Source organism: Erinaceus europaeus, chromosome 17 (genome assembly GCF_950295315.1).
Source record: "Erinaceus europaeus chromosome 17, mEriEur2.1, whole genome shotgun sequence".
Classification (NCBI taxonomy): Eukaryota; Metazoa; Chordata; class Mammalia; order Eulipotyphla; family Erinaceidae; genus Erinaceus; species Erinaceus europaeus.
The window spans coordinates 42528565-42600653 of record NC_080178.1 but is presented as its reverse complement, the minus strand read 5'-3'; the positions used below and the strand labels follow the sequence as shown (position 1 = coordinate 42600653).

The 72089-nt window shown below is 41.7% G+C and overlaps 1 pseudogene; it reads left to right on the top strand.

The window, feature by feature from the left end:
• The first annotated feature begins 16080 nt into the window (after positions 1–16080).
• LOC132533706 (protein SET-like) lies at positions 16081–44413 on the top strand (annotated as a pseudogene).
• The last annotated feature ends 27676 nt before the right edge of the window (positions 44414–72089 follow it).

Here is a 72089-nt window from a genome sequence, read left to right as displayed (position 1 = left end):
GTCACACAGGATCCTAATTCAAATATAGGCCCCATATCAGATCAAAACGATGGGGTTTACAGTCAACAATATTTATTCAGTTTCCCATATTTGGGAGTACTTTACTCCCACATCCAGCTTTCTGCTCCTTTTTATAAACATGACAACATCTCCCCAGACAATATCTTGGGCCCACCTGCATGTCACATGTCAGGCTCAGAAAAACAATAAATAAATAAATAAATAAATAAAAATTGAAAAAACAGGAGTATAGTCATAGACCCTTTGGAATATAACTAAAATAGGGCTACTATCTACAAAACTAAGACCCTCGAATCTTCATCTGCACTATTCCAGCCATTAGGTTCATGATTAGTCAACAATTTATTTGGCTTTATATGTTAGCTCTTCTTTCAGTCACCAGGTTCCAAATGCCACCACGATGCCAACCTAACTTCCCTGGACTGATGACTCACCAATACACACTGGAGCCCTGATTCCCCAGAACCCCATCCCACTAGGGAAAGAGAAAGACGGGCTAAGAGTATGGACTGATCTGTCATTTCCCATGTTTGGGGGAAAGCAATTACAGAAGCCAGACCTTCAACCTTTTGCACCACATAATGATGCAGGGTCCAGATTCCCAGAGTGATAAATAATAGGGGAGCAGCAGCAGATCTATTTCTCTCCTCTCCTCTCCCAGATCAACTAGGAATATCAAAGGGGACCACATGGGACAGAAACCAGACAGGACAAGAATGACTATAGGAACCCACAAAATGACTGGGGAGTACAAACACGTGTGGATGGTGGCAGAGAGGTGCCTAGGGAAAGACTACCACCTCCAGTCTTTTCCACCAACAAAGGGAGAGCTGAAGGTAGGAGAGGACTTCCCGGAGACTCACCAAGTGCATCTCTGAGTCTTCATTGCTACTGCACTCAGAATCTGGAGCAGGGGCAGGGAGGGACACCAGGAAACAGATATCTAACCAGGAAACCTATACCTCCATGGCAAAGCTGTAGGGCTGTGAAAGTCTCTTTGCATAATCACTGGAGTATCTATGCCACACCGTGCTTTATCTCTTGGTCAGGAGTCAGTGAATAAGCTAAGAAGCCTATTTGTAGTTTTAAAGCCCTCAGGCTCCCATAGGCAACAGGGAAGAAAAATAAATAGTCTTTTAAACCACTGAGCTCCAACTCAGGGAGTAAAAACTATTGAAACAACAGTTAACTTTCACCACTGTGAATCCTTTAATTACCTTATGTAGACACAAGTCAATCCAGGAAATAGTGATCAGTAATTTGAAAAGTATTGAGAGAGGGAACTCATAACATAATATATAAAATGGTTAAACCAGCAAGAAGAAATAATGGAGAAACAAACCAGGACAAGAGTCCAGTTAAAAGCTCCCCAAAGTGTGAAGTACAAAATAATAAGTTCAACATCCAAACATTAGCCAAGGAAATAATCACAGCAGTGAATAAAGAGTTTGAAACAATTGTAATCTGAAATACAGGAACAACAAATGAGACTCTGGAAGAAAACACTAACTATCTCAAGGTTATCAGAGAGCCAAAAGCTGAAGTAGCTGAGCTAAGAACACAACTAGCTGAACAAGCTAAAACAGTATCAGAAAAGGGTAACAAAATAGATGAACTCCAGAAAAAAGTAGAGGGCAGAGTGAATAGAACAAATGTGGCTGAAGACAGAATTAACAAGATCGAGGATGAATTAGAGACAACTCCAAAAAAAAAATAAGAGCTCTCAAAAAGAGATTAAGAGATGCTGAAAACAACAACAGAGTCCTATGGGATGACTTCAAAAGAAACAAAGTACACATTATTGGCTAACCAGAAGAAGAAAGAGAGGGAGAGGAAGAAAGCATTTCTCAGGCCATAATAGCAGAAAACTTCTCTAGTCTAGACAACATCAAAGACATAAAGATTCAAGAAGCCCAGAGGATCCCAAACAGAATTAACCCAGACTTAAAGACACCAAGATACATCTTATTTAGAATGGAAAGGAAGAAGGATAAAGAAAGGATCCTGAAGGCTGCAAGAGAAAAACAAAGAATCACCTACAGAGGAAAACCCATAAGATTAGCAGCAGACTTCTCCACAGAAACACTACAAGCCACAAGAGAATGGCAAGATATCTATTGAGTGCTCAATGAGAAAGGCTTTCAACCAAGAATACTATATCCTGCTAGACTGTCATTCAGACTAGATGGAGGCATCAAAACCTTCTCAGACAAGCAACAGTTGAAGGAATCAACTATCAACAAGCCTGCCCTGAGAGAAGTTCTAGAAACATTCAGACCACCATAAATAGGTCATTTATCAGAACACTCTAAAACTACAAGAATGGCATTAAAATATCATCAATCTTTGAGAAATGCCAATAAACTTCAATGGACTGAATTCAGCTATTAAAGGACACAGGGTATGAAGATGGATCAGAAAACACAACCCAACAATATGCTGTCGACAGGAAACCCTCCTAACTCAACAAGACACAGACTCAACATGAAATGATGGAAAACTAACATACAAGCCATTGACCCACAAGAAAAGGGCAGGAACAGCTATTCTCATATCTGACATGATATACTTCAAAATAGATATGATTAAAAAACATAGGAATGGACACTACTTAATGCTCAGAGGATCAGTCAATCAGTCAATCAAGAGGACTAAACAATTATTAACATCTATGCACCCAATGAGAAGCCATATAAATACATCAAACATCTACTGAAAGAGCTATAGCAATATATGAACAGCAACACAGTCATAGTAGGTGACTTCAATACCACACTGTCTCAACTACAGATTATCCAGGTATAAAATCAATAAAGACATAAGGAAGCTAAATGAAGAGATAGATAAACTAGAACTATTGGACATTTTTAGAGTCATTGATCCCAAGAAACTGGAATACACATTTTACTCAAATCCACATGGGTCATTCTCAAGGATAGACCATATGTTATGCCACAAAGAATGAATCAGCCAATTCAAAAGCATTGAAGTCATCCCCAGAATCTTCTCAGACCCCAGTGGAATTAAATTAACACTTAACAATCAACAAAAGATTAGTAACAGTCCCAAAATTTGGAAGGTCAAAAGTACACTTCTTAACAACTTCTGTGTCAAAGAGGAAATAAAGGAAGAAATCAAACTGCTTCGAGATTTCAATGAAAATGAAGACAAAAGCTATCCAAATATTTGGGACACAGCTAAGGCAGTACTTAAAGGGAAGTTCATAGCTATACAAGCACACATTAGGAAACAAGAAAAAGCACAAATAAACAGCCTGACTGAACATCTTAAAGACCTAGAAGAAGAAGAACAAAGGAACCCTAAAGCAACCAGAAGGACAGAAGTCACTAAAGTTAGGCAGAAATAAATAACACTGATAATAAGAAAAACATACAAAAGATCAATGAAAATCAATGAAAGTAAATGTCGGTTCTTTGAAAGAGTGAACAAAATTGACAGTCCTTTAGCCAGACTTACAGAACAAAAAAAGGAGAAGACAAAATAAATTGGACACTAAAAAAGAGACACAATAGAAATTCAACATATCAGGAAAGGCTTCTATGAACAACTATATGCTACCAAGCTAGAGAACCTAGAAGAAATGGATGATTTCCTAGATACCTACCAACTTCCAAAACTAAGTGAAAAGGAAGTGGATAACATGAACAGGTCTATCACAGCTAATGAAATTGAAACAGTTATCAAAAGTATTCCCAAAAATCAAAGTCCTGGGCCAGATGGTTTTGCAAATGAATTCTACGAAACCTTCAAAGAAGAACTAATACATCTACTTTTAAACATCTTCCAGAAGATTAAAGACACTAGAATACTCCCTGCCAGCTTCTATGAAGGCAACATAACTCTGATACGAAAAGCAGACAGGGACACATCCAAAAAAGTCACCACAGACCAATAACTCTTATGAACATAGATGCTAAAATATTGAACAAAATTCTAGCCAACCTGATACAGCAGTATATTGAAAAGATTGTTCATCATGACCAAGTGGGGTTTATCCCAGGCATGCAAGGTTGGTTTAATATACATAAGTCAATCAATGTGAGCCAACACATCAACTAAAGCAATATCAAAAACCACATGGTCCTATCAATAGATGCAGAGCAAGCCTTTGACAAAATACAACATCCCTTTATGATCAAAACAGTACAAAAGTGGGAATAGATGGGAAATTCCTCAAGATACTATAGTCTATATATAGCAAACCTACAGCCAACATAATACTCAATGGTGAAAAACTGGAAGCATTTCCCCTCAGATCAGGTACTAGACAGGGCTGCCCACTATCACCATTATTATTCAACATAGGGTTGGAAGTTCTTGACATAGCAATCAGGCAGGATCAAGGAATTCAAGGGAGACAGGTTGGAAGAGAAGAAGTCTAAGTCTCCCTATTTGCAGATGGCATGACAATATAAACAAAAAAACCTAAGGAATCTAGCAATAAGCTTTAGGAAATAATCAGGCAATGCACTAAGGCTTCAGGGTACAACATTAACATACAAAAGTCAGTGGCATTCCTCTATGCAAACGCTAAATTAGAAGAAGAGGAAATCCAGAAATCAATTCATTTTATTATAGCAACAACAACAACAAAAAAGAACAAGAAAACATCTAGGAAAAAACCAAACCAAAGAAGTAAAAGACTTGTATAATGGAAATTATGGGTCATTACTCAAGGAAATAGAAAAAACACAAAGAAGTGTAAAGACATTCCATGTTCATTGGTTGGAAGAATTAGCATCATCAAAATGAATATACTACCCCCAGAGCCATAGAAAAAATAATTCTATCCCCATCAAGATCTCAACCACATTTTTTAAGAGAATAGAACAAATGCTACAAATGCTTATTTGGAAGCAGGAAATACCTAGAATTGTCAAAACAGTCGTGAGAATACAAGTCCATGAAGGATGATAGAGGGCCTAGTGGGGATTGTATTGTTATATGGGATACTGGCGAATGTTATGCACGTGCAAACTATTGTATTTACTGTTGAATGTAAAACATTAATTCCCCAATAAAGAAATAGAAACAAAAAAGAAAGAACAGAACTGGAGGCATCACACTCCTAGATCTAAATTGTATTATAGAGCCATTGTCATAAAAACTGCTTGGTAATGGAACATGAATAGACACACAGACCAGTGGAATAGTATACTGAGAGCCCAGAAGTAAGGCCCCACATCATGGACATCTAACCTTTAACAAAGGTGCCCAGACTACTAAGTGGGGAAATAATGAGTCTTTTCAATAAATGGAGTTGGAAAAAGTGGGTTGAAACATGCAGAAGAATGAAACTGAAATGCTATATTTCACCAAATACAAAAGTAAATTCCATGTGGACCAAGGACTTGGACTTGGATGTTAGACAAGTAACTAGCACAACTTAGAAGAAACTATTGGCAGAACTCTTTTCTGCATAAATTTTAAAGACATCTTCAATGAAACTAATCCAATTAAAAAGAAGACTAAGGCAAGTAAAAACCTATCAGACTTCATCAGATTTAAAAGCTTCTGCACAGCAAAAGGAACCAATGGGGTGCATTGGATCGACCTTCCCGTGGTGCACCCCGTGAGTACCCATTCATTGGGGAAACTGACGATCCTTCCTAGCCGACTGAATCCACATGGATCCCAGTCACTTTCAAAGCCATTTAACTGGCTACGGAAGAAGGGCAAACGCTAGAAGAAGAAGGAACCAATATCCAAAGAAAGACAGCCCTCTTTACATGACAAACATCAGAGAAGAGTTTAATAACCAAAATATGTAAAGAGCTTGCCAAACTCAATCACAAGAAAACATATAACCCCATTCAAAAATGGGGAGTGAACAGGGACAGAATATTCACCACAGAAGAGGTCCGAAAGGCCAATAAACACATTAAAAAGTGCTCCAAGTCTTTGATTGTCAGAGAAATGCAAATGAATACAACAAAGAGATACCACTTCTCTCCTATAAGAATGTCATACATCAGAAAAGGTAGCAGCAACAAATGCTACAGAGGTTGTGGGGTCAAAGGAACCCTCCTGCACTTCTGGTGGGAATGTGAATGATCCAACCTCTGTGGAGAACAGTATGCAGAACTCTCAGAAGGCTAGAAATGAACCTATCCTATGATCCTGAAATTCCTCTCCTGGGGATGTATCCTAAGGAACCCAACACACCCACCCAAAAAGATCTGTGTACACATATGTTATTGGCAGCACAATTTTTAATAGCCAAAACATGGAAGGAACCCAGTTGTCCAAGAACAGATGAGTGAATGAGCAAGTTGTAGTCTGGAGTTGGTGTATTGCACCAAAGTAAAAGACTCGGGGGGGTAGGGTGGGCGGTTGTAGAGTACAGGCTCAAAAAGTATGACAGAGGACCTCGTGGGGTTCTACTGTTATATGGAAAACTGGGAAATTTTATGCATGTACAAACTGTCAAATGTAAAACATTAATTCCCCAGTAAAGAAATTTTAAAAAATTTAGAACAGAAAGACTACATGCTTGAAGATTGGGGTTCAAGCCGTTAGCCCCCAACTGTAGGGGGGGGATTCACAAGTGGTGGATTAGTGTTGCAGGTGTCTCTCCTCCTTCTCTATTTGTCTCATCTTTTATCAAAAAAGGAAAATATGGTGGGTAGGAGTGATAGATTTTCTGTGGAGGCAGCAAGCACCAGCAATAAGCTTAATGGGAAGAAGGAAAGAAGAAGAGAAGAAGGAAGAGGAGGAGGAGGAGGAGGAGGAGGAGGAGGAGGAGGAGAAGTAAAAGAAAAGAAAAAGAAAAAAAAGGTGTTTTAGGTTTCATAAACACGATTACAAATGGGAGTGAATCATTTTAAGGCCTTCCATTGTAATGCTCCATGACTTACTCCATTACTCTACTTGGTGAGCATATGCTCGGTTTGTGTTTTGTGTAGTGTCAAGCACACTGTACCATCTTTACAAATCACTAAACACTGCATGAAAAGAATGATCAATTATGCACAGTCAGTAAGTAACTTTTCTTTATTTTTTTTTGCCTTCATGGTTATTTACTTTTTAAAAAATTTCTTTATTGGGGATATACATTCATTTATGCTGATTGTATGTCCCCAATAAAGAAAATTTTCAGTATCCACACTTGAGGATAAGTAGTCTGATTAGCAACAGAATTTGATAACACAAAAGCATTACATTGTATGGGGTATTTATTTTGGAAATCACAATTTTGCCTCTGTCAGACAAAATCACCTTCAGTTCTAGGCCTCTTGGTGTCCAAAGACTTCAAGTGGTTTATAGGAGAAAGAAAATTACAAATTGTGTCTGAGAATGCATGGTTCTTCAATATGCGCCCTGCTACTTCACTATTTCATCTTTCCCCACCCAAAAGCTCATTGCATTTGTAACTCCAGGAAATTCACTTCACTGGGCAACTGTTTAGTCATCTTAAGATTATTATGAATACTTACAACTTTATTTAAAGTCTCAGCAAAGAAAAAATATGAAGAGACTTGTAGTCATCTCTGAAAGTAGTGGCTGTTTCACTGCCATAATCAGTAAGGATGTAGGCAGAGAGTGAGTTAACTGCCAGTACCATGCACAAGAATAAAAGCAAAGAGGCAAAGAAGTAAGAGTGAGAACTGATGTTTGCAGAGGACAGTCAGCAGTGTGCATAGGAAATGTATGATTAGAAGCAATGCGTTTTGATGGTGTAAAGAAATGTCACATCAGAGGATCTGGAGAAACACCTCACATGTCACACTGGCTGGTGTTTGAGACCACTGGGGTAACAAAGCTGATGTCATGTGCATAGTGGAGATGAGGCGCAAGCCTAAGAGTATATGGTGAACTTCCAGAACAGGCTAAAGGCAGTGAAAGCTCCATGGTCGTGGAAATGATGATGATGAAGACAACGTGGTAGCTAAACTGAACTCAAGAGTTTGTGAAGACAGCTCTACTATTTGTATTCTGACCTTAATCAGTGCTGAGACACTGAAATGTCACTCAGAAACAATAGGATGCTCTGGATTTCTCCACCCCACCACTACCTTGTATTAAGAAATCAATTAAATAATTTTATAAATCTTTTTCAACCTTATATTTATTTATTATTGAATGCAGAGAAATTGAAAGGGGAGGTGGGGCTAAAAAGGGAAAGAGGGGGTCGTGCAGTAGTGCAGTGGGTTAAGTGCACATGGTGCAAAGCACATAAAGATGATGGTACACAGCCCCCAACCACCACCTGCTTCATCAGTGGTGAAGCAGGTATGCAGGTGTATATCTTTCTCTCCACTTTTCTGCCTTCCCCTCCTTGCTGGGCTAGCTTCACCAAAGAAAGAGACGAGGAACTCGTGGCAGTGTGGTCATACAATTCCTTATTGATGTGGTTATACCAGAATCAGGAGCGAGCACAGTGAGTTTAGGCCACATGGAGCTAGCAAAATAGCCACCTCCCGCTATGCACTCCAGCTCATCTCCTGGTCAGAACTTGGAAGAGAAAGAGAGTGAAACCAGAAGAGCAGCAATCTTTATAGGGTAAAAAACAGAAGTAGCAAGCCTGAAATGGAAATTGGTTACATGAAGAGACTCTCATGCCTGAGGCTCCGAAGTCCCAGGTTCAAGCCCTCAAACTACCATAACACAGAGCTGAGCAGTGCTCTGGTGTAAAAATAAAAAAAATAAATAAATAAATAAAAGAAAGAAATTGGGAAAATAGTTTCACTTTGAACAATACTTCTTAGTCTTGATTATGACTTGAAGTTACCCCTATTCTTAGATGGAAAAAAACTCACAAGACTCACCTATAGCCACTCCAGTTCGGGTTAGATTAGCCAAGGCACAAACAAAGATTGAAAAGAGACTCCAATGTGCCCCAGGATGAAACCTTTGGATTGGCAAAAGTTCTTAGCAAGTCCCAAAACCTAGATAGACACCAGTATCTGTGAGAGAGAACATATGTTCAAATGTATCCATAAACTAGTGTAAAATATATACCTGAAAGCAGAAGTACACTGGAGTTTACAGTGAGTACCCCCCTAACACTTCCTCTCCACTATTCCAACCTTTGTGTCCATGATAGCTCAACAATTTGTTTGGCTTTGTACGTTAACACTCTTTTCAGACACCAAGTTCCAGATCCCAACAAGATGCCGGCCAGGCTTCCCTGGATTGAAGACCCCACCAATGTGTGCTGGTGCTCCCGTCCCCAGAAACCCACCCTAATAGGGAAATAGAGAGGCAGACTGGGAGTATGGACCAACCAGTCAACGCCCATGTTCAGCTGGGAAGCAATTACAGAAGCCAGACCTTCCACCTTCTACAACCCACAATGACCCTGGGTCCATGCTCCCACAGGAATAGAGAATGGAAAAGCTATCAGGGGAAGGGGTGGGATATGGATATTGGGTGGTGGGAATTGTGTGGAGTTGTACCCCTCCTACCCTATGGCTTTGTTAATTTATCCTTTCTTAAAAAAATAAAAACTAAAAAAATTTAAAAAAATTCTTAGCAAAACTTCAAGGCAGTGTAGTTCATGTGAGTATCTTGAAATATGGAATCACTCTTCTGTTACTAGTGATTTACGCTTTCAGAATAAGGCAAGAGTGGTCCAGGAGGTGGCACAGTGGCTAAGGCACTTGACTCTCAAGCATGAGGTCCTGATTTCAATCCCTGGCAGCACATGTACCAGAGTGACGTCTGGTTATTTCTCTCTCTCGTATCTTTCTCATAAATAAATAAATAAAATCTTTAAAAAAATAAGGCAAGATAGGAGGGAAAGTGCTTCACAAATAAAAATCTTTGCATTTCCAATTTAATTTTTATTACTCAAAAGTGAAAATTTTTACTAAGGACCTTTCTGAAGGTAGAAATAAGCTGTTTAAACAAAGTCAAATGAGAAATTTTACAGACATTATTCCACTAGCTTTAAATTCAGCACAAGAAGTTTTCTTTCACAGAGATGCATTACAGGGGTGAGGGGGAGGAAGGGGGAGAGAAGAGAGGGAGGGAATGAAAGTGCACTACAACAGAACCAGAAACCTACTTTATGCACTGCATTGTTATGGTGTAGGGAAATTGTGAGATTGTGGTTGAGCTTGGTGTGGGACCTCCCATTGAAAGATGGGTGCCTGGATGGCACGACCATCCTGTTTGCCTCTCTCTCTCCACTAGAGACCAAGCAAGGAGGGAAACAACCAACAGGATCTGCCCCCCCCATCAGTATCCCTGCTTCACAAAGACCCTGTAGCCCCTTAAGTCTTTTGAATTAAATATTTTTAAAGCAGCCAGTTGTCAGGCATTAAGCCAGCCCTCCTGCTCCATCCTGCATTGCTGACAGTATGGCCTATTTACATAATGATTGTTTTGCCTAAAATATCCCCACCCATCCCATTGATGTATCTTCTTTTACCTCCAGACCTGCCCTGAAATGCAGGGTAACATCAATCCCAAAAGTGTGGTTGAGATCTTGATGGGGAGAGCATTAAATTTATGTATGGCTCTGGGTAGTATATTCATTTTGATGATGCTAATTCTTCCAACCCATGAACATGAGATATCTTTCCACATCTTTGTGTGTCTTTTTCATTATCCTTGAGTAGTGACTCCTAATTTTCAGTATACAAGTCTTTTACTTCTTTGGTTAAGTGTATTCCTAGATATTTTTTGTTTTTATTGCTATAGTAAAAGGAGTTGACTTCTGGATTTCAACTTCTTCTAACTTAGTGTTTGCGAAGAGGAATGCCACTGACATTTGAATATTAATTTGGTAGCCTGACACCTTACTGTATTGCCTGATGACTTCTGAAAGCTTCTTTTTGGATTCCCTAGGTTTTACTTTTTTTTTTTAGTATTTTTGTTAATATTTATTTATTCCCCTTTGTAGCCCTTGTTGTTTTATTGTTGTAGTTATTATTGTTGTTGTTACTGATGACATTGTTGTTGGATAAGACAGAGAGAAATGGAGAGAGGAGAGGAAGACAAAGGGGGGGGAGAAAGATAGACACCTTCAGACCTGCTTCACCACCTGTGAAGAGTCTCCCCTGCAGGTGTGGAGCCACAGGCTTGAATCAGGATCTGTATGCCAGTCCTTGTGCTTTGCGCCATGTGAGCTTAACCCGCTTCACTAGTGCCCATCTCCCTGGTTAGATTTTTCTATGTAGACTCTCATGTCCTATGCAAATAGGGAGAGTTTGACTGCTTCTCTTCCAATATGTGTTGTTTTAACCGGGCTAGCTTCACAGGTGGGTAACAGAGACGACCAGAGACACACGGCTGAGCTGAGAACGCAGTTTAATCTTTTTTCACGAGCGGGCAAACATGTGCTCCCTTGTCTTTCTCCTCCAGTGGCAGAGAGAGACTCTTAAACTGATCACCACACAGATCTGTCCTGCATCGTTCTCCTCTGGAGACTGAGGCAGGAACTCAGGAAATATGTAGGGTTGGGGGCAGGGAGAAGGGGAGGCGAGAAACTAGTAGGGGCTAAACCACAATCTTCCAGAGGCAGGGTAGGGGCGACCAAAACCAATGTGAAGCACACAACAAATATGTATGCCTTTAATTCCTTGTTCCTGCCTGATTGCCATGACAAGAACTTCCAACACTATGTTGAATAGCACTGGTGATAGTGGGCAGCTTCCATTGCACTTGATGATGACAGGACTTGGGACCTGGTGGTGTCTCATCTAGAAGAGTACACATTCTGCCATTTGCAAAGACCTGCGTTCAAGGTCCTCACGCACAATGGAGATGTTTGACAAGTAGTAGAACAGTTTTGCAGGTGCCTCTCCTGCTCTCTGTTTCCCTCTAGTTCATACATTCTATAAAAGAAAGGACTGCCCGAAATAGTGGAGCATCAGGACACCAAGCCCCACATAATATAGTAGTAAATATGGAAGGAATGAAGGGAGGGAAGGAAAGAGGGAGCAAGGGAGGAAGACAGAGAGAGAGAGACTAGCTTTATGGAGGAAGGAACTACCTCCATTTGGGGGAGTCTTCCCCACAGCAGTTTCTTTCACTGTTCTCCTAACCTGCTCCCTGACCCAAATGCTCAGCCTCAGGCCAAGAGCAACTAAATACTCTCTTTCCTCAGGAAATGAAAATGAGAGATATGTTCATCCCAGGGTGAGCTGCAGGAGAATGGCAGGTGTGAGTACAGGGAAGGCTTTCCGTGATGGCCTGGCCCCTGCTTCCAGTTTGGGACCCCACACTCCTGACCCTGGGTCCTGGGCCCCCAACAGACTGTTGATAAAACTACACTGGGAGGGGTTCCTGCTTCAGAGTGGCCCCTTCTTCCTCTACTAACACCACTGATCACAAAGCCAAAGGACATGGTGCTGATTGACAACTGTTCCTGGCCACCAAGGCTGTCCTGACGCTAAGCATGGTGGTGGTGAAGGGCTGCGTGGAGACCCCAGTTGGCTGGCTGAGATGTGCTGAAGCACTAGCTGTGCTGCCTGAACCTTCCCCACTGGAGTCTCCCTGCAAATCCACCAAAACTCACTCTTGTTTGAGTTGCAGCAGTTCTAGTTGCTCCAAGACTTCCTGGTTTTGTTGCTTTTTCTTGGCCAGTTCACAATTGGCATCTCTTTGTTTTAGCAAACTCAGAATAGTCCTCTTGTTTTTGCAGAGATGACAGCAGCATTGGTGATTGGTCTTCAAAGATGTATGAATTCCGAGATGAAAGAGGGGCAGTTCATTTCTTTGTGTTGAGCAAGAAAACAACTGATGGGCTAGTAAAATAGCTGGCTTATACAGTGGCTGCTTTGTCATTGGAGAATTGGGTTTCAGGACCAGCCCCTCCACACTGAAGGAAGCCTCAGTGCTCTGGTTGCATTTTCTATCTATCTAAAAGAAAAAATAATAATGTTTAAATGTGCGAACGAAGCAGCCACATGTTGAACTCACCTGCTCAAATGAGACTCTGAGCAAAACTTACCAGAAACAACAGTTCTTTTTTTTTTCTTCCCTATGGTGTGTGTGTGTGGTGTGTGTAATCAAACCCCAGGGTCACAGGCATGCAACCACAGAGTCTTCCACTAAGCTCTACCCCGGGCCCAAAGTCCTGCATGTTGAACAAAGGCAATACTCTGGACTATCTTTTATGTCCAGAATTGTCAGTTTAACTAGATAATGGTTTGAAAATAGGATGATTTAGGCAAATAAAAAAAGAAGCCATAGTGATGAAAAACATGAAAATGATGGTCAGACATGTTCACTACCATCTGAAAAGAGGTTTCTTGAACCTTCTGCACCTATAGTTCACCTGAGGGTCTTAGTCAGGTGGAGACCTCAGTTCTGGGGGTGTGGGAAGGGGCCCAAGATTCTATGGAATGAGCTCCCGACCAGAGAGGAAGTGTCACCTCTTGTAAAGCCCACTGACATCCCTTCAATCTGCCCTCCAATGGGTGGGTTCAAACATTCCCAGACAGGGTTATATGCAAGAGAGAGGCAGAAACAACTCTTACAGAAAAAGTGGCATTTCTGGTTCCTGTGTGCCTTCATAGCATCTGTGACTCCAAGGTTATTAGCTGCATTCTTCATGAACTGTTTTTTTTTTTTTTTCTGATTGTAGGCCAACATTACAGGGAAAAATAAAATAAATAAAAAATTAATAAGTAAATAAAACACATGCTGGAAATGTAGTTCTTTTTGTGGACTACTAATATTTCTCTCTACAAAGGCTATGTTTCATAGGAGTCCAAATTATGGGCTTTTCTGTTGTTGTTTTTTTCCTAGCTGAGAAGAGTTTTTTCAGTCAAGGCCTTTCTTTTTCAAACCTAAGGTCTGGCTCAAGCAAGCCAAGCAGAACGGCACCTGAAAATGTGTAACTGTCTATGTTCTTCCCTGCACTCGTGCAACAGAGTAGAGTAAACCCTCCTTCATGCTCCAAACCCCTCCCCAGTTCATTTATATAAGCTGTGAGGAGATCAGAAAGTAGCATCAGCTCCAAAATGTAGTGCACCAAACATGCCTTTAGTATGTTCCTGGAAACCAGGTCATGACGCAAACTTCATTCTTACATGAAATGCATGATTTGGCACATTGCCAGGCAGACATGCGCAGGATATCTGCAGTGACCTTGTCTTGTCTGCTGCCCCCACTGCACCACCTCTCAATCAAAGCATAACACTACCTGGTTCTTGAACACAGCGTCCTTGTCTTCATTATCTGGTATTTCCATAGAATCTCTTGGTCTCTGGATCCTTTTTTTTTTTTTGTTTCCTCTCAGCAGTACAGCAGGCTGTTGGCCTTGGCACGATGCATGCACCCATAGCACAGCTCCTACAATGACACCAAGGGTCTGCTCTTACCTTTTTCTTTCTTACCTTCAGAATTCTTCCTGTGCTTTCCCAAGACTGGATTACTCCAGGACTGTGTTTGATAAAAAGATGTATGAACAACGATCAGCACAGTGTGTTTGATAGGCTGAGACTTCCGGTTGCAGGAGTGGTCACAATTCTGATTGAAGTGCAGGGTCTACATCAACTCAGAACCCTTGTTCTCCCAGCCCTATTTGTGTTCAGTGGCAGACACCCCATCATTTGCTTGTCTGGGGAGACCAGTACCTGTCCTGCTTTCTCATGATCCCTACAAGTTGTAGTCTCAGAGGTCTGAAGTTCTGTTTTGGTGTTCTTTGATGAACTATGTGGATGTAGTATGCTATAAGAAAATAACAACTACACAATTACACATCTAGAGTAATGATCATCTTAGAGGAAAATACAGCCAATGGAAGTTGTCTCAGTGGTTCTTTTCTGGGATCTGCATTGCAGAAGTTAGGGATCTATGTGTCTGATAAGGCTGGACTTCAATCCCAGCAGGCTTGCTTACAACTTGACTTTTGAGCATTACGGACAGCACTGTCTCAGGCATAGAAAATGCAGTCAGTACACACACACACACACACACACACACACACACACACACACACACACTGCCTGTGTAATTAACATTTAAAGCAAAGTTACTAAACAATGTAAGTGAAATTTCTAGTGTATTTGGAACTGCTGATGACCATGCAGCCCTAGCTTCCTGCTGAGAGACTGTGAGCCCTGGATATCTCTGCTGTCCTCACTACGGAGCACAAACGCTGGGACACTATGTGAAGGCATGAATGGAAATATCTAATATTCCTGAATCAAGATACAACTCAAAGTACATTTAGTAAAGTGTGTGCCGCCCCCAAAGACCAGCATGTTACCTTTTGGTTCTTGTTTTTGTAAAGACAGACTTATTAAGCTCCAATGTGATAAGTAATGCTACGGGTGCAATATTTCCAGAGGCTGGGATGGGTTTTTAACCTGGAGGTCGAGGTAGAAAGTTGACTGCAGAATTAAGAGAGAGAGTTGGTTTACTTTCAATCGTTTCCTTTGAGGCTTTAGAGGTCATATAGATATACTGAAGAGAGAAAAATAAGATAGGAACGTATAACACATTCTTACTCTACACCAACAGTGCTAAGTGCTTAATATAATGCAAAATGGACCGGAGAAATAGCATAAGTGGTTAGGCAAAATTCTTTTTTGTGTCTGATGCTTTGAGGTGTCAGGTTTAGTCTTTGGCATAGAGGGGGAGAGATAGCGAGAGAGGGAGAGAGAGAGAGAAATAGGGGGGATAGGAGAGAATGAAAGAAGATTGCATAAATAGCAACTTAAGATAACAAAGAAAATCTCTAAATCGAAGGACCAGTCCTCAAAAGGTTGTCTGACAACTTCTAGGTATCTCTAGCACTTAAAAAAAAAAAATTGGATTTCTCCATATACTTTAAACAAAGTCACATGAGCCACAGACATGAGGACCCTACTATTTTCTATTAAGCCGCATAGCTCAGTTTAAAACTACAACTCAGGATATATATGAACATGGTACATTCAGCTCACTTGATGCATTACTTTTACCTACCTAGGCCATCCTCCTTACCCAGCAGACACCTGAACTTTGACTCTTTTAAGTAGTAGAGAGTCAGCAAAGAGTCTTAGTTGAGAATCTCAGGGATTAGAGTTAAGGTGAGATAGAAAATTCTAGAAACCTCCTAGCTGGCTTGTTCATTAAGTCTATTTCATTCTGTACTTCATGGATATATTCCATTGCTTCCTGTTGCTTTTTTATCAAGCTGCTTTCTGGGGAGTGACGATTTTGAAGTTAGAACAGAAATATAACAAACTCTGCCAGCCATTTTTTCAGAAGAGATCGTAATTAATGGTCAATATCCCAAATTTAGGATTAACATTTGTCAACCACCCACAAGTGTCTACACTGCTTGGAGAAGAGGATGAAGAGGCACTGCATTACTTGACAAGAGTTGAAGTGACAGAATTTGAAGATAGTAAATCAGGTAACAGAATAGACTTTTATTTTATTGAAAACCCTTACTTTGAAAATAAAGTTCTCTCCAAAGAATTTTATCTGAATGAGAGTGGTGATCCTTCTTTTTGAAGGATCCACTGAAATCAAATGGAAATCTGGAAAGGATTTGATCAAATGTTCAAGTCAAACACAAAATCAAACCAACAGAAAGAGACAGCATGAGGAACCAGAGAGCTTCTTCACCTGGTTTACTGACCATTTTGGTGCAGTCACAGGTGAGTTAGGAGAGGTCATTAAAGATGGTATCTGGCCAAATACACTACAGTACTACTTGGTTCCTGATATGGATGATGAATAAGGTGAGGGTGAAGATGATGATGATGAAGAGGAAGAAGGATTAGAAGATATGAAGAAGTGGGGGCCTGGTGGTGATGCACATGGTTGAGCTCACATGTTACAATGTGCAAGGACATGGGTTCAAGCCCCCAGTCCCCACCTGCAGGGGGGAAAGCTTCTCAAGTGGTGAAGTAGTACTGCAGCTGTCTCTTTGTCTCTCACCCTCTCTATCCCTCCCTTCCCTCTTGATTTCTGTCTCTATCCAATCAATAAATAGGTAATATTTTTTTTAAAAAAAGAAGATGAAGAAGGAGACGAGGATGAAGGAGAAGATGATAATGAGGGGGAGGAAAGAGAGGAAGATGAAGGATATGACTAATGAAACACTGATGAATTCCAGCCTTTTTTAATTTTCTCCTGTCCCTAGGAGCAAGTTGCAGTCTTTTTCCCCCATTTTCCCTCCCTCTGTGTGCAGTCACCCTGTCTTTGAGGTCTCTTCTCTCCTTTGTACAATGGTTATCAACTTATTTGGGGGGGGTACCTTGAGAAGAATAAGTTGAATAGATTATCCTTTTCTCTTCCAAACTAATATTTTTTCCATGTAAAATATTTTTAAGAAAACCCGTATCTTTCTGCAGTTAGCAGAAAGACAGACAGCTTTGTGGTTTTTTTTTTTTTTGAATTTTTTTTTTTTTTATAAAAGCAAACACTGATAAAACCATAGGACAACAGTGGTACTACTCCCCTATCCTCTTTCAACAAAAACTTTTGGAATCAATACCACCATGCTCTGTGGGAACAAAGACCAACTTTCTGCTCCCTCAGCTCTGCTAGAGTCTGGGGGCTGTTAGGCCCCTGTGTAGTAGTGCATAGAATTCTAGCTGTTTTCTTCCTTTCTCTCAGATCTTGAATCTGAGAGAATCATATAGCAAAGCAGACACCTTCCCAGTTTTTGTTTGCTTGTTTTTATTTTTGCCTCCAGGGTTATAGCTGGGGCTCAGTGCTGACACTACAAATTGACTGCTCCTGCTGGCCATCTTTTGTCCATTGTTGCTGCTGTTATTCTTTTTTTTTTTTTTAAATTTTTTATTTAAGAAAGGATTAGTGAACAAAGGCATAAGGTAGGAGGGGTACAACTCCACACAATTCCCACCACCCAATCCCCATAACCCACCCTCTCCCATGATAGCCTTCCCATTCTCTAGCCCTCTGGGAGCATGGACCCAGGGTCGTTGAGGGTTGCAGAAGGTAGAGGGTCTGGCTTCTGTAATTGCTTCCCCGCTGAACATGGGCGTTGACTGGTCGGTCCATACTCCCAGTCTGCCTCTCTCTTTCCCTAGTAAGGTGTGTCTCTGGGGAATCTGAGCTCCAGGACACATTGGTGGGGTCTTCAATCCAGGGAAGCCTAGTCAGCATCCTGGTGGCATCTGGAACCTGGTGATTGAAAAGAGAGTTAACATACAAAGCCAAACAATTTGTTGAGCAATCATGGATCCCAAGTTTGGAATAGTGGAGAGGAAGTGTTAGGGAGGTACTCACTGCAAACTCTAGTGTAATCCTGCTTTCAGGTATATATTTTGCAGTAGTTTATGGATATGTGTGCACATAAGCTCTCTCTCACAGAAACTGTTGTATGTCTAGGTTATGGGACTTTGTTAGAAAGTGAACTACCTGAGATGAAATTAGAGTGTACTATTAAAGGAAAGGTCTCACCCGAGTAATGAAGCTGGAGGGTTGTCATTCCACACGTGAAGTCTCTGGATACAGTCTGAGGTGAAGCATGTTGAGATGGCATCTCAACATGCTGCTGTTATTCTTGTTATGACTGCTGTTAGACAGGACAGAGAAAGATTGAGAGGAGGGGAAGTTAGAGAGGAGGAGAGAAAAACAGACATCTGCAGACCTGGTTCATGGCTTGCAAAATGACCCCCCCCCCTTGCAGGGAACTGAACTGGGATCATTGTGCAGGTCCTTGTGCTTCACACTATGTGCGCTTAACCCGGTGTCTAGCGCCTGGCCCTCATCTTAGTTTTGAATCATCATTCCCAGACTATTCCAGTCTATTTTCAGTCTGAAAATGTAATTCAGGAACTAGGTGGTGACACACCAGTCAAGTGCATATGACAGTGCAGAAGGACCTGGGTTCAAGCCTCTGATCCCTAGCTGCTGCAGGGAGGGAAGCATCATGAGTGATGAAGCAGTGCTGCTGATGCTACTGCTGCAGATGTTAGTGCTGAAGATGTTCCTTTCCTCTCTTCTCTAACTCCCCCTTCCCTCTCAATTTCTGTCTCTATCCAACAAATAAAGATATGAAATAGTAAAGAAGCGAGTGCAGATGTAAAAATAAAAATGCAATTTCATCAAACTTTGAGCTGTGGGAGTATCATAGACAATGAGCTTTACCAGAGTTTAACTACTGTTAACTGGAAAAGAAAATCATCATAAAATTCCTTTTCAGAATCCAAGTGTTACAAATAATCTTCTCAGTCAAACTGAAAGTCACAATAGATTCAGAACCTGCTACCAACTGCATATCTATCAACAGAGCTTCTTGGCCCATGACAACTAACACTTTCAGTGCAGGTTAAGAAATGTACACATTGGGAGTCAGGGGTAGTGCAGCGGGTTAAGTGTACATGGCGCACAGCACAAGGACTGGTATAAGGATCAGGTTCAAGCCCCCGGCTCTCCACCTGCAGGAGAGTCGCTTCACAAACGGTGAAGTAGGTGTCTAACTTCTCTCCCTCTCTCTGTCTCCCACTCCTCTCTCTATTTCTCTCTGTTCTATCCAAACGATGACACCAATAACAACAACAATAATAACTACAACAATAAAAACAACAAGGGCAACAAAAAGGGAAAATGAATAAATGTTTTTAAAAATCTTTAAAAAAATGTACACATCAAGAGCAGGGTGGTGGCACACTTGGATAACACATGACCATGCACAAGGACCCAGGATCAAGATCTCAGCCCCCAACTGCAGGGGGTGGAGGAGGGGAGAAGCTTCAGGAGTAGTAAGGCAGTAATATTAGCAGGTGTCTTTCTTCCCCCTACAGAATTTCTCTCTGTCCTATAAAATATAAGAAAACTAAAATAAAGCAAAAGAAAGAAAAAAAAGCAGACACTGTATTACTGAGTCTCCTTGCATAAAAGTTCCTAAAATACTGGTATCTTCCCTTAAAAAATAAAGGAAAGAAAATGTATAAATTGTTCAACAGATCCTGACAGTATACCAGAGGCTATGAATACACATGCTCACACATAACATATACTCATGATTTCATATCATTACTTTAAAAGAAGCATTATTCTTGGAGGATGTTAAATAGAAATGAACTCCATTTCTGTACTTTTTCTGAAAACCAAAATTATTTATTTATTAGTAAGACAAGAGGTTATGGAGGAGGAGACGGAGACAGAGAGAGAACCAGAGCATCACTCTGGCATGAGATGCCAAGGTTTGAACTCAAAACTTCTTGCATGAGTCCAACATCACCTCTCAGGTGCACAACGGCCTTTTTTTAAAAGGTTATGCCACCCAGCGTATGACCTCTGATCTCCCTCATAAATAGCGACCTGCCCTGAGGACCAGTACTTCCAGGGCATGTGCCAAGCTCTGCGACTATAAGTGAGTGACAGTCACCTATAGTGATTTTCTTTGGGAGGTGGGAGGGTGCATTCAATTTTGTAAACCACTACTAATCACAATTTTCAAGAAGGAAAAAATAAATGTGCAAGAGGATGTATTATCATGGTCGTTGTTATATAAATAAGGGCCATAAACCTAAAACAAACTTGTCAAAAAATCAGTCTTTGTATTTTGTAATCACCTGACCTTTCAAACCTGGCTTCAATACCTGGGTTTCATACCTTGGTTCAAACCTGGTATGAAACAGGAGAACCAGAGAGCACAAGAGAATGGGAGGAGTGGGGGGAGAGCTCCATGAATGGTGGCATGGTGCTAGGTGTCTCTCTAGATAAATGGAAAGAAAAAATGGGCTTGGGAGTTTGCTCAGTATGCTCACAGCCAGAGTTTACTCCTCAGGGAACACTAATAAAAATTATATATACATATATATACATATATATATATATATTTTTTGCAGGCCATTAAAATATCTCACTTTAATAGTGTGGTGTGGGTGGGGGGAGATAGCATAATGGTTTTGCAAAGATCATAATGGTGATGCCTCAGGCTCCAAAGTCCCAGGTTCAATCACCCATACTACCAAAAGTCAGAGCTGATCAGTTCTCTGGTTAAAATAAATAAGTAAATAAATAAAATAGATTAATACTGGGATGCTCTGACATGCCTGCAACCTAGGTTCAAGCCCAGCTCCCTCTGCATTGGAGGAAGCTTTGATGATGAGTCTATTTGAAAGCCAGGTCAGAGTAGTGTAGCCATGCTGACAATATTTTAAAACTAAAATTTTTAATAAACTTAAAAATGTATTTATGGTTTAGGGTAGGCTGCATTCCAGGTACTTTACATGTGTTAACTGACTGGATTGATACAATAACCCTATAAAGCTGATTATCCCTGTTCCATACATAAGGAAACTGGAACAAATTCTAAGATACTTATCCAAGGTCAACACATGGCGGCAGCAAAATCTCATTTTTGTTTTGTTTTGTTTAGAAGTAAATAATCCAACCTTTATTTGGCCTGGCAGAATCACAATTTATGTCCTATATGGAGCTTATACTTTACTACATTGCATTTCTTTTCCAGGAAAAAGAACTACAAAAATAAAGATCATTACAAAAAGGTAAGGCATACATTTATTGCTTTCAACCGTTCTTTTCATCACAATGAAGCAACACAATTTTACAAAAATAAAATTTTACTAAGAACAGTAGAGTCTGAGCAGGAGACAGTACAAAGAATGTGAACAGTGTAAACATCACTACATTCAGCTCACCTTGATTGAATGCTGACAGACAACTTTAATGGCTCTAAGTGCCCTTAATAGCAAGATACATTAGTTCTCCTGTACTCAGAAAACACACCCTAATTTTGATTAGGAAAAGGTATTTTGTTGAAGTTGGTCCCATCGCCAAATACTGCCATTGACACAAAAAATGGCTATGAGAATGTTGCTGTCTCTGCTAAAGCTGGTTTGACAGATAGCAGCACCACATTTATGATGAGACAGTGTTGTGCATCTAGGGAGAAAACATGACAACAGGTTATACTATTCATGCAGAATGCTGTCGTGTTTCATTCATTTACATCTAACTCACTTAAAACTGTGAATGAGACAGTGAACAATGTTCCACCTCATGTAGAAGGCATTCAAAACAAAACAGACTTCACACAAAGACTTCTGTGCAAAATGAGCATATTTTAAATTTAAGATGTACTGTGTAACTTATATAGAGAATTAAGTTTCCTTCATTATACTCCTGAAAAGGAATTAAAAAAACAAAAAAAGTAGGGCTGGGGAGACAGCATAGTGGTTATCTGAAAGATTTTCATGCCTGAGGCTCCAGGCCCCAGTGTTCAAACCATAGCACCACCATAAGCCAGAGCTGAGCAGTGCTTTGGTAAAAACTAAATAGGTGCATCAAAATAACTCTGGAATGATGTAAGAATCTCTAAAGTGATAAAACATTTTAGAGAAAAGGGTAGAAATTATGAATTTCTAAATACTTACTTAGTTTTGTGAGGATCTTCAGCTTCTAAATCCCAAACATAGAGTTTGCCAACCCAATTGCCCAATGCAAGCATCTGTATAAACCTATTTTTAAAAACATCAAATTATCAAAATAAGGCCACTGAGTAGTCAAGTTGTCCAAAGGCACCTTTCTAACTTTAGAAAAGTCACCTCTTGAAATGAGTATATTATCATTCTATTGCGTTTTTTACTTCTGATTTGTAAATGGGTGCGAGAACCATTATAAATGGACTTGAAATCTCATCTGAACTTTTCCTTTCCAGTAATTTGTTACCCCATGGCCAATTCTGATAAGAAATTACATGCTATTTGGTGGCAGAGAAACACAGCTTTTATTACAGTAATATTGCAACTATCCCTTTGTTATTGCTATTAATCTCTTATTGTGCTTAATTTATAAACCAAACTTCACCATCGGTGTGTATGCATCTTAGGAAAAAGCAGGATATACACAGATGCTACTTGAACTTTGAAAATTAAGGTATTATGCAAATAATTTGGCAAGGACTTTACAACTTGCACCAGCTAATTGTTTCTTCTGCTTTAACAGTATAGCCAAAGCTATAGAAAACTCTTTCAATACTTTCATCCTAATATCAAATGTTTTAAGAATTTCAGATGGCTGCTATTTTTGTCTTTGCCTTATGTACTGATTCTTTCAAGTTTTTCTGGTAATGCTACACAGATGGATTAATACCCTAGCCTCCAATATCAAATCTTAGTAACGGATGTTATGGAAAATATACACCAAACTGCCACCACTGGCAGCTATCAATTCATTCATAATAGCAGTACAGATGGTGAGTGAAGTCACAAAGGTAGAATAGCACCTGAGGTGGAAAAAAAAAGAGAAACACGCAAAGCACTGAGTAATTTCTTACATGAAACAACAAAAGATGTGCAGAAGAGAAAACAATAATCATAATTTTTATAATTTCATATGTAAATTTTGCTACCTTTTTTCAGAAATCCATAAAGCCTCATGTACCAAATGTCATACCGACTGTAAACAAATCACGCAAGGATAGTCACACTGGGTTTAATTATTATTTAATTTATTTAGATTCATTGGGTTTAATGTTATCTATATCATCTTCCATCTTGCCAGGTTACCAGGCCACAATGGCATTTCACAAGACTTAAAAAAACAAAGGAGAGGGAGTCGGGCTGTAGCGCAGCGGGTTAAGCGCAGGTGGCGCAAAGCACAAGGACCGGCATAAGGATCCCGGTTCGAACCCCAGCTCCCCACCTGCAGGGGAGTCGCTTCACAGGCGGTGAAGCAGGTCTGCAGGTGTCTATCTTTCTCTCCTCCTCTCTGTCTTCCCCTCCTCTCTCCATTTCTCTCTGTCCTATCCAACAACGACGACAACAACAATAATAACTACAACAATAAAACAACAAGGGCAACAAAAGGGAATAAATAAATTTAAAAAAAAGGAGAAAAAAGAAATGTTATGGGGGTCGGGTGGTAGTGCAGTGGCTTAAGCGCACTGGCGCAAAGCTCAAGGACCAGTGTGAGGATCCCGGTTCGAGCCCCTGGCTCCCGACCAGCAGGGCAGTCGTTTCACAAGCGGTGAAGCAGATCTGCAGGTGTTTATCTTTCTCTTCCCCTCTCTGTCTTCTCCTCCTCTCTCCATTTCTCTCTGTCCTATCCAACAACAACGGCATCAATAACAACAACAATAAAAATAAAGAAATGTTTGGAAAACTCATTATTAAATATAAAAACAAAGTAGCAGGAGTCGGGCAGTAGTGCAGACGGTTAAACACACGTGGCACTAAGCACATGGACCCTGTTAGGATCCAGATTCAAGCCCCAGGTTCCCCACCTGCAGGGGAGTCGCTTCACAGTCAGTGAAGCAGGTCTGCAGATGTCTGTCTTTCTCTCCCTGTTTGTCTTCCCCACCTCTATTCATTTCTCTCTGTCCTATGTAACAATGACAACATCAATAACAACAAAAATAACTACAACAAGAAAAAAAAATTGATTTTCCCGTTGTCATTTTATAAACAAGAAAAAAAAATTGGTTTTCCCTTTGTCATTTTAGAACTGACAGTTCATGAAACAGGGTAACCCATCTACCAAGAGACAGTGACATAGATTCATTTAAGCTGATTCAGTATCCACACTTGAGGATAAGAAGTCTGATTAGCAACAGAATTTGATAACAAAAAAGTAATACATTGTATGGGGTATTTACTTTGGAAATCATAATTTTTTCTCTGCCAGACAAAATCACCTTCAGTTCTAGGCCCTTTGGTGTTCAGAGACTTCAAGTGGTTTATAGGAAAAGAAAAATTACAAATTCTGCCTGAGAATGCATGGGTCTACAATATGGGCCCTGCTACTTCACTAATTTCATCTTTTCCCACCCAAAAGCTCATTGCATTTGTAACTCCAGGAAATTCACTTCATCTGGGCAACTGGTTAGTCATCTTAAGATTATTATGAATACTTAAATTTTATTTAAAGTCTCAGAAAAGAAAAAAAGATGAAGAGACTTGTAGTCATCTCTGAAAGCAGTGGCCGTTTCACTGCCATAATCAGGAAGGATGTAGGCAGACTGTGAGGTGACTGCCAATCCCATGCACAAGAATAAAAACAAAGAGGCAAAGAAGTAAGAGAGAGAACTGATGATTGCAGAGGACAGTCAAGAGTGTGCGTAGGAAAATACTTGTTAAGAAGTGTATGATTAGAAGCAATGCATTTTGATGGTATAAAGAGATGTCACATCAGAGGATCTGGAGAAACACCTCACATGTTACACTGGTTGGTGCTCCAGACCACTGGAGTAACAAAGCTGATGCCATATGCACAGTGGAGAGGAAGCTGCAACCCTAAGAGTATATGGTGAACTTCCAGAACAGGGTAAAGTCAGTGAAAGCTCTTGGTCATGGAATGATGATGATGATGATGATGATGATGATGATGATGATGATGATGATGATGGTGATGATGGTGATGATGATGATGGCAATGTGGCAGCAAAACTGAACTCAAGAGTTTGCAAAGACAGCTCTACTATTTGTATTCTGGACATAATCTGCTGAGACACTGAAACGTCACTCAGAAACAATAGGATGCTCTGGATCTCCCCACCACACCATTACCTTATATTAAGAAATCAATTAAATAATTTTATAAATCCTTTTCAACCTTTTATTTATATATTATTGAATTCAGACAGAGAAATTGAAAGGGAAGATGGGGATAAAGAGGGAAAGAGGGGTGTTGGCAGTAGTACAGTGAGTTAAGTGCACATGGTGCAAAGCACATAATAATCCTGGTTTGCAGCCCCTGACACCCATCTGCAGGGGAGTTGCTTCACAATCAGTGAAGCAGATCTGCAGGTGTCCATCTCTTTCTCCCCTTCTCTGTCTTCCCCTCCTTTCTTGATTTCTCTCTGTCCAATCCAACAACAATGACAGCAACAACAATAATAAAAATGACAATGATAAAAAACAAGTGCAACAAAGGGGAAAAAATAGCCTCCAGGACTAGTGGATTTATAGTGTGGGCACTGAGCCCCAGCAATAACCTTGGAGGCAAAAAAAGAAAAAAAAAAGAGGGAATGAAACAGAGAAACCTGCAGCCTGTGTCATAACTCGTGAAACTTTCCTCCTGCCGGTTGGGGCCAGGGGCTCTGAACCTGGTACCTTGAGCACTGTAATGTGAGCACTTAACCAAGGTGCACCACTGCATGGCCCCCAAATCAAATATTTTTCCAGTGTAATTTGTTGTAACCTGGGAGGTGGCACAATAGATAAAAATCTGGGCTCAGAAGCACAGTGTCCCTCCCCAAGGTTGAACTCCAGCAACAGCGTGTGCCAGAGTGACCATACTCTGGTGCTCTCTTCTATCTACAATAAATATTTTTTAAATAACTCTTGTTAAAACACACTAGTTTTAGCTGAAAGCAGAAGCACACTAGAGTTTGCAGTGAGTAACACCCTAACACTTCCTCTCCACTATTGCAACCTTTGGGTCCATGATTGCTCAACAATTTGTTTGGCTTCATATGTTAACTCTCTTTTCAATCACCAGGTTCCAGATGCCACCAGGATGCTGGCCAGGCTTCCCTGGATTGAAGACCCCACCAATGTGTCCTGGAGCTCCGGTTCCCCAGAGACCCACACTACTAGGGAAAGATAGAGGCAGACTGGGAGTGTGGACTGACCAGTCAACGCCCATGTTCAGCGGGGAAGCAATTAGAGAACCCAGACCTTCTACCTTCTGCAACCCACAATGACCCTGGGTCCATGCTCCCAGGGGGATAGAGAATGGGAAAGCTGTCAGGAAAGGGGATGGTATATGGAGATTGGGTGGTGGGAATTGTGTGGAGTTGTACCCCTCCTAACCTATGGTTTTGTTGACTAATCCTTTCTTAAATAAAAAAAAAAACACTAGTTTACTTTCATTTTTACATTTTTTCTAAAATTCACACTAAATTATATAATATACTGTTCTATAGATGTATTAGATTTAAAAGCAAAAAAAAAATCCCTCTGTGAGTGCTTTATGTGTACAGTTAATGAATGCTTTGGATAAACTGCCTTGCCACCATGGAATATGATAAACCCTTTTCAATTAATCTGTTTATTTTACAGAGTCCATCTGTATGCTCCAGTTACCTAGTTATGTCCTTGAATGTTTTGATAAAACTTAAGGGAGGCAGAAATCTGCACTTCTTATTTTATGTTTACTGCCACCAGGGTTAACACTGGGGCTAGGTGTCTACATGGCAAAGCCACCACTCCTGGAGGCTATTTTTTCACAGTCCTTGCTTCTTCCCTCCCTGTTTTTCTTTTAACTTATTTGACATAGCAGATAGAAACTGAAGGGAGGAAGAGATAGAGAGGGAGAAAGACAGACATTGGCACACCCGGTTAAGCATACTAGTAAAAAGTACAAGGACTCCCTCCTAAGGTCTGAGTGCCCATCCCAACCCCCATAGGAGAATACTTCACAAGTGGTGAAGTAGGTCTGTAGGTGTCTATCTCTCATTTAAAAAAATTTAAATATTATTATTTGTTGGTATGCTTCTAGATTCTGCTTGTGAAGCCTTCTGTTTTTATCATCACATTGGTTTCGCTTTGTGTTGCTTGTGATGAGTTCTGTTTGTGTGTCCACTGTTAGCTGGGCACCCCCCTGCCTCCTGGATATTGGTTTGGCCCTCACTTCCCCTGCCTCTGGGACATTGGGTTTAGTCCTCCCTGGTTCTCCCTCTTCCCTTCTCCATGTCCCCTATCCTATGTACTTTCTTTGTTCCTGACTCTTCCGCCAGAGAAGAGAGATGCAGGACAGAATCGTGTTGTGATTAGAAGAGATTAGTTTTTTGAACTGCATCCCCACTCTCATAAAGACTCAACTGCGTTCTCAGCTGAGCCATGAGTCCCTGGTCGTCTCTGTCTCCCGCCCGCAAAGCTAATCCAGCAATTAATTAGTATTATTGGATAGACAGACATTGAGAGGGGAGGAGGAAATAGAGAGGTGGAGAGACACCTGCAGCTCTGTTCCTCCGGCTGAAGAAACTAATAGGCCTCCACGAAGAAGTCCTGCTGTTGTAGATATCTTCTGTGCTCTGGCACCTGATTTCCACTACAAAGTTCATGCCATGGAAGTTGCCTGAAGTGAGGCAAACAAACTGAGATTGTTTTTTAAAATATTTATTTATTTATTTATTTATTTATTTATTTATTCCCTTTTGTTGCCCTTCTTTTAGTGTTGTAGTTCTTCTTATTGTTGTTATTGATATTGTTGTTGTTAGATAGGACAGAGAGTAAGAGAGAGAGGAGGGGAACACAGAGAGAGGAAGAGAAAGATAGACACCTGCAGACCCACTTCATCACTTGTGAAGCAACCCCCCTGCAGGTGGGGAGCTGGGGGCTCAAACTGGGATCTTTACACCAGTCCTTGCACTTTGTGCCATGTGTGCTTAACCCACTGTGTTACTGTCCAACTCCTGAACTGAGATTCAATTGAGATGAACACTCATGAACTTCTGAAAAACAGAAAGTAGAGGGCTGAACTCAAGTACAGTGTACGCATCCAACTCACCCCTTTACCTAGTCACCCATGACTCATCTATTAAGAACAGCTTTTTTCTAAGTATGGAAAGGCTGTAGAGGTTACTACAGTAAAAGACAGAGGTATTGGGTTGGGGAGATGGCATAATAGTTCTGCAAAAAGTCTTTCTGTCCTGAGGCACCAAAGTTCCCAGGTTCAACCCTCAGCATCACCATAAGCCAGAGCTGAGCAGTGCTCTGGTCTCATGAGACAGGGCCTATATTCACATGTATCCATAAATTAGGGCAGACTATATGCCTGAAAGCAAAAGGGCACAATAGTCTGTAGTGAGTCAGTATATGCAGCAAGCAAGTAGAAAGACCTAAAGAGACACCATAAAGTTCCTAATGAAATAGTGTCTACTTAGAGTTAGATACCCTCCTCACCTACTTCCTATTATACTTCCCTCTGTCACTCCAAAGCTAACCTTATCAAAGTAAGGACTCCAAAAGCTGAATAAAGGCAAGACACAGTGCAAGGACTGCCATAAGGATCCCGGTTAGAGAGCCATGGCTCCAGGGGAGTCGCTTCACAGGCACTGAAGCAGGTCTGCAGGTGTCTATCTTTCTCTCCCCCTCTCTGTCTTCCACTCCTCTTTCCATTTCTCTCGGTCTTATCCAGCAATGATGATGACAATAATAACTACAATAACAATGAAAAACTAAGGCAACAATAGGGAAAATAAACAAATAAATATTTTAAAAAGGCAAGAGACTATTATACTCTAATAATGACTCTTTAGTCACTATCAGGCAACCCCGTCAGCTGAGGCCCTAGTCAAGGAGTCCTGAGATTCCCAAACAGACATGATGGGCCTAGATATCAAATATAACCCTCTCCATTGTTAATGGTCATCTCTATGAGGAACAACACAATAGACCCCTCTTTGGGCCCCCATAGAACCTTGTCCTCAATGTGGATCAACAATGGTAGAGAATGTTCTGAAGGGAGGCTGGACAACATACTCTATGCTACGCCTGAGGAAGATGGGTCCTGAAACTGGGGTAGCTTGGAATGTTCCTACTCATGACCACAGAATGTGAGGTCAGATCTAAAGAGATGCAGAGGTCACATAGCCTCCTAAGCTGAATATGGGACCAGGATCACATCAAATTGATGAGGTTTACTGTCAACATTATTTATAACCTTTCCCATATTTGGTAGCTATTCTCTTCCCTGATTTTCAGCTTTCTGGTCTTTTTCAAGCCATGACATCATCTCCCCAGACAGTAATTTAGATCCACCTTCATATCAGATGTCAGGATCAAAAAAATAAAAATAAAAAACTAGTATAGCCATGGGCCCTTAGGAATATAACTAAAATAGGCCTACTAGCTATCTACAAAACGGAGACCCCCAACACTTCATCTGCATTATTACAACCTTTAGGTTCATGATTAGTCAACCAGACCTCCTGGACAGATGACCCCATCAGTGTGTCCTGAAGCCCCACTTCCCCAGAACCCCGCCGCACTAGGGAAGGAGAGAGACAGCATGGGAGTATGGATCCACCTTCCAATGCCCATCTTCAGCAAGGAAGCAATTATAGAAGCCAGACCTTTCACCTTCTGCACCCCATGACGCTGGTCCCATACTCCCAGAGGGATAAATAATAGGAAGGTATCAAGGGAGGGGATGGGATACAGAGTTCAAGTGGTGGGAACAGTGCAAAGTTGCACCCCTCTTATTGTATGGTTTTTGTCAGTGTTTCCTTTTTATAAATAAAAATTAAAAAATAAAACTAAATAAGGAAGAATGAAATAGCCACATTTGTTTGTTTATTTACATAAGGAATACACAAACTACAAGAGGCTATAAACAACAATTATTTGGTAGTAATAAAAGCAAGTGCTCACTTCACTGAGCGATTGTAAATATGGAGTGGGTACATTATATCCATCTTGGAATTATGCTTGGGCCACATGAAGCTCCAAGGAGGGAAGAGAGAGAGAGAAAAACCCCATACCAGGAGAAACGGCAGAAGAAAGAAGTTAAGTTGAAGGGGGGGATGTTCTGCTCATGACTACCTCTGTCAGGCCACTTGCCAACAAACTTGAAGCCACCCATTCTGGGAGGTACTGTGACATCAAATGACTCAGAACACCCAAGTATAAAGAAGTGTACCTATTTCAGTGAAGAGGAATTAACTCAGGGGAAGGGGAGACTGTAAAATGGTTCTGCATAAAATTTCATGCCTGAGTCTCTAAGGCCCCAGGCACTACCATAAGCCATAGTTGAGCAGTGCTACAGTAGGTAGGTAGGACACACTCAGTATTTAAAATTATGTTATGTGGGATCAAGAGAGAGTTCATCACGTAGCGCAATGCCCCAATCTGAATCCCAGCAATATATGGTGGGTACTATGGAAAAAGTAGCTCTGGTGCTGTGGTGTCTACAGATCTGTGCTGTGGAATTTAGAGATCTGATTTACATGAATTTGCCAAAGTGGTGGTGGGGGAATCCAAACAAAACAGAAGCAAGGAAACTGTTAAGAATTATGAAAACTACAGTGATTATCTTTGGGAGGAGGAAGGGTGGAGATGGTATGGAACTATAAAGTGTATATCTCATAATCTTGCAACTAACGATTAATAATAACTTTAAAAAAGCAGTTCAGAAGGGTGAAATCATTCACACACCAGGCACAGTACCTAAACACACAAACCTATATTATGTCTTTGACTGTAGGAAAAATAATGGAGTATTTTTCTATGAAAAATAACTTTTTCTATGTATCATAACTTTTCTGAAAACCCAATAAATATCATTAAAAAAGACTATCAAGGAAGAATTAATATCATTGACATGAATAACCTACCCAGAGCCATCTACAAATTTAATGATATCTCCATCAAGATCCCAACCACATTTTTTAGGAAAATAGAACAAATGCTACAAATGTTTATCTGAAACCAGAAAACACCCAGAATTGCCAAAACAATCTTGAGCAGAAAGAACAGAACTGGAGGCATCACACTCTCAGATCTAAAAATTGTATTATGGGGTCAAGTCATCAAAACTGCTTGGTACTGGAACATGAATAGACAACAATGACCAGTGGAATAGAAGTGAGATCTCAGAAGTAAGCCCCCACATATGGACATCTAATCTGTGACAAAGGTGCCCAGACTATTAAATGGAGAAAGCAGAGTCTCTTCAACAAATGGTGTTGGAAAAAATGGGGTAAAACATGCAGAAGAATGAAATTGAATCACTATAACAATAGTTTAATAATCAAAATATATAAAGAGCTTGCCAAACTCAACAACAAGAAAACAAATGACCCCATCCAATAACGGGGAGAAGACAATTTTCTGCGGAAAATTCTCCACAGAAGAGACCCAAAAGGCCACGAAACATGTGAAAAAACCCTCCAAGTCTTTGATTGTCAGAGAAATGGAAATAAAGACAAACATCAGATACCACTTCACTCCTGTGAGAATGTCATACATCAGAAAAGGTAGCAGCAACCAATCCTGCAGAGGTTGTGGGGTTAAAGGAACCTTCCTGCACTGCTGTTTGGAAAGTAAATTGGTCCAACCTTTGGGGAGAGCATTCTGGAGAACTCTCAGAAGGCTAGAAATGGGCCTGCCCTATGATCCTGCAATTCCTCTCCTGGGGATATATCCTAAGGAACCCAACACACCCTTCCAAAAAGATTTGTGTATACCTATCTACATAGCCGCACAATTTGTAGTAGCCAAAACCTGGAAGCAACTCAGGTGTCCAACAACAGATGAGTGAATGAGCAAGTTGTGGTCTATATACACAATGGAATACTACTGAGCTATTAAAAACGGTGATTTCACCATTTTCAGCCTATCTTGGATGGAGCTTGAAGAAAGCATGTTAAGTGAAATAAGTCAGAAACAGAAGGATGAATATGGAATTTCAGGCAGAAGTTGAAAAACAAGATCAGAAGAGAAGACACAAGTAGAACCTAGAGTTGGTGTATTACAGCAAATTAAAAGACTCTGGATTGGGGGTGGAGGGAGAGTGCAGGTCCTGGAAAAGGATGACAGAGGACCTAGTGGGGGTTGTATTGATATGTGGAAAACTGGGAAATGTTATGCATGTACAAACTATTGTATTTTCTGTGATATGTAAAACATTAATCTCCTAATAAAGAAATTTAAAAAAGAATATGAAAGAATATGGATCAAGGGTTGGGGTAAACAGCATAATGGTTATGCAAAGATACTCTCATGCCTGAGGCTCTAAAAACCCAGGTTCAATCCTGGTACCACCATAAGGCAGAGCTGAGCAGTGCTCTAGTAAAAAAAAAAAAATGAATATGGCTCAAACACCAAGGAACTTCCTTCAGGTCTTCAACTGTAAGATTAAAAACCTCTACGTCATTAGTCAGTGAAGCTGGCAGATTTCAGGAGACAAATCATATTCTTCCTTCTAAGGGAAGAGGCCCACAAGGGTCATGCCCAGCTACATACACCTGAAGGTCATTGCTCTGTAGCTCTCAACTTACAGCACTGAGAACTTCATCTCTGCACCCTTCCACACCACCAAATATTGCCACCAGAGTGTCTGTCTAGCACAGACAAAAAAAAAAAAAAGGTCAAAATCACTTACTTTTAGATACTGACTTTTATATAGTAACTTGAAAAGTTTGGACTTCGGGAGTCACCCGATAGTGCAGCGGATTAAGTACATGTCTAGCAGAGTACAAGGACCAGCATAAGGATCTCCTATGGAGCACATGGCTCCCCACCTGAAGCGGAGTTGCTTCACAAGTGGTGAGGCAGGTCTGTAGGTGTTTATCTTTCTCTCCCCCTTTCTGTCTTCTCCTCCTCTCTTGATTTCTCTCTATCCTATCCAACAACAATGACAACAGCAATAATCTTCTCTTCTAGCGTTTGCCCTTCTTCTGTAGCCAGTCAAGAGCGTCAGGTTGAGCCTGATGCAAAGTTTCGAGACCTCCTTTGAATCTGGAGAGGTGGCAGTCGTTGACTATGTGGGTCATAGTCTGTCTGTAGCCGCAGGGGCAGTTTGGGTCGTCTCTGACTCCCCAGCGATGGGACATAGCGGTGCACCGGCCATGGCCTGTTCGACAGCGATTGAGGAGGGCCCAATCATAACGTGCTAGGTCAAAGCCGGGTTGATGCTTGCAGGGGTCTGTGATGAGGTGTTTGTTCTTTACCTCAGCTGACTGCCAACTCTGTTTCCTAGAGACTGGAACAGAGAAGTTCAGTGTAGGCATAGAGGACCAGATTGGGTGACGAGACGTCAAGCATTGGACAGGGTGGGTGAAGATATCTGCGTATATTGGCAGGTCCGGTTGAGCGTAGAAGTGGGAAATGAACTTAGATGATGCCGCATCCCGACGAATATCTGGCGGACCATGTTGCTAAGTACTGGCAGCCATGGAACCGGGGTAGAACGGATAATTCCAGAAATTATCCTCATGGAGGAATATAATTTGGAATCGACCAAGTGGACATGGGGGCTATGGAACCATACTGGGGCACAGTATTCTGCAGTGGAATAGCATAATGTCAGAGATGATGATCGTAGTGTGCAAGCTATATACACAATGGAATACTACTGAGCTATTAAAAATAGTGATTTCACCATTTTCAGCCTATCTTGGATGGAGCTTGAAGAAATCATGTTAATCCCATGAGGAGCTGGCCAGTCTTGCAATGATGTTATTCCTCGCGACCACAGCAATAATAACAACAATAAACAACAATGGAAATAACAGGGAAAAATAAATAAATATGTATATTTTTAAAAAAACTTGGACATCAGCAGTGTAAAGAACAAAAATGGGATTATACTGTAACTTTAAATATTTGTATCTCATGTAAATTTAAAGGTATGAGCTCAAACTTTCATGAGCAGAAAAAATATACCTGTAGGTCTTAAAATATTTTAGGACAGGCAAACATAACTTACTTTCATAGTATGCTCACGTGGCCATGCACTTGGCCCCAGTTTGAGCCTGACCCTCATAGTACTGAAAGAAGCTTCAGTGCTATGATAGCTATCCCGAATGAGGAGAAATACTTCTGAGGTAGTACTCAGGGGTGCACTGAGAGGGTAAGGGGGACAAGAGGGGAAGGAGAGAGGGAGGGAGTACTAGTGCACTACAACTGAACCAGAAACCTACCTTTATGCACTGCATTGTTATGGGATTAATAATCCTAACTATGCCTCTAGATCCAGCCACAGCCAGCAGAAGATGGCTGGTATTGCAATCATATGTCCACCCACAAGTGTAAACATTTTCATCAACCTAATAAATGTCAGTTAAGAAGTCACTGTTTTCAAAAAATAAAAGGGTTACAATTCAACACATGGGGGTTCTCAAGAACTGATAAAAGTTTCTGACACAGAAGTTCTCATTTCTCTTTATACCATTAGATTTAACAAGCCTTTTCATCAAAAAACTACACGGGGGTGAGGAGAGGTGATGGCACACAGGGTTAAGTGTACATAGTGCAAAGTGCACCGGCTCAAGAATCCCGATTCAAGCCCCAGGCTCCCACCTGCAGGGAGGGTTGCTTTACAAGCAGCAAAGCAGGTCGGCAGGTGTCTTCCTCTCCCCCTCTCAATGTTTCTGTCCTATCCAAAACAACAATAACAACAGCAACAACAATGGAACAAAGATGGCAACCAAGAGCAATGGATTTGGATTTGTAATACAGGAATTAAGTCCCAGCAATGACCTTGGAGACAAAAAGAAAAAAAATGTATAGCATGTGATCAAACAAAAGCAATGCCTTCCACTGAATATTTACTATTTGGCTCTTTGCTTCACTACTCAGCTCTGCAGTGACAGCCAGACACTACTTGTGTACCTATGAAATTTATTTACCCAAACAGTAGCCAGTGCCAGGGAGGTAGCCCTGCAAGAGGCACACCAAGCTTGTGTGACTGAAACCCCTGAGGTTCAGCTTCACTCCGAGACCACCATATGCCAGAACATGGCAGTGCTCTGATCTCTTCACAACTTTCACAAGGATCAATAACTATTGAACAAATCAAGTGTCCATCACCCAAGGCTACAGCATACTGGCCCTTACTATATTCTCAATAGTTTAAAATACTTGTAAAAAACTTTATTTATACTTTATTTATCATTATTGAATAGAGACTAAGAGAAGTGGAGAGGGAAGAGGGAGAGAAGAGGAGACACCTGCAGAACAGCTTCACCACTTGTGAACTTTATCCCTTCAGGTGGGGAGCAGGGGCTTGAATATATGTCCTTGCACACTGTAACATGTGGACTCAACCAGGTGCACCACAGCCAAGCCCCTGTAATGATAATTCTAATTAATTATTTACCTTGTGAGTAGTCGTAACTTGTTATTAGTCAAAATGTTCTGTGCCAGTTCTGGGACTTGGCATAATGGATAAAGTGGTGGCCTCTCAAGCATTAGGCCTTGAGTTTGGTCCCTGACAGCACATGTACCAGAGTGATAGCTGGTTCTCTCTCTCTCCCTCCTATCCCTCTCAAAAAAAAAAAAAGTTTTGTACCATATACTTTAATTGCCGATACATTGCATACCATAGTCACAGCTGTACTTGCATGGCTGAGAGTTTAGCTTTCTCCTGAACTAAGATGATGAAGAAAAGGTTTTGTAATGTTAGGTAATGGGGAATGTTCATAATATCACTTCTTTTAAAAATATTTTATTTTAATAAAAGATAAAAATACAGGAACGCAGGGGGTTAAGCGCATGTGGCACAATGTGCAAGGACCAGCATGAGCATCCCAGTTTGAGCTCCAGGCTCCCCACCTGCAGGGGAGTCACTTCACAGGCACTGAAGCAGGTCTGCAGGTGTCTATCTTTCTTTCCCCCTCTCTGTATTCCCCTCCTCTCTCCATTTCTCTCTGTCCTATCCAACAATGACGAAAAGAAGAATAACTACAACAACAAGAACAACAACAAAAACAAGGGCAACAAAAGGGAACAAATAAATAATTTCTTTAAAAACAGAGAAAAATACAGACACAGAAAGATTAGAGTACTGCTCAGCTCTGGCTTATGGTCGTGCTCAAACCAAACCTGGGACTTCAGACCCTCAAAAATGAAAGTCTGGGGGCCGGGCAGTAGTGCAGCGAGTTAAGTGCATGCGGCACAAAGTGCAAGGACCCGGGTAAGGAACCCTGTTCGAGCCCCAGGCTCTCCACCTGCAGGGGAGTTACTTCAAAGGTGCCGAAGCAGGTCTGCAGGTGTCTACTTTTCTCTGACCCTCTCTGTCTTCCCCTCCTCTCTCCAGTACTCTCTGTCCTACCCAACAACGACAACAACAATAATAGTAACAACAAAGAATGATAAACAACAAGGGCAACAAAAGGGAAAAAATGGCCTCCAGGAGCAGTGGATTCATAGTGCAGGAACTGAGCCCCAGCAATAAACCTGGATGCAAAAAAAAAAAAAAAAAAAAAAGACAACAGAGAAAACAAAAATGAATGTCTTTTGCACCGAATAAGGGCAAGAGACTGGCATACATTAACAATGTCTCTTTAGTCATCAGGCCACCCAATCAGTTGGGTCCTAGTATGGGAGTCCTCATATTCGCAAACAGACATGATGGGCCTAGACCTCAAATAAATCCCTCTCTCCATTGTTACCGGTTATCTTTATCAGGAACAACACAATAGACCCCTTTTCAGGCCCCCATAAGACCTTGCCTTCAACATGGAACAACAATGGTAGAGAATGTTCCCAGTTCATCTTTCTGGTTATTTTTTCCAGCCATGACAACATCTCCCCAGACAATAACTTGGGTGTACCTGCATATCAGATGTCAGGCTCAGGAAAAAAAAAAAGCATGAGTACACTCATGGACACTTTCGAATATAACTAAAATAGACCTACTAACTATATACAAAATGGAAATACCCCAACTCTTCATCTGCACTATTTCAGCCTTTGGGTTCATGACTAGTCAATAATTTGTTTGGCTTTATATGTTAGCTCTTCTTTCAGCCACCAGGTTCCAGATGCTACCACGATGCCAACCGGACTTCCTGGACAGACGACCCCACCAATACACACTGGAGCCCTGCTTCCCCAGAACCCCATCCCACTAGGGAAAGAAAAAGACCAATTGGGAGTATGGATTGACCTATCAATGCCCATGTTCGGTAGGGAAGCAGTTACAGAAGCCAGACCTTCAACCTTCTGTACCACATAATGACCTTGGGTCCATACTCCCAGAGGGATAAAGTATAGGAAAGATTTCAAGGGAGGGGATGGGATAAGGAGTTCTGGTGGTGAGAACTGTGCAAAGTTGTATCCCTCTTAGTATGTTTCTTGTCAGTGTTTTCTTTGTATAAATATAAGTTAAAAAATAAAAATAAATAATAAAGTCTTTTGCAGATCCACTATGCTGTCCTCCCAGCTGTGAATATGATTTTCCATGTCTAATCTTCCTAGTAATTCATCTATACATCTAACCACCCAGTAAAAGTAGCATATCATAATTTTGATTATTAGGAAAACTGCAATGACATCATAGGTACTTGTTATAATTGTAATATTACACAACATGTGCTATGCTGTATAGTTATAAGCACTTATGTATAAATCATATTAGCAGTCCTGGGAAACAATCCTTTTTTAAAAATTATTTTTTATGTAAGAAAGGTTAAATTAACAAAACCATAGGGTAGGAGGGGTACAACTCCACACAATTCCCACCACCCAATCTCCATAGTCCATCTCCTCCCCTAATAGCTTTCCCATTCTCTATCCCTCTGGGAGCATGGACCCAGGGTCATTGTGGGTTTCAGAAGGTGGAAGGTCTGGCTTCTGTTATTGCTTCCCCGCTGAGCATGGACATTCACTGGCTGGTGCATACTCCCAATCTGCCTCTCTCTTTCCCTAGTAGGGTGGGTCTCTGGGGAAGCTGAGCTCCAGGACACATTGGTGGGGTCTTCAGTCCAGGGAAGCCTGGCCGGCATCCTGATGGCATCTGGAACCTGGTGGCTGAAGAGAGTTAACATACAAAGTCAAACAAATTGTTGAGCAATCATCGACCCAAAGGTGGGAATAGTGGAGAGGAAGTGTTGGGGGGGTAGTCACTGCAAACTCCAGTGTACTTCTGCTTTCAGGTATATATTTCCACTTGTTTATGGATACGTGTGAACATATGCTCTCTCTCACAGAACCTTGTGTATATCTAGGTTTTGGGACTTTGTCAGAAAGAGATCCACCTGGGATGGAATTAGAGATAGCTATGAAAGGAAAGTTCTCACCTGAGTAATGAAGATGAAGGGTTGTCATTCCACACGTGAAGTCTCTGACACAGTCTGAGCTGAAGCATGTTGAGGTGGCAATTGTTGCCTTGATTAGGTTGCGATCGGCTGATGCAATATTATTTGATATGGATTGGGAGAGGCATGCGGGAAAGTGGGCCCTATCCTAAGGTCCCAGGACTGGGAGAAATATAGGCTGTATAGTGGAGATGTGAGGTTCCTGTTGTCTTAGGGTTCAAAAAGACAATGGATAGTTAAGGTTATCATCACATTATTTTGTAATTGGGTTAACACTGAAAAGTCCTTTTGTTAGGGTTTGCTGTATAGAATCCAGTATCTTGTAAATAGCTGTGCAACTGGTTGCCTCTGAACCACTTGGTCGAGGCTTTTGAGAGAGTCCACATATCAAATACACAGCCTATATATTAAAAAGACTCAGTCTGTGTTTTTAAAACTTCGAGACATACAATTATTTTCCCCTCTCATTAATTAACTAGTGATTTGTGTGACTACACTTTACTAGGAGTGTACATAGACACCATTCCCACCACCAAAAGACTGTGTCCCATCCCACCCACCCGCCCCCACCCCCCACCGGCCCAGGAAGCTGCATGTCTACCCCTCACCACAGGGTTTTTACTTTGGTGCTCTACTTTCAATTTAGTCAGATCCTGCTTTTAGTTTCCCTTTCAGCTCTTCACAGAATGGGAGAAGAACTTCACATGCCATACATCAGACAAGAAACTAATCACCAAAATATATAAAGAGCTCAGCAAACTTAGCACCAAAAAAGCAAATGACCCCATCCAAAAATGGGCAGAGGATATGAACAGAACATTCACCACAGAGGAGATCCAAAAGGTTAACAAACATATGAAAAACTGCTATAGGTCACTGATTGTCAGAGAAATGCAAATTAAGACAACACTGAGATACCACCTCACGCCTGTAAGAATGGCATACATCAAAAAGGACAGCAGCAACAAATGCTGGAGAGGTTGTGGGGACAGAGGAACCCTTTTACATTGCTGGTGGTAATGTAAACTGGTCCAACCTCTGTGGAGAGTAGTCTGGAAAACACTCACAAGGCTAGACATGGACCTTCCATTTGATCCAGTAATTCCTCTCCTGGGGTTATACCCCAAAGACTCCATAACACCCAACCAAAAAAAAGTGTGTATTCCTATGTTCATAGCAGCACAATTCATAATAGCTAAAACCTGGAAGCAACCCAGGTGCCCAACAACAGATGAGTGACTGAGAAAGCTGTGTTATATATATACAGAATGGAATACTATGCAGCTATCAAGAACAATGAACCCACCTTCTCTGACCCATCTTGGACAGAGCTAGAAGGAATTATGTTAAGTGAGCTAAGTCAGAAAGATAAAGATAAGTATGGGATGATCCTAATCATCAACAGAAGTTGACTAAGAAGATGTGAAAGGGAAACTAAAAGCAGGACCTGACCAAATTGTAAGTAGGGCACCAAAGTAAAAACCCTGTGGTGAGGGGTAGACATGCAGCTTTCTGGGCAAATGGGGTTGGGAGTGGGTGGGAGGGATGGGTCACAGTCTTTTGGTGGTGCGAATGGTGTTTAGGTACACTCCTAGTAAAATGTAGTCATATAAATCACTAGTTAATATCAGAGGGGGAGGGAGTCGGGCGGTAGCGCAGCGGGTTAAGCGCACGTGGCGCAAAGCGCAAGGACCGCGTAAGGATCCCGGTTCTAGCCCCCGGCTCCCCACCTGCAGGGGAATCACTTCACAGGCGGTGAAGCAGGTCTGCAGGTGTCTGTCTTTCTCTCCCCCTTTCAGTCTTCCCCTCCTCTCTCCATTTCTCTCTGTCCTATCCAACAACAACGACATCAGTAACAACAAAAATAATAACTACAACAACGAAACAATAAGGGCAACAAAAGAGACTAAATAAATACAACAAAAAAATAATAATAAAATAAAATTTAAAAAATTTAAAAAAAAATATATCAGAGGGGGAAATTAATTGTATGTCTTGAAGTTTTTTAAAACACAGACTGAATCTTTTTAATATATAGGCTGTGTTTTTGATATGCAGACTCTCTCAAAAGCCTAGACCAAGTAGATCAGAAGCAACCAATAGCACAGCTGTATACAGCAAACCCTTACAAAAGGACTTTTCAATGTTAACCCAATTACCAAATAATGTGATGATAACATTAACTATCCATTGTCTTTTTGAACCCTAAGACAGCAGGAACCTCACATCTCCACTATGAGCATCTACTTTCCCCAGTCCTGGAACCCTTCGATAGGGCCCACTTTCCCATATGCCTCTCCCAATCCATATCAAATAATATTGCATCTGCCGATCACAATCTAATCAATGCAACGATTGCCACCCCAACATGCTTCACTTCAGACTGTGTCGTACTTTTTATTTTTTACTTCAATGTCACCAAGGTGCTCAGTGTCTGCACAAATCCATGAGATCATTCTAGACAACCATTTTTTCAGTGTGGATCAGCAACAGCAGAGAATGTTCCATCCTCTGAAGGGAGACTAGACATCATACTCCATGCTCCACATGAGGGAGATGGTTCCTGAAACTGGGGTAGCTTGGAACGTTCCTACTCATGACCACAGAATGTGAGCTTAGATCTACAGGGACGCTGAGATCACACAGGATCCTAATCCGAATATGGGCCCCACATCAGATCAAATCGATGGGGTTTACAGTCAATAATATTTATAAAGTTTCTCATATTTGGGAGTACTTTCATCCCTCATCCAGCTTTCTGGTCCTTTTTATAGCCATGACAACATCTCCCCAGACAATAACATGGGCCCACCTGCATGTCAGCTGTCCGGTTCAGAAAAACAAGAAACAAATAAATAAATAAATAAAAATAAAAAAACAGGACTATAGTCATAGATCCTTTGAAATATAACTAAAATAGGGCTACTATCTATAAAACTAAGACCCTCAAATCTTCATCTGTACTATTCCAGCCATTAGGCTCATGATTAGTTAACAATTTATTTGGCTTTATATGTTAGCTCTTCTTTCAGCCACCAGGTTCCAGATGCTACCAACATGCCAACCGGACTTCCCTGGACAGACGACCCCACCAATACACACTGGAGCCCTCCTTTCCCCAGAACCCCACCCCACTAGGGAAAGAGAAAGACCAGTTGGTGGTATGGATTGACCTGTCAATGCCCATGTTCAGTGGGGAAGCAATTAAAGAAGCCAGACCTTCAACCTTCTGCACCAAATAATGACGCTGGGTCATTATGGGATAAAGAATAGGAAAACTATCAGGGGAAGGGATGGGACACAGAGTTCTGGTGGTGGGAACTGTGTACATCTGTACTCCTCTTATCCCATGGTTTTTTTGTCAATGTTTCCTTTTTATAATTAAAAATTAAAAAAGAATCAAAGGATAAAGGGGGAGAAGAAGGGAGAAAAACACCTGCAGTTCCATCAGTGATCCAAAATTTACAAAACTGTCAGAATTTTTTTTTGCCATCAGTGTTATCACTAGAACTCCATGCCTGCATGATGAATGCACTATTGCCCCTATTTATTTGATAGGGGGTGAGAGACAGAGATAGAAAGACTAAGACACCTGCCGCACTGCTTCACCACTAGTGAAGCTTCCCCCTTGAAGTAGAGAATTCGGTTCTTGAACCTGGGTTCTCTTGCATGGTCACACATATGCTCTAACAGATACACAACCATCTGGCCTCTAACACCATCAGCTTTAGAGTTAAAAGCATAGCTTAGAATGAGCAATATACCTCTATACATATCCTTCCAATGCTCTTTGAGAACATATGTTCCAAATTTCTATTTACACACTGAGTCCCCTCAACTTTGGGACATGGCCATGAGAGATAGAGGAATACCAACAAACATCCCTTATCACAGATCCAAGGTTTTATCATAAAATATTCTTCTCTTTACCCTTCAGATATGTACTATTCAATTTTACAGTTTGACAGAAAATTATTTAAGAGATTGTCTGCCTCCCAGAGGGAAAGATGAACAGAGGACTCTGAATTCCAATTCCACCAGGACCCACTGGGCAAGGGAAAATAAAACCATTCAGAAGTAGTAGGTGTGCCTTGGAAAGGAAGATAAGGCAGGAGCATAAAGGGGGGGAGCACAAATATATATAAATATAGAGAATTATAAAAAGAACAGTCAACCTCTATCTGTGTTTTTGGAGAAATATCGCAGTTTCCAGTAGAGGGAATAGGGATACAGAGTTATGCTGATGGGAAAGGTGTACCCCAGTTACCTTCTAATTTTGTAAACCAATATTAAATCACTAATGAAAACATTCTGGTAAGTTTATAGAAAAAAAAAGAAAGATCATCTGAGTTTTCACAAGTGTTTTGCTTATATGATCATCTTCATTATCAGTCTGGAATGCTCATTGCTCTTTGTATTCAATTTCTGATCTAACCAACAACTGAAATGCTTCCATCTGTTGTTAATTGTTGCTACTGAACAAAAATGAAAATTTATAGATTTCTGATTCTGCTCATTAAAACAGAAAAGCGAATCTATAAAGATGACATTGTCTTCCATATTATTTTAATGCTAATGGAGTAGCTTTTTCATATAATATATAGGGGGGCACCAATGAAATGAAATATCTCACTTGGAAAGTGTGTTGCTTTGCCATGTGCAGAACCCAGCTTGGAGCCCAGTCCCCATAGCACTAAATGAAGATTTGGTGCTGTGGTCTCTTTCACTCTGCCTCTCTTTTAGAGATATAAAGGTAGAGATAGGGTTGAAGATGAGTCTAGGTCATGAAAGCCTTGTTGAGTGCACAAGCTACAATGCACATGGACCAGGGTATAAGCCACTGGCCTAACCTGCATGGGAAACACTTCACAAGTGGCTAAACAGTGCTGCAGGTGTCTCTCTGACTCTTTCCCTATCTATTGTCCTAATCCCCTCTCAAGTTCTCTGTCTCTAAAATTTTTTTTTGCCTCCAGGGTTATCTCTGGGGCTCTGTACCTGCACTAGGAATGCACTGCTCCTAGAAGTCATTCTTTTCCCATTTTGTTGCCCTTTTACTTGTTGTTATTGTTGCCATTGCTGTTGTTGTTTTGGATAGGTCAGAGAGAAATCAAAAGAGGAGAGTGACAGATGCAATGTCAGGCCTGCTGTATGGCACAGCGCCAGCAGGCTAGGGCTAACCACAAAGCAGGGAGTCCTAAGACTAAATTGAAACTTTTTTGCTTACATTGATAATTTAAACACTTATTGGCAATATTGAAAATACACAAGTATTACCTGAGGACAATGATGGAGGCAAAGTCAGGCCTGCTGTATGACACAGCCCCAGCATACTACAGTTAACCACAAAGCGTGGAGTCCTAAGACTAAACTGAAGCTATTTTTTCTTACATTGATAATTTAAAGACCTATTGGTTATATTGGATATGCACAAATAATACCTGGGAACAATAAAAGTAGATCTCTGGGGGAAGTACATTGTGACAACAATTATAGCAGTGAGTGTAACAAGACTAAAAATGGCCTAAGAGCAAAAGCTGCTGTACCTACTGGGAGGCTTTCAGAAAAAGAGCTATTTGTCACCATTACAGCTTCTCTATTTGCTGTACTTAGACCAAAAACCAGAATCATGTGTGGCATGTAGCATGAGTGGCAGACTGTGATCTCCATCTAAATATAAAGAGGCCCTATTGCGTACCCTCACTCACACACCCTTGCTTCCACTTATAGGCATACATGATGAATGTAGAAGTTGTGCAGTTAAATAGCTAATGTTAGGGTATATGGGTAGAAGTAAGTAAACTTTCATTACCTAAAATTCAGTGAACATTCATATGTGCAAAGGCTAACCATAAGAGAGCCAGCATGGTGTATGTTTACTTTATAGCAGAAGACTTCTTTTTTCATATTTATTTATTTATTTATTCCCTTTTGTTGCTCTTGTTTTATTGTTGTAGTTATTTGTCTTGTCATCGTTGTTGGATACGACACAGAGAAATGAGGAGAGGAGGGGAAGACAGAGAAGCAGAGAAAGATAGACACCTGAAGACCTGCTTCAGTGCCTGTGAAGTTACTCCCCTGCAGGTGGGGAGCTGGGGCTCAAACCGGGATCCATAGGCCAGTCCTTTTGCTTTGTGCCATGTGAGCTTAACCCACTGTGCTACCGACCAACTCCCAGAAGATTTCATTAAAAAAACTTGGTTTATGATCTAATTAGACCCATCCAAGAATGAGTTAAGAACAAAGGCTATTAGACTTAGCTCCAGGGAAAAAGATTTATTCACATAGAAGATCAGAACAGAGACAGTCAGAACACAGATGGTCATTTCAAGGGAAAATTTAGACTACTCCAGACCAAGGGAAGTTTCAAGGGTAGATTTAGACTACCCCAGACCCAGGAAACTTATAAGGCAAGACTGGGATGCCCCAAACAGAGGTAACTTTTCAAATAATATATACCTATAATAATAATAATAATATAATAATAATAATATTGTTTAAGATTATTCCTGCTGTTAATGGAAATGAGGCTTCTATGAACAACTATATGCCACCAAGCTAGAGAACATTGAAGAAATGGATAATTTCCTAGATATGTAGGAACTTCCATAATTAAATAAAGAGGAACTAGATAATATGAACAGGCCCATCACAGCTAATGAAACTGAAACAGTGGGAGATTCCAGAAGCTGCTAGAGGCTTGAGCTCTGACTACATCTACTGGAAACAGTAGGATTTTTTGCCTTTAGTAGGACAGTCAATAAGAGGTCCTAGCTTTGACACCAAGGAGATGACTATAACTCAATTTGGGTTAGAAAATAGAGTAAAAAGAAAGGGAAAATTGTTTTTTTAATTATTATTCCCGAAGGGCACCCCATCCCCCCTCCCCCCATAACCAGTCCCTGGGGGCCACAGATCTGCTCCTAGTAGGCTCCCCTGCTGAGCTTCTTTCTTTACCAAGATTCCTGTACCACAAGGAGATGTAATTCATTCTAATTCTATTCCCTTCTGAAACCTTCAGCCTTTTTTCTTTCTAAGTAGCCAATCAGCTGCCTCTGCTCAGGGGGCCTGAGGCAATCTGGAGCCATACAAGCTGAAGACAGGACAGGGTTTTTTAATCTGTTCTATTTTATGATCAATACAAGATAAACACATATCCCTTTCCCCCTCTCCTTCAGATTGACCAGAATTAACTCTTAGTGTATTTTCCATTGCTAGGGGTCTAGGTGACTTATTCACTGCTAAAATAACTTGTTTGACTCTTCTTACCACCCCTACGAATTTTCTCCCTCCCCTGCCATATAACTAATTAAATAATAATAAATGAATAAATAAATGACTCTCCTTTAACTGTTCTTATATTACTGTTCTTTTTCTTATCTTTTTTCTCTCTCTCTTTTCTTCTTTTTCTCATTCTTGTCATCCTTTCTTCCTTCCTCCTTCAACTTAGTGAATTCACTGATAAACGTTTGGGAATTATTTGGGGGAAGAAATCTGAAACAGGGTGGACTCTCTCTGCATGTATCTCTGCTCTACTTCCCTTTCTCCTCTAGCTATGCTAGAGTATACAGTGTATAATAGATTTGCATAACTGTCTATTCCTGCTATGCTTGTCTAGTCCTGAGGATTTTTTTGTTTTTTACTTTCTGAACAATCAGCTGTGTTCTGCTCAGGAGGCTTGAGGCAATATGGGACTGGATTTTTACCATACTCTATTTTATTATTAATATTATATAAAGGTGTATTTCTTTCCCTGTTTCCTTTAGGCTGACCAGAATTAACTCTTAGGGTATCTTTCATTACTAGGGGACTGGGCATATTATCCACTACGAGACGAACTTGTTTCACTACTCCTACCTACTCTACAGACTCTCCTCTTCTCCCTTCTCCTAGCTAATTAAAAAATAAAATTAAATTAAAAATTAATTAACCAATTAAAAATGTTCCTTTCAATGCTCTTTTATTACAGCTGTTTTTCATTTCTCTCTCGTTTCTCTTATTTATCTTGTCTTCCATTTCTTCTTCCTTCTTCTTTGTCTTTCTGAATTCACTGATATTCATTTGTGAATTATTTTGGGGAAGAAATCTGACTCAGAGTGGACTCTGTATGTGTGTATCTCTGCTCTACTTCCCTTTCTCCTCTTGCTACCCCTAGAATATACAGTGGATAGTGGATTTGCATAATTGTCTATTATTGCTATTCCTTCTTTCCTTTCTCTGTCTTCTACACTTGGACTTGTTTGCAATTTTTTCACAGACAGGAGACATTGTTTGGCTAACTGGTAATGAACAAATTATTTCAATCCTTGCTTCAGTTGCTATTATAATTCCTGAGGTTGGTGATTGAATTTGTCATATATTTAGTACAGTGTTGCTTGTACTCAAAACAAAACAATTGAGGAACAACAGAACATAAAAATAAGAAACACATAAATCAAAAAAATGAGTATATCAAAAACAAATAAAACTGATACTTCAAAGAATGAAGACAAGAGCCCAGAAGAAACTACAAATCACCAAGAAGTAACCATAGATAAGAAAAGTATGTAAGCAATAACAAATTTATTAATCACAGAAATGAAAACAACATTAGAGGAAAGGAATGGCAGTATTAGGGAAACAACAGTTGAGACCCCCAATGAAAATACTGATTATCTTCAGGCAATTAGAGAACTGGAGACTTGTCTCAAGTGGCCTCCCCCAGGGCTCTGTTCTGGCTCCTACGCTATTTAATATTTACATCAATGACCTCCAAGAAACTTCTTCAAGGAAGTTCATCTACGCCGATGACATCTGCTGTGCAACTCAGGCATCAAAGTTCGACATCCTCAAGGAAACACTCACGAAAGACATGTCTCTGATATCTGATTACTGTAAAATATGGCAACTAATCCCTAGCACTGCAAAAACGGTATCATCTGTTTTCCATCTACACCATGCCTCGGCCTTGCGTGAGCTTAATATGCAGCTTGGCGATACAAGAATCCGGCATGAAGCCCAGCCAGTCTATCTTGGGGTTACTCTCAATCGCACTCTGTCACTTCACAAATATCTCATAAAAACTGCAGCAAAGGTGGGCACGAGGAATAACATCATTGCAAGTCTGGCACAGCTCCTCATGAGCGCTTGCACACTACGATCATCATCTCTGGCATTATGCTATTCCACTGCAGAATACTGTGCCCCAGTATGGTTCCATAGCCCCCATGTCCACTTGGTCGATTCCAAATTATATTGCTCCATGAGGATAATTTCTGGAACCATCCATTCCACCCCATTTCCATGGCTGCCAGTTCTTAGCAACATCGCCCCGCCAGATATTCATCGGGATGCGGCATCATCTAAGTTCATTTCCCACGTCTACACTCGACCGGACCTGCCAATATACGCAGCTATCTTCGCCCACCCTGCCCAACGCTTGACATCTCGTCACCCAATCTGGTCCCCTATGCATACACTGAACTTCTTTGTTCCAGTCTCTTGGAAACAGAGCTGGCAGTCAGCTGAGGTAAAGAACAAACACCTCATCACAGACCCCTGCTAGCATCAACCCGGCTTTGACCTAGCACGTTATGACTGGGCTCTCCTCAATCACTATCGAACAGGCCATGGCCAGTGCGCCGCTATGCTGGGGAGCCAGAGACGACCTGAACTGCCCCTGCGGCTACAGACAGACTATGACCCACATAGTCAACGACTGCCACCTCTCCAGATTCAAAGGAGGTCTCGAAACTTTACATCAGGCTCAACCTGATGCTGTTGACTGGCTACGGAAGAAGGGCAAACAATAGTAGTAGCAGTAGAGAACTGAAAGCTGAAATAGCTGAACTGAGGAAAGAAGTTCATGGAAGGGAAAGCAGACTAACAGAAATAGAAAACAGAATTACTCAGACACAGCATGAGTTAGAGAGAACTAATAAAGATGTGAAAGAGCTCAAAAAGAGATTGAGAGACACTGAAAACAACAACAGAGACATATGGGATGATAAAAGAAATAACATTTGTATAACTGGCCTGACAGAGGAAGAAAGACAGGAAGGGGAAGGAAAAATTCTAGAGAAAATTATAGAAGAAAACTTCTCAGACCTGAACAACAGAAAGAACATCAAGATTCAAAAGGCCGAGAGAGTTCCAAAAAGAATCAACCGAGACCTGAAGACATCAAGACAAATCATAGTCACAATGAGAAGAAGTAAGGATAAAGAATAAATCCTAAAGGCTGCAAGAGAGAAACAAAAAGTCACATACAGGGGAAAACCCATAAGACTCTCCGCAGTCTTCTCCACTCAGATTCTAAAAGCCAGAAGAGAATGGCAAGATATCTATGGAGCCCTGAATGAAAAAGGGTTTTAACCAAGGATAATGTATCCTGCTAGACTTTCATTCAAACTAGATGGAGTCATCAAAACCTTCTCAAACAAACAACAGCTAAAGGAGGCAACCATTACCAAACCGGCCCTGAAAGAGGTTCTAAAAGATCTCTTATAAACAAGAACATCACTATAATACTTGCAATATATCAGAGCAAACAAAAATTGTTGAACAATGGCACTACAATACATTAAATACATAATATCAATAAATGTCAATGGCTTAAACTCACCCATCAAAAGGCACAGAGTGGGGAGATGGATCAGAAAACATAACCCAATCATATGCTGCTTGCAAGAGTCCCATCTGACACTACAAGATAAAAGGATGGAAAACTATTATACAGGGTAAGTGACCACAAAAAAAAGGCAGGAACAACAATTCTCATCTCAGACACAATAAATTTTAAATTAAATAAAGTAATAAAAGATAGACAAGGACATTACATAATTATTAGAGGATCAATCAGCCAAGAAGACTTAACAATTGTTAACATCTATGTACCCAATGAGGGACCATCTAAATACATCAAGCACCTACTGAAAGAAGTTCAAAAATACATCAATAGTAATACAATAATAGTGGGAGACTTTGATATCCGACTCTCAAACGTAGATCAACAAAGCAGAGAATCAACGGAGATAGAAGATAATTAAATGAAGAGGTTGACATACTAGACCTCTTGGACAATTTCAGAGTCCTTCACCCCAAAAAACTGGAATACACATTCTTTTCAAATCCATATAGCACATACTCAAGGATAGACCACATGTTAGGCCACAAAGACAGCATCAATAAATTCAAGAGCATTGAAATCATCTAAAGTATCTTCTCACACCACAGTGGAGTAAAACTAACATTTAACAACAAACAGAAAATCATTAAAAGTCAAAGAACTTGGAAACAAAACAACATACTCCTTAAGAACCACTGGGTCAGAGAGTCAGTCAAGCAGGAAATTCAAATGTTCCTGGAAACAAATGAAAATAAGACACAACCTATCAAAATATTTGGGACACAACTAAAGCAGTATTGAGAGGGAAACTTACAGCCATAAAATCACATATTAAACAACAGTAAAAAGCTCAAATGAATGACCTTACTGCACACCTCAAGGACTTAGAGGAAGAGTAACAAAGGAACCCTAAAGCAACCAGAAGTACAGAAATCACTAAAATTAGAGCAGAAATAAACATCAAAAATAAGAGAAACATACAAAAGATCAATGAAGTCAAATGTCAGTTCTTTGAAAGATTAAACAAATTTGACACCCCCCCTAGCCAGACTCTTCAAAAAAAAAAAAAAAGGGAAGACGCAAATTAATAGAATTGTAAACTATAAAGGAGATATCACAACTGCCACCACAGAAATCCAGAAAATCATGTGAAACATCTATGAAGAACTATACGCCACCAAGCTAGAGAATCTGGAAGAAATGGAAGCATTCCTAGAAACATATGCCCTCCCATAACTGAATCAAGAAAAACTACAAAACCTAAATGCATTAATCACAGACAAAGAAATTGAAACCATTATTATGAATCTCCCCAACCACAAAAGTCCTGGACCAGATGGCTTCACAAACGAATCCTACAAAACTTTCAGGAAACAGTTAGTACCCATAGTTTTTAATATTTCCATAAGTTTGAAGAAACAGGAATACTCCCTTCCACCTTCTAAGAAGCCAACATCACCCAGATACTAAAAGCAGACAGGGAAACAACAAAAAAAGCAAACTACAGACCAATATCTCTGATGAACATAGATGCCAAAATATTAAACAAGATCTTGGCCAACCGGATACAGCAGCACATCAAAAAAATTGTTCATCATGAACAAGTGGGATTCATTCCAGGAATGCAAGGCTGGTTCAACATCAGTAAGTCTATCAATCTCATTCACCACATCAATAAAAGCAAAGCCAGAAACCACCTGATTATCTCAATAGATGCAGAGAAAGCCTTTGACAAAATCCAACACCCATTCATGCTCAAAACTCTACAAACAATGGGAATAGATGGGAAATTCCTCAAGATAGTGGAATCCATATATAGCAAACCTACAGCCAATATCATACTCAATGGAAAGAAGGTGAAAGTATTTCCCCTCATATCAGGGACTATACACGCCTGTGCACTGTCACCATTACTCTTCAACATAGTATTGGAAGTTCTTGCCATAGCAATCAGGCAAGAGAAAGAAATTAAAGGAACACAGATAGGAAGGGAAGAAGTCAAGCTCTCACTATTTGCAGACGATATGATAGTATGCATAGAAAAACCTAAAGAATCCAGCAGAAAACTACTGGAAGTTATTAGGCAATATAGCAAGGTGTCAGGTTATAAAATCAGTGTACAAAAAACTGTGGTATTTCTCTATGCAAACACTAAACCTGAAGAAGAAGACATCCAGAAATCACTCCCATTCACTGTTGAAACAAAATTAATAAAATACCTAGGAGTAAAGCTGACCAAAGAAGTGAAAGACTTGTATACTGAAAACTATGAGTCACTCTTTAAGGAAATAGAAACTGATACCAAGAAATGGAAAGACATCCCATGCTCATGGATTGGAAGAATTAATATAATCAAAATGAATATTATCCCCAGAGCCATACACAAACTTAATGCGAAACCCATTAAAGTTCCACCAAGCTTCTTTAAGAAAATAGAACAAAAATACATTCATTTATCTGGAACCTGAAAACACCTAGAATTGCCAAAACCATCTTGAGGAAACGAAATAGAAATGGAGGCATAACACTCCCAGATCAAAATATATTATAAGGCCATCATCATCAAAGGAGCCTGGTACTGGAAGAAAAATAGGCACACAGAGCAGTGGAACAGAATTGAAAACCCAGATCTGAACCCCCACACCTATGGTTATCTAATCTTTAAAGGGGGCCTAAAGTATTAAATGGAAGAAGTGGTGCTGGGAAAACTGGGTTATAACATGCAGAAGAATGAAATTGAAACACCTTATTTCACAAGAAACAAAATTCAACTACAAATGGATCAAAGACCTGGATGTCAGAAAGGAAACTATCAAATACTTAGAGGAAAACATTGGTGAAACACTTTCCCACCTAAACCTCAAGGACATCTTTGATGAAACAAATCCAATTGCAAGGAAGACTAAAGCAGAAACAAACCAATGGGACTACATCAAATTGAAAATCATCTGCACAGCCAAAGAAACTATCACACAAACAAAGAGATCCCTCACAGAATGGGAGGAGATCTTCACGTGCCAAACATCAGACAAGAGACTAATCACCAAAATATACAAAGAACTCAGCAAACTTAGTACCAAAAAAGCAAATGACCCCATTGAAAAATGGGCAGAGCATAGGAATAAAACATTCACCTCAGAGGAGATGCAGAAGGCTAACAAACATATGAAAAACCGTTCCAGGTCGCTGATTGTCAGAGAAATGCAATTAAAAACAACATGAAGACACCACCTCACTCCTGTGAGAATGGCATACATCAAAAAGGACAGCAGCAACAAATGTTGGGGTGGCTGTGGGGACAGAGGAACCCTTCTGCACTGCTGGTGGGAATGTAAATTGGTCCAGCCTCTCTGGAGAGCAGTCTGGAGAACTCTCACAAGGATAGACATAGACCTTCCATATGGCCCAGTAATTCCTCTCCTGGAGATATACCCCAAGGATTCCATAATGCCCAAGCAAAAAGATGGGTGTACATCTAAGTTCATAGCAGCACAATTCATAATAGCTAAAACCTGGAAGGAACCCAGGTGCCCAACAACAGATTTCCAAAGCCTGGACATAAAACTGAATAAAATAACTTGAATATTAAAAATATACATAACTCCCCACACCTATGGACATCTAATCTTTGATAAGGGGGCCCAAAGTATTGAATGGAAGAAGGAGACTCTCTTCAATAAATGGTGCTGGGAAAACTGGGTTGTAACATGCAGAAGAAGAAATTGAACCACCTTATCTCACCAGAAACAAAAATCCACTCCACATGGATCAAAGACCTGGATGTCAGACTGGAAACTATCAAATACTTAGAGGAAAACATTGGTGAAACACTTTCCCACCTAAACCTCAAGGGCATATGCGTGTACACCTATGTTCAGCAGCACAATTTGATATATACATACATATATATGTATATATATATATATATATATATATATATATATATATATATATAAAGGAATAAAACATAGCTATTAAGCTAAAATTATTATTCCCATAATTATGGGAGATAGAAGAACACAGAGTGCATACTCTCCTGATTAACCCCATGTGGATATTTTAATTTATGTGCCTGGTGAAGAAGTGCCTTACCTCTTTGATATGGAGACATAGCCTAACACTGTATTTCCTTTGTGCTTGCTCTCCTGGCAATTAAAACAGTGGCTATAGTTGCTACCCCTCCCTTCTCTCCACATTGCTAAGCTAATGGGCCCCAGACAGCAGTGCTAAAGGTTAACTGATGACTAGGGAGTAAATTGAGCTGTCTCTAGACTGATGCATGCCAGGCACTAGTTCTCCCCTTTCTTTACACACACCACAGATAAGGAAGATGTATAGCAATAACCAGAAAGATTGCCTTTGTCTGTTTCTGCCTACTTTTTTTTTTATTTTTTATTTAAGAAAGGATTAGTGAACAAAAGCATAAGGTAGGAGGGGTACAACTCCACACAATTCCCACCGCCCAATCCCCATAACCCTGCCTACTTTTTAATAATGAAAAAAACCTGCTCTCTCCACCCTCCTGCTGAGGGGGACCTCAATAAAACTGTGTGCTTTTCAAAGGTGCAGAGAGAACTTCCCAGAGTGACATGGAGTCTCTTAAACACCGGTGTCCTCTAATGAACCAAATACTGGATCAAGACTTGTGCTATGGGGATCATTTATGTAACATAATGAGTCCACCTTCTCTGACCCATCTTGGAAGGAGATAGAAGGAATTTTTTCCTGAGCCTGACATCTAATATGCAGGCTCTCTGGGGATTTTGTGTCATCGTTGGAAAAAAAGACTAGAAAGCTAGATCAAGGAAAAGAGTAGGGAGAAAAATTTTTATTGGATGGTAAGTTCAAGGCTTTAGTCACTGAGCACCCACCAAGGAAGTCTTCCACTAGCATTGCTTCCAGGGAGCCTATGAGTTATCCAGGTCCTGGTCTATAGACCAGGTGTAACTCTCCTCTCTCCTTAGTCTCCCAAAACCTCAAACTGCGGGTTCAGGTATAGCAAACACAGAAGCTTCAAAGAGTCATCCAAACAGTGTTCTTTCCTTCCCTAGATGAGTGCAATACCCCAGAGGTTCCATCAGTGTCTAACAACACTGGCCTCCAAAGTTCTCTGCCAAGTACACTTTGATACCACTGTACTGGATCTGGTGACAGAACTAGAAAAAGGATGTTCAAACTGAAACCAAAACGCAAAGTCATCCCCACCCACCCTGCAGAAGAGTACCTTTTCAGACCTCAGTTTAGAAGAGACCAGTAGCAGTCAGATTTAGCCTAAAACGAGAAGGAGAGTAAGTCTGTGACTTTTGCATAACCAAATCCAGACACTCAATCCTGGGAGACAGGCTTATTTCAGAATTATCAGGCTGGCTGGGGTGCTGCTCAGAAATGAGAATTCTCCTAATGTCCTATTCAGATCCAGTGAACAATATTTTGGCCAATTCCTAGAACTGAATTCAAGTTAAAAAGCATCAATGAAACACTGGACAGTAGTCTGTGACTTCTGCAAAACCAAGTCCAGACACTCACTCCCAGATGACAAGCAGGCTTACTTCAGAATTATCAGGCTGGCTGGGGTGTTGCTCTGAAGTGAGAATTCTTGTGCCCTATTCAGGTCCAGTGAGCAGACATTTTGACCCACTTCTAGAACTGAATTCAAGTTAAAAACCAGATTGTATAGAATTACTGAAAATATCACACCAAAAGTCAAATAGGCAAAGACAATCTTCAAGGTAGGCCAAAGATTTTAGGTATCATCTCCTAAAACCAGTGGGAAGTGTGACAGGGTCACACTTCCCACTTCCTTAACATAACTGACTCCATCTTGACTTAACCTCAACCTATTCAACCACTTTACTTGCCAAGAAAAAAGTATATACTAGTGTTCTGAAATTATTAATTGTTCATTGTTAATTGTTTCTGTAATGGATTGTCCTGACTGCAGCAACAGACCACCCTAAACACCACATGTTGGGCTTCTGTAACCTAGCTTGCTTTTGCACCTGCTCCTATAAATGGCTGTGCTACACTGAGCTCCAGACAGCACTATGAGCAGTACTTTTAGCTGTTGAGTGTAGTCACCAGTGGCTTAATAAAGACTCCCAAATTTCTGGGAGTTGGGTGGTAGCACCACAGGTTAAGTGCACATAGCACAAAGCTCATGGACCGGTGGAAGAGTCCCGGTTCTAACACCCAGGTCCCCACATGCAGGGAAGTCACTTCACAGGCAGTGAAGCAGGTCTGCAGGTGTCTTTCTTACCCCTCTCCCCCTCCTCTCTCTATTTCTCTCTGTCCTATCCAGCAATGACGACATCGATAATAGTAATAATAATAGCTACAACAATAAAAAACAACAAAGGCAACAAAAGGGAATACATTAATTAATTCAATAAATATTACAAAAACAAAAAGGCTCTCAAATGTCACTGAACTGGCCTCGGGTGGTCTCTGACGTGTACCTCACGACAACCTTACATATCTCTGGACTTACATATGGTAGCCAGAGGAGCCTTAGATAACAATCTTGTAACAACCCAAGACTTAAAAGACAAGCTCTAGCTAGCCATCAACTCCACCACAGCTTGACTGGCTTCCCTCCAGCACCAGAGAAGCTCACATGCCCAGGTGGCACTTAAAACTGGAAGCACTAGACCTTCTGACGGCAGAGAGAGGGGGAACCTGTGTTTTATTACACGGAGAGCGCTGTTACTGTGCAATGAATCTGGCCTAGTCAAAGAGAAACTCTGGGCACTCACTATGCTGAGAAAAGACCCTCGATCCTGCTATCTCTCTGACACCTTTCCCAGGGGACAGCTGAGAGAACAGGTTTCTGAGTTGATGTGGACACTGCACAACAAGAAGAATTGTAGCCGCTTCTGCAAACCAAGGGGCTCAGCCTATCAAACCCATCCTGCTGATGGCTGTTCATACATCCTTTGATCAAACACATTCCTGAGAAATCCAGTCTTGGGGGCCACAGGAAGAAGTATGAAGGTAAGAAAGCAAAAGGTAGGAACAGACCCATGGTGTCATTCTAGGAGCAATGTGATCTGTGCATGCAGTGTGCCAAGGCCAGCAGTGCGGTATACTACAGTGTGGGAAAAAAAAAAAAGTATTAGAGGACAAGATTCTATGGAGCTATCAAAAGCTTAAGGAGAAAGAATTCGTGTTCAAGAACCAGAATCAGGTAGTGCAATGCTTTGATTGAGAGGTGGTGCAGTGGGCACAGCAGACAAAGCCACTGTAGATATCCCTCAAATTTCTGCCTGACTGGTGCCAAATTTCATGTGAGAATGAAGACTGGGTCATGGACAGGTTTCTAGGAACAGACTAAAGGCATGTTTGGGGCATTACGTTTAGGAGCTGATGCTACTTTCTGATCTCCTCACAGCTTATATAAATGCATTGGGGAGGTGTTTGGAGGATGAATGGAGGGTTTACTCTACTATGTTGTATGAGTGCAGGGAAGAACATAGACAGCCACAGATTTTCATGTGCCATTCTGCTTGGCTTGCTTGGGCAAGGCCTTGAATTTGAAGAAGAAAGACCTTGACTGAAAAACTTCTCCACAGCTAGCAGAAAAAATTCAAAAACACAGAAAAGCCCAATCAGTTTGGACTCCCATAAAACACAGTCTTTGTAGAGAGAAAGATAAGAATATTAGTAGCCCACACAAACAGAATTACATTTCCAGCATGTTTTTTATTTATTGTCTTTTTCCTTGCAAAGTTGAGACTAAATGCTGAAAAAGAGAGGTTCATGAAGAGAGCAGACTAGTGGTCCAGGAGGTGGCATAGTGGATAAAGCACTGATTCTCAACCATAAGGTCCTGAGTTCAATCCCTGGCAGCACATGTACCAGAGTGATTTCTGTTCCTTTCTCTCTTTGTCATTGACAAAAATAAATAAATAACATATTTTTTTAAAAAAGAATGCAGTCTGTAAATTCAGCGTTGAAGAAGTTATGAAAGCACACAAGAACCAGAATGCCACTTTTATGTAAGAGTTGTTTCTGCCTCTCTGTTGCATATAACCCTATTTGGGACTATTTGAACCTATTCTCTGGAGGGCAGATTGAAGGGATGCCAATGGGCTTTGCAAGAGTGACATTTCCTCTCTGGGTGGCCGCTCCCCATAGACCCAGAACTGAGGTCGCCACATGAGGAAGAACCTCAGGTGAGCTATAGGTTCAGAAAGTTCAAGAAGCCTCATTTCAGGTGGTAGTGAACATGCTTGACCAACACTTTCATGTTTTTAGTCACTATGACTTCTTTTTTTTCTCTGCCTAAATAGTCCTCTTTTCAAACAATTATCTAGTTAACCCGACAACTCTCTGGACATATACTTAGCCCACTGTATTGCCTTTGTTCACCATGTAGGGTTTTGGCCAGGGGTAGAGCTTAGTGGGAGATTCTGGGATTGTACACCCGTGACCCTGGGGTTTGACTGCACACACACACACGCACACATACACACACATATATACACACACACACCATAGGGAAGAAAAAAAGAAAGACGACCTCTGTCAGTGTACCCCAAAGCTGTAGCCTTCACTCTGGCTCTCTCTGTTCCAGCTGAAACACAGACTTTACAGACAGTCCATCTATGAGCCCATGGGCACTTCACCATCTTTGGGAAGAACAAGAAAGCAGCAGTGAAGCATAGACTGTATGAAAGAACAAATGGAAGCCAGTGCAGGAGACAAAAGAAAAATTAGCCGGAGCCACATTAGAAGTCAGCAATAAGACCAACATATGCTACAGAAAAACCAAGAACAGTAAGGGGCCTGGGCCCTCCTTCCCCACCATAAACCTCTCCTCCTTCCCCTCCCTTTCCTGCCCACTCCCACTTGACACCTTACTAGAAACATGGGTGGACACATGGAGAGTTCATGACTGGCCCTAGCTCACCCCACCCTGCTTCTCATCTCACTCTCCCCAGTCACCCTCTGAGGCTGTCCCTTGTCACTCACCCCCTTATGAGATGAGGTTTTAGATCAGTTAATGGAAACGAGCAGCTTTGTGTGGGAATTCATTGACCAAAGAGGGTTTTGGCTGAAAGTAAGCAGTCCTGGTCCCTTCAATTATCTGAGAAGTAGGGTTCACTGTGTGGGCTCATGGCATTGACTTTTTCTTTCCCTTTTTTTGTTTTGGTGAAAATTTTTATTTATTTTGGATAGAGATAGGGAGAGAGGCAGAGAGAAACCTGCTTCACTTCCCTCCTGAAACTGAGGACCGGAGGCTTGAACCTGGGTCCTTGCACACTGTAATGTGTGCCTTCAACTAGGTGCACCACCACCTGGCCTCCAACTTTACCTCTTATTCAAAAGAGTGAGAGCAGAACTAGATTTCCCACTGAATCCAAAGGAGAGAGGACTTGGGGGGAGATGGTGGGAGTGGATGGAGTCAGATTCTTGCCTTCCCTCCAGGCATTTAGCAGAAAGATGTGCAGAAGAGGATCGAAGGAACACCATCAATCAACGCCTGACAAAAGAATGGGATAAAGATGTTGCGCTGAAGCATCAGCGAGATGAAAATGCCAAGGCCTTTGACAAGTAATTGCCTTCTGGGGTTGCAAGTTGCCTCCTCTCCCCATTTCCTCCACTCTGATCTGTGGGTCTATAGAGCTTCATGCAATCGAGTGGGGATTGCCAAGGGAACTCTATAGAGGACAGAAGTCTGGGTTTAGTGTGGGACAGGTGTGCTGCCTGCTTAATGTCTACCAACTGTGTTTTGGTCTGCCTCTACTCTAGGAAGTTCGTTTTCTTATTGTGGAGGGTGAGGAATAGAGTGTGGGCATTTCTCTTTGAAATAATAAGTTTGAAGCAGAGAGAGTGACTTTCCATCCCATGCTTACTGATTGTTCAGTTAAGAGGGGAGCTGAAGAATCATGGGTAAATGGGCAGTCAGTTAGGAATGGAGTCATGGGTAATGGGTGCTATACAAAGTGAGACACCCAGCAGGGAACAGGCCCAGACCATCCACCCAGAGGGTGCCTGTCCCCTCTCCTCAGCCCTCTCTCTCTACTCACCACCCAGGAGCAGAGCCTCTAGCCCCAGGCCATGAAGGCTGACAGCTAGCCTGGGAAAGGCTGATGATCTTTTGTCTTATGTTCATTTGTCAATGGGGAAAGTTAACATGTGCCTGACTGAGAATGTGAAAAACTTGACAAAACAGATGGAGCCTATCCCTTCAGATGCTATCAAAGCCTCAATATGCCAAACTTAATTTTTCTGCCCAGTGCTCACCTCAGGCTTATAGTGGAGTTGGGGATCAAACTGGAACATATAAGGAAACAAAAATCATTTGCAAAACCTCTGTGCTATATCCCCAGCCCCCAAGTATTCTAAATGACTACTTAATAAATTGTTATTGTGGGTAACCCATGGATAACTCCTCATGTTCCTCCTTGCTCTTCTACTCTTCTTCCTCTCTCTACTCCTCCTTCACTCTGGCTGATGATGATACAGAGGATTGAACTTGGGATCTCAGAGCCTCAGACATGCAAGTCTTTTGCAGAACCGTCATGCTATATTTCCCACTGGGATATAATCTCTTCTAGAGAAGATGTTTTGATTTTAGTGGAAGGCATTTTCTCCCCCTCTCCCATGTAGGGCCCATCATTTGTGGCAGTGAGTGAGAGGAGAAGGGCAGGCTGGGGGCAAGGGGAACAGGTACTGGGGGGGGGGGTGTCACTGTCCTTGTCTCCTTTTCATAGTTTTGAGGAAGGCCTCTCACTATTGCCTGTGCCTCCTCCCCAATTGTCCTGGTATTAGGGGCTAGAGGGTTGAGAGTGGACTGGGGGGCTTGAGAGAGGAGGCACCCAACTGAAGAGGAGGCACCCCACTAAACAACCCCAAATACCACCCCCTACTGGGGATTAATTGAACTGCCTCTACCCCATTTAGTACCCCAAAGCACTCTATCCCATTCAACATCCCCCACCCCAATCACCATCCTTCCACCTTCCCAGTCCACACTCAGGGCAGCTGGGGACAAGACATCCAGCCTAAGACTGGTTGTGGTGTGCTCGCCTAAACCCCTACATCCACCAGTCCACCCCACACCACCCCATCAAACCCCCTCCAATTAGGCCACCCTCTCTCCCCCCAGTCCCCATCCCCAGTCCACCCTCAACCTCACAGCCCTGATACCAGGACAGCTGGGGAGGAAGCACTCAGTCTAACTTTGCCTATCTGTCCTCCCCCGCCACCCCCCACACCACAGAGAGGAAAAACAAAAGAAGGATCTAGAGGATGAAAAGATTCTGTGGAGATACCACTCTAATCCTAACTTCTTTGCTTTTTCTTTTTGCTCCCTGCCTTATTAGGTCCATTATGACCTGCATTCAAGAGCTATGCAGAGTATCTGTCAACCAGCTTCTCCTACACTCTTACATTCTTCTGCATGTTGGGCCCCCGAAGACCTATTATTACCTTTAACCCCACCCCCATATTGCCTCTGTTTAGCAGGAAGCAGCCAGAATGACCTTGGCACCCTATATGACCAAAAAGGTCAGAATGATAAATCTGGGAGTGCCTGACCATTGAAGGCGCTTGTGGCAAAAAACACTCAGTCATAAGAATGTGTTACCCAGCAATACCAGCCCATCCCTGGAATGCCTGCTGGAGGCTAGCAGTTTCCTAAATCACAGACTCACCACACTTAACATCATGGAAAATACCACTGAACTCTCACCTAAGTTTCTTTTTCTCCTCACCTATAAGAATCTCCCTCCTTGACCCTGGCTGCGACTTCATGCCCTCCCCCACCCCCGGCCCACTTGGACCTGAGAACCTTGCCTCAGGAGCACACAAATAAAGCCCTTGTTGATAATATTCATGGCCCGACTTTTTCTGTCAGGTCCATTTCGCCACCACCCACCAGACCACACAATCATGAGATAGCAGGCAGGCACTGGTCTCCACAGAAAAGCAAATGATGGGGTGGCTTCCACTGAACACACACAGGGCTGTGAGAACAAGGATTCTGAGTTGATGTAGACACTGCACATCAAGCTGAATTGGGGCCACTCCTGCAACCCGAGGGGCTCAGCCTATCAAACCCATCAAGCCTGGCCGACACTCCTACCTATGATGGTTGTGGGCTTCTCCCACCACACCACCTCCTCCAAGGAGCCCATCTCAGCATTATCCTGGGCAAAAGTCTCTTTCTCAGGGCTCAGATGGCTCCTCCCCTGCAAGAGAGAAGGAAGGCATGTGGCTCTGGGAAACCTAGGCAGTGTTGCTGCAGCTGAGTCACAGACAGTACTCTGTGTACTTCTGACAGAGAAAGAAAGAGAGAGAGAGAGAGAGAGAGAAAGAGAGAGAGAGAATGGGAGTTAAAGAGACCATAGCTCCTCCAGTGTGGTGGGGGGCTGTGCTCAAACCTGGGTTGTGCACAGGAGAAAGGAGAGCACTATCTGAATGAGCTATTTTGCCTGTCTCCCTCAAAGCCCCCACCCTAACCCTGTTTCTTTTGAATATGTATATATATTTCATATATGCAGTTTATATTTTTTAAAACATTGTATTTATTTATGAGAAAGGAGGAGAGAGAAAGGACCAAACATCACTCTGGCACACGTGCTGACGGGGATCAAACTCGGGACCTCATGCTTGAGAGTCCAAAGCTTTAACACTGCGTGACCTCCTGGACCATGTAGTTTACATTTCTTTCTAACATTTATTTATTTACTTTATCTTATCTGATAGAGCAGAGAGAAACTAAGAGACAGGGGGAGATAGAACCTATAGCACTGCTTCATCACTTATGAAGCTTTCCTCTTGCATATAGCACAGACCGGGGGCTTGAACTTGGGTCCTTGTGCATGATAATACACACACTTAACCAGGTGCATCACCACCCATACATATATATATATGTGTGTGTGTGTGTGTGTGTGTGTGTGTGTGTGTATTTCATATATGTATATTCTAGAGGGATTGCATTATTTACCCATTTATTTTTTTAAACAAAGCACTGTTCAGTTCTGAGTTTTGGTTGTGCTGGGGACTGTACCCGTACCTCAGAGCCTCAGGAGTAAAAGCCTTTTTGCAGAACCACTGCAATGTCTCCTCAAGTTGCTAACCCCCATATTCTTGGTCACCTGACAAATCCTTCAGACCAAATGGGTCAGGAGGGCTGATTAGTGGGCCAGCCTCCAGTTGAATTATTTATTATAGAAAGGTGGGCTTGTTGGAGGCCTGCCATCATGACTGGCCAGCTGTCACTGTGGGTTCACTGTGAGGCAGAGTGAGTGTCACAGTGAGGCAGAGTTTGGGCCACTTAATGGAAGCCACAAGTGGACAGTGGGAGGCATAAAGGTGATGGGACCTGGTGTGCACCCCCCACCTTCCCCCCATGGATTCCCTGGCAGGTACCACCAGGGCAAAACCAGGGAGGACCTGATGGGCTTCCCTCTACCCAGCCTGGTGGGGAGTTGCTGGCCTCCAGCAAGGACTCTACTGTTACAACCCCCCTTTTTGGTGGTCACTGGGACGTTCCAGGTCCCAAACAGAACAGCAGTAATCCCCTGAATCAGAGCCATGCATTTCCTCTAAAGTTCTGTAGAGAGTCAGCCCAAGGATGAAGGACCCAGGCCCGCACCTCCACCTCCCAACCCCAACACCAGGACTGCTTTACTTGGCTTGCTCTGTCTCAGCATGGTGGCAGCCCTGACAGGGCAAGAGGGAAAGGCAGGGGGCAGCAGGTGCAGCATGCCCAGCCACTGGGTTGGTAGTGAGCAGAGCTGCTCCCCAGAGACTCCTGTCCCTGTAGTGTCCCCTGTCTACAGTCACAGGCCCATGTTGGCCCTGGGGACAGCTATCCAGTCCCAATAGTTGAGGGCTCTACTCTGGACCCTCCTGGGTACTTCCACCCCAGGACATCCTTGTCAGTGTCTGCTAGAAGCTCCTCCCGCATCCTGTGGGTCTTCATGGCCACCAGAAAGGGAACCCATTGCTCACACTTCATCATTCCCTGCAAGTGTAGATACCAAGGATATCTGGTCTTTCGAGACAGAGAGGAGAGGAATCTGTCATATGGCTTCACTGCTCATGCAGCTTCCTGCTTCCTGTTGCAGGACTGTGGGCTTGAACATGGCTCCTTGAGCATGATCACCTGTATGATCTACTGGCCGTGCCACCATAGGACCCCATATATTAGTGCTTTAAACATTTACTGTATCTGCCCCAGGTCTTTGTTAGCTTTCACTGTGGACAGAGGCTGAAACTGTGGCTCACAAAGGTGCTCTTGTACTAGATGGCTGCATTATTTAGAATGCCCTTTACATGATTCATTCCATTTTTTTTTTGCCACCAGTGTTCTTGATAGGGCTCAATGCCTACATGATATATATATATATATATATATATATATATATATATATATATATATATATGATAGACGTTAAGAGACAGAGAGAGATTAAGAGTGAGAGAGATAGAAAGAGGAGAGACACCATGGTACTGCTCCATTGCTCAGGAAGTTTCCCTCTTGTAGGTGCTCCCATGTAGTGTCCAGAGGCTCGACCCTGCGTCCTTGTACAGTCACAGATACATGCAGTCATGTAGTACTCATCTCTCTGGATGCGGCCATGGTCTCCAAGGTCTAGACCAGGGTGTAGTGGCTTAGCAAAGTCCCAGGTCACAGCGAAGCCTCAGCCATGAGGCACTGGAGCCCTAGTGGCACGCTGGCAGCAGGTGGTCTACATTCAGCATCATAGGTAGGCACTGGCATGGGATGATGACCCTGCATGCCGTGTAAAGCACCAGCTTGCCCACTCGGATGCCCATGCCATAGCAGCCCAGGTCCCCCAGGCCAAGGATGCATACCCCATCTGTCACCACCACAGCAAGCAAGACAGGGGGAGTGCTCCTGCAGTGGTCCTCCTCTGGATGCCAACCTGCCTGAGCCAATGTGGGCCCCTGTCCCCTCAACTCCCCTTTAAGGGTTGGTGGTTGCTGCAGGCTCAGTGGAGGAAACCCATCTGCCATCATCCTTCAGAGAAACCAAGGCTACCCTGCACCAGGATCTGGGTTCAAATCCTCAGCCCCCGCGACACCTGGAGGCCTTGTTCTGACTCACTCTCCCTCTGTCAGGCCTTCCTGTGCGTAGGTGACAGGTGGGTGAGTCAGGCTTGACAGGTGTGCTGACTCTTCCCTTTGGTGCTGTGGTGGTTTTCTTTCTGGTCCAGGCTGAGAGGACCCAGTCCAGCACAGAGCAACAGCACAAAAGAGAAGAACCCTACCTTAATGTCATCCTCAGGCCATGGGTTGAGCATGGTGGCAATGTGGCCCTTGTCATGAATGGTGATGAATAGCTCACTAGGAGAGACACAGCCACAGTCACCAGAGGACTCCAGATCCCAGGCATGCACATAACCAGGCTCTGTCCTCAGGTCGGGCTAGAGGTTGTTATTTAGGAAGCCACATCTTGAGTGCAAACCTCCTTCCACTGGACTGTCTATACTGTGGGACCAGAAAATACCTGTCTTCTCACCGGTGCCACCCCAGAGCCTACCCTACCATCACCCTCCACAGGGCACTTGTGAGCTTGTTGGATCCAGGACACTCACATACACACAAGTGTACAGGTCTACATCTTACTTTTTTGTTTTTCGTTTTTTCAGTGAATAGAGCCTCTGGACATATGATTGGAGTCACCTCAAAATGAAGATGACATGGGACCAGGTGCATGACCTAGCAGTCCATAAATGAGGGTGGAGGAGGGTTTTTTTTACTTTTGCTAGAGAGTGATTGCCAGGAGCCATTTCTCTGCTTCATAGATGATAAGCTTTGAGACAATGGAAACCCTCAAGACAAGTGTTAATTCCCCCCTGGGCAGGCCATTTCCCCTTAGGTAAACCATTTATCAGTAATCAAGTGAGTCAACACAAGTGAGTCAACACACAGTTTGGTTCCCACCATTTGTTGCAAGGAACATTCCGCTTTGAAGTTTGCTCCCCCTCCCCCCTCCTCCAGCATTCCCTCTCCTTCCCCAAAGCCTTATAATGCCTGTGTTCACAATAAACATTTACAGCTTGATCAGAAACTTCTCTTGCTGTCATTCTTCGTGTCTCATGTTCCTTGATTTAAGGTCTCATTGGGTTCCTAGCCCCTGTTCACCGCCCTGCTGGTCTGGGCAAGTGATACCATAGCCAGGTATTTCCTGCTAACTCCCTGGAGGACTGGATCCAGCTAATAGGCATTTGGAAACCCTAATCACAGTGAAATTACTTGGAAACTGGGATTTTTTTTCCTGACACATTCAAGGTAAGAGCACCTGTCATCTAGTCTGTTGTTTGTCTCCAGAGAAGAGGGGAAGAGAGGGACACACAGGGAGAGACTGGCATGTGGTGGTGGTGGGAGACTGGGTGAATGCAGCAGAATCCACAAACTAAGGAGGGAATAGGCTTGCTTGTGAAGTTCAGAAGCTACAGAGGCAAGACAGGACTCCACCCCCCCAACCCCTGGCATATTTTTTAGAAAGCACATGACCCTGCCAATACCTTCATCCCAGGCTGCATGCCTCCAGCATTGAGATGAGACATTTCACTGTTTGAAGGCAGAAGTGTCTGATGTATTTTTCAGAAATAAGATGCGGAGGAATCAAACTCAGGGGCTCATGCATGTGCTTTGCCTCTGAGCCAGCTCTGCAGACCATCCCCCACCCCAAGCAATTTTCCTGGGAGAAATAATGGTTTATAGGACAGTTATTGACATCTGAGTACCATTTCTTATATCCTTGTGATAGGTGGAGATCTCCAGGGCCAATAGACACATGAATAAATGTCCAGTCACTGATTATCAGAGAAATGCAAGCAAGAACAACAAAGAGATGCCAACTGTGAGAATGTTAGACATCAGAAAGGACAGAAACACCAACTGCTGGCAAGGGGATGGGGAGAGGGAAAGCCTTCTATACAGCTGGGGGGAATGAAAATTGGTACAACTCCTGTGGGAAGCAGTCTGGAGATTCTTTTTACTGTTATTATCTTTTCCTTTTATAAATCATCCACATGCCCCATAGGGTTGAGTCTCCACCAATACATCTTGATGTGAATGTTACCAATGTAGGTGACTGTGACAGAACCCACAATTCGCAACTCTGGCTACTTGTCTTTGTTTATAGAACATGTTCTTGACATCTTTTAATTTTTTATTATTTATTTATTGAGTAGGGGCAGAAAGAAATTGAGAGAGAAGATAGAGATGAAGAGAGAAAGAGCCACTTGCAACAATGCTTCACCTTTTCTGAAGCTTTCCCCCTGCAGACAGATATGTGTGTGTGTGGACCAAGGGCTTGAAATGGGTCCTTGTGTATTTTAACTATTGTACTCTGCCAAATGCACCACTGCCTGGTCCCCATCCTTGACATCTATAGAGCAACACATCTCTCTATTCTTTTCCCTTTTTTTCTTTATTATTTTTCTTAATGGCTTTTTTCTTAATGGCCTTTACTTAATCTCTTCTTCTTATTGTCTACTGTGAACAGTAATGACCATTAAAAAAGAAAAAACCGGGATTTCGGTGATAGCGCCGCAGTAATTAAGTGCAAGTGGTGCAAAGCGCAAGGGTAGGAGTAAGGATCCCGGTTCGAGACCCTGGCTCCCCATCTGCAGGGGAGTCGCTTCACAAGCAATGAAGCAGGTCTGTAGGTGTCTATATCTTTCTCTCTCCCTCTCTGTCTTCTGCTCCTCTCTCTATTTCTCTCTGTCCTAATGATGACATTAATAACAACAACAATAATAACTACAACAACAATAAAACAAGTGCAACAAAAGGGAAAATAAAAAAAAGAAAAAGCTTGTAAATTTTGGCACCTATATGGAAGGACTGCAGGGGATTTTGTTCGAAAGATGCCCCGTGGGAGTATGGAGTTAGCGCAGCAGATTAAGCACATGCAGCACAAAGCACAAGGGCCTATGTAAGGAGCCCGGTTCAAGCCCCCAGCTCCCCACCTTCAGGGGAGTCGCTTCACAAGGCGTGAAGCAGGTCTACAGGTGTCTATGTTTCTCTCTCCCTTTGTCTTCCCCTCATCTCTCCATTTCATTCTGTTCTATCCAAACAAAGATGATATTAATAACCATAACAATGAAAAAACAAGGGCAACAAAAGGGAATACATATTAAAAAACAACTTAAAAAAATAAATGATGCCCCGTATGTTTATGGTTTTGATTTAAAGCTTTTAAAAAATTTTTTAAATATGTATTCCCTTTGTTGCCTTTTTTTAAATTGCTGTAGTTATTATTGTTGTTATTGATGTCATTGTTGTTAGAAAAGACAGAGAGAAATGGAGAGAAGAGGGAAAGACAGAGGGGGAGAGAAAGACACTTGCAGACCTGCTTCACTGCCTGTGAAGTGAATACCCTGCAGGTGGGGAGCCGGCAGCTCAAACCGAGATCCTTACACAGGTCCTTGCGCTTTGCACATCATGTGCTGAACCCACTGCGCTATTACCCAACTCCATCTGATTTAAAGTTTATATTGGGGTCGATTGGTGGTGCAGCCAGTTGAGCAGACACATTTATAGGATGCCTTTTTCTTTTCTTATATTGTTATTTATTTATTGTGTCATGTGTGCTTAACCCACTGCACTACCACACGGCCACCTGTTATATATTTATTATTGGACAGAGATAGAGATATTGAGAAGAGAGACAGGGAGAGACAAAAACCTGCAGCTCTGCTTCACCATTTGTGAAGCTTCCCCCTGCAGACAGGGGATTGAACTTGGGTCCTTGCACAATGTAATATGTGTGCTTAACCAGGTATGCCACCTCCTGGTCCCTCAGACAATTTTTCTTTTATTGCCACCAGGGTTATAGCTGGAGCTCAGTGTTGGCTCTATGAATCCACCCCTCTCAGTGGCCATTTGTTCTTTTTACTTTTCCAGTTTTATTCAATATGACAGAGAGAAATTGAGAAGGGACAGAGAGATACAGAGGGACAGAGAAAGAAGCACCAAGGACCTGGTTCAAGCCCATGGTACTCACTTGCAAGGGGAACTTCATAAGCCGTGGCACAGTGCTACAAATATCTCTCTTCCCCTCTCCTTCACTGCCTCTCCCTCTCCTCTCAATTTCTTTCCATCCATTTTTCAGGGAGGCCTTGTCAAGACTTAGAATGAGCATCAAATAACCAGCAGTGGGACATAAGCCACAGATGAGCAGGGATCCTTATCCTGGTGTCTTTCTCTCTGTATCTCCAAGTAAAATAAAATAAATTTGATAAAACCTATTAGCAGCAGCTGTGTTTCTCTCCTGTCCTTAGTCAACTAGTAACATCAAAGGAGACCACCTGGGATGGCAATAAGACAGGATTAGAACTACTTTGGGAGCCCACCAAATCTCCAGAGCATCCAGAGGCCACAACTCTGCTGAGACCTCCAGCTTTCCCAGTTGAGGAACTTCTCTAAATGACAAGGGATATCAAAGATCACTGGAGACTGCAACAAGATGAGACTGGGACTACTTTGAGAGCCCAACAAGTCACCAGTGAGTGAAAACACATGTGGCCAGTGGACAGTGAGGAGCCTAAGGAGAGATTCCTGAGCGGCTGGTAATAGTCTGCCTGTTTTCCAGTTGAGGAGCCTCCTCCAATATTAAGAATATAGTAAGAGATCTCAAAGAAATTAAGAGATACTGAAAATAGGAGAGTCATATGGGATGACTTCAAAAAATAATAAAATAGGGAGGAAAAGAAAGCATTCTACAGGACACAATAAATGAGAACTTCCTGGGGGCTGGTCTGTAATGCAGCGGGTTAAAAGCACATGGCACAAAGCTCAGCGATCAGCATAAGGATCCCTGTTCAAACCCCCAGCTACCCACTTGCAGGGGGGGGTCACTTCACAAGTGGTGAAGCAGGTCTGCAAGTGTCTATCTTTTTCTCCCCTCTTTATCTCCCCTTGTCTCTCGATTTCTCTCTGTCTTATCCAACAACAACAGCAATAACAACAACAATAAAAACAATTAACAACAAGGGGAAAAAAGGGGGAATAAAAACATCCAGGAGCAATGGATTTGTAGTGCAAGGACCAAGTCCCAGCAATAACCCTGGAGGAAAAAAAGAGAGAGAGAGAACTTCTCTAGTCTAAATAACATCAAAGACATAAAGGTTCAAGAAGCCCAGAGGTTCCCAAACAGAATTAACTCAGATTTAAAGACACCTAAACACTTCATATTTAGAATGGAATGTAATAAGGATAAAGAAAGGATGCTGAAGGCAGCAAGAGAAAAACAGAGTCACCTACAGAGGAAAACACATAAGATTAGCAGCAGACATCTCCACACAAACACTACAGGCCAGAAGAGAATAGCAAGATATCTATCTAGTGCTCAATGAGAAAGGCTTTCAGCCAAGACTACTGTATCCTGCTAGACTGTCATTCAGACTAGATGGAGGCATCAAAACCTTCTCAGATAAGCAACAGTTGAAAGAATCAACTATCACCAAGCCTTCCCTGAAAGAAGTTCTGAAAGGTCTCCTATAAACAGTCAGAACACCATAATTATGTCATATATCAGAACACACTAAAAATCTATAATGATGTTAAAATATATTCAATCTATGATATCAATAGATGTCAATGGCCAGAATTCACCTATTAAAAGGCACAGAGAAGGAAGATGGTTCCAAAAACACAACCCAACAATATGATATCTACAGGAAACCAACATAACTCAACAAGAAAGGATCCCAAAGGCTGCAGGAGAAAAACAAAGAGTCACTTACAGAGGAAAACCCATAAGATCGGCAGCAAATTTCTCCACACAAACACTAAAGGCCAGAAGAGAATGGCAAGATATCTATCTAGTGCTCAATCAGAAAGGCTTTCATCCAAGATTACTGTTAGACTTTCATTCAGAATAGATGGAGGCATAACAACATTCTAAGACAAGCAGCAGTTGAAAGAATCAACTATCACCAAACCTGCTCTGAAAGAAATTCTGAACGTTGTATAAACAGTCAGATCACCTTAAATATGCCATATAACAGAACACTCTAAATATCTACAATAATGATGATAAAATATCTTCAATCTATGATAACAATAAACATCAATGAGGGAACCAGGCAGTGCCACACCTTTTAAGCACTCACATTACAGTGCACAAGAACCTGGGTTCAAGCGCCTGGTCCCCACCTGCAGGGGGAAGATTCACAAGTGGTAAAGCAGGGCTTCAGGTGTCTCTCTCCCTCTCTATCTCCCCCTTCCCTCTCCATTTCTGTTTCTATCCAATAGTAAATAAATAAATAAATGTCAATGGCATGAATTCACGTATTAAAAGGGGCAAAGTAGAAACATGGATCAGAAAGAAAAAAGTTATATGTTGTCTGTAGGAATCCCACCTATCTCAGCAAGACAAACACAGACTCAAAGTGAAAGGATGGAAAACTATCATATGAGCCAATGGACCACACAAAAAAGGACAGGAACAGCTATGTGTATATCTGACACAATAGACCTTAAAATAAACAAAATTTAAAAAGATAGGGATGGACATTACTTAGTGCTCAGAGGATCAATCAAGAGGACTTAACGATTATCAACATTTATGCAACCAAGGAGAGGCTATTTAAATATCTCAAATATCTACTGCAAGAGCTACAGCAATATATTAACAGCAAGTAACACAGTCATAATAGGGAACTTAAACATACCACTCTATTCACTTGAAAGATTATCCAGGCAGAAAATCAATAAAGAAATGAGAAAGGTAAATAAGGAGAGTAAAAATGGTGACATAATCATTTTCAGCCCATCTTGGATGGAGTTTAAAGAAATCATGTTAAGTGAAATAAGTCAGAAACAGAAGGATGTATATGAGATGATCTCATTCACAGGCAGAAGTTGAAAAACAAGATCAGAAGAGAAAGCACTAAGTTGAACCCCAACTGCAGGTGGTATAATGCAGCAAAGTAAGACTCTGGAGTTAATGAGTGGGAGAGGGAGTTCAGGTCTTGGGACAGGATGATAGAGGGCCTACTGGGGGATGTAGTGTTGTGTGGAGGAGTGGGAGGTGCTATGCATGTACAAACTGTTGTGTTTGCTTTTGACTATAGAGCATTGATTCCCCCCAATAAAGAAGAAAAAATGAATTTGCATCTACAGGGCTGTCGTCATTTGCATTTCTATTAGAGAATGTGCACTAGGTAGAAACCACCGGCTTGCATTAACTGGAGCAGTGGAGCACCAGTCCAAAGACAGTCTGCACTAGACACACCAGTGAAGGGTTTTGTGATCTGGCCTCTGGGTTCCAGTCTAGGGGTCTGGGACTTGGCAGCTCTGTTAGCATGGGGTTACTTACATTTTATCATTTTCAAGACAAGTTCATGCTAACTATGCAGTGAACAAGGGTGTACAAGGACATCTTCAAGGGCCTAGACATGAGTTTATTTGGAAGTAGTTCTACTTTTCCTTTTGTGAGCAACATCTAGTCTGTTTTCCACAGGGACTGCTCCACTTTACCTACCCATCAACAGTACACCCAGGGCCTCTGATTTCTTCTCCTGTCAGCACTCATTTCTGTTTGAATAATATCTACTCTAGCAGGTACTGAGGTTTTGGCTTGCATTTCTTTGGTGAGTACTCAACTTTTCCCACAATCCTGTTGTAGATCTTCTTTGGAGGAATATCTGGTCAGTGGTTTTGCCTATTTACAAACTTGAGTTATTTGGTGTCAGACGCTTTGAGTTCCATGAGTTCCTTTAAGTTATCATTTTGAATATAAACCTGCATTTAGATATATGATTTGCACAGATGTTATGCTATTACATAGGTTGCATCTGGAGGAGTCACAGATTCTAACTCAACTTAAAATCTAAGAAGAGTAAA